The 72,089-nt window shown below is 34.2% G+C and overlaps 4 protein-coding genes and 1 long non-coding RNA gene across 11 annotated transcripts in view; 3 read left to right on the forward strand and 2 right to left on the reverse strand.

Moving 5' to 3' along the window:
• The window catches only part of LOC115450535 (leukocyte surface antigen CD53), a 31,436-nt gene extending 24,782 nt beyond the window's left edge, over window positions 1-6,654 (forward strand). The window contains exon 5 of the mRNA XM_030178589.2: window positions 3,192-6,654. Within this exon, the coding sequence (XP_030034449.1) occupies window positions 3,192-3,353 (162 nt within the window). The 3' untranslated portion in view covers window positions 3,354-6,654. The remainder of the gene's footprint in view (window positions 1-3,191) is intronic.
• Window positions 6,655-11,292: 4,638 nt separating this feature from the next.
• On the forward strand, window positions 11,293-41,101 carry LOC115450424 (CD63 antigen). Of its 3 annotated transcripts, none has more exons than XM_030178441.2 (6): window positions 11,293-11,514; window positions 32,814-33,002; window positions 35,640-35,819; window positions 36,160-36,372; window positions 37,415-37,506; window positions 40,345-41,101. In XM_030178441.2, exons 1-5 carry the CDS (start codon window positions 11,455-11,457, stop codon window positions 37,484-37,486), a joined length of 714 nt encoding a protein of 237 aa, XP_030034301.1. In that variant the 5' UTR covers window positions 11,293-11,454; the 3' UTR covers window positions 37,487-37,506; window positions 40,345-41,101. The 3 variants fall into 3 exon arrangements, with proteins under 3 accessions (XP_030034301.1, XP_030034309.1, XP_037295424.1); XM_030178449.2 differs by having other exon boundaries at window positions 37,415-37,473; XM_037439527.1 differs by lacking the exon at window positions 11,293-11,514 and adding an exon at window positions 23,105-23,134.
• LOC119189540 lies at window positions 30,589-31,183 on the reverse strand. The gene is made up of 2 exons (XR_005112458.1): window positions 30,943-31,183; window positions 30,589-30,819 (listed from the first exon to the last, which is right to left on the reverse strand). It is a non-coding gene; the product is annotated as an uncharacterized LOC119189540 (long non-coding RNA).
• A 2,671-nt stretch (window positions 41,102-43,772) lies between the features above and the next one.
• On the forward strand, window positions 43,773-59,678 carry LOC115450408 (ero1-like protein). Of its 2 annotated transcripts, none has more exons than XM_030178430.2 (2): window positions 43,773-45,469; window positions 58,101-59,678. In XM_030178430.2, the coding sequence occupies exons 1-2, from the start codon at window positions 43,986-43,988 to the stop codon at window positions 58,168-58,170; spliced, it is 1,554 nt and encodes a 517-aa protein (XP_030034290.2). In that variant the 5' UTR covers window positions 43,773-43,985; the 3' UTR covers window positions 58,171-59,678. The 2 variants fall into 2 exon arrangements, with proteins under 2 accessions (XP_030034290.2, XP_030034281.1); XM_030178421.2 differs by lacking the exon at window positions 58,101-59,678 and adding an exon at window positions 54,423-57,980 and having other exon boundaries at window positions 43,777-45,469.
• Window positions 59,679-65,906: 6,228 nt separating this feature from the next.
• LOC115450491 overlaps window positions 65,907-72,089 on the reverse strand; it is a 475,244-nt gene continuing 469,061 nt past the window's right edge. For 3 of the 4 annotated variants that reach the window (XM_037439712.1, XM_037439711.1, XM_037439714.1), the window contains exons 12-13: window positions 71,699-71,834; window positions 65,907-69,092 (exon numbers count right to left, since the gene is read on the reverse strand). In XM_037439712.1, coding sequence (XP_037295609.1) covers window positions 68,905-69,092; window positions 71,699-71,834 — 324 coding nt within the window. In that variant the 3' untranslated portion in view covers window positions 65,907-68,904. Of the gene's footprint in view, window positions 69,191-71,698; window positions 71,835-72,089 lie in introns of all 4 variants that reach the window. The other variant, XM_037439713.1, reaches the window with a different exon arrangement.

The raw sequence follows: 72,089 nt of genomic DNA on the forward strand, positions 1-72,089 counted from the left end.
ACCGTGAGAGGAAAAGAGACAAAACGTATAACCACAACAGATATACCACGTATTAGTAAGGGCCTTCGTTACTACCTACACAATGTATGTCAGTAGCACTGGTTACTGAGAGTGCGTGCGAGACACTCGTACGCAATTTGCAATCAATGGAGACTTTTTGTCAATCCTTGATCAACGAGGACTTTAATATGTATGGTGAAATTGTCTGCTGGTTATTCTTTAAGTTGCTGTATAGTGTTTGGGTAAACGAAACTACTATTTAATGACGATGGTAGCTTTTGCCCGCGGCACTGTCCTGGGAAAAAAGTTTTTCTGGGATAAATATTATCTTAGGATAAAAGTAGCCTATAACATTTAGGAGAAATGTAGCTTCCTATTAGTGAAAAAAAAATCAAAATTGATCAAGTAGTTCTGGTAATTAGCGCGTCCAAACAAACAAACCCTTCAGTTTTATATATTAGTAATAGATTTAATTACATAATGAGACAGACTGCTTGAACTTTAGATGGCAATCACCATGACGTTGGTTTGAATATGAAAATATACTTAATTGCTTTTCTGCTTGCGTAAATGGTTAAAGATAATATCATTATTTGCGTAATGCTCTCTTTAGCAATATAATAAATTGAAATCGTAGAAGTTAAAATACACAAATTGTACTATTTTAAAAAAGTTGAACCCAAAACAATGATATATTGAATTAAACCGCTTTGCGATCATCCTTTATCAAATTAAAAAAGAAATACGCAAATCGGCTCAAAAAACTTCACTGTAGAATGTAGATACCTGTTCGGCGTACATACAATAAAACATACAATATCACTCATTGAGAGCCTTCTCCTTATTTGAAAGTCGATTAAGAATAATTAAATATGCCAATCAGCAAACTAAGTATATTTGAAAAAACTCTCCAATGATCACGGTGATAATATCGTTTAGTACTTTTGTAAATAATGTTTAAAACAACGTCAATCTACAATTACTATGTGGTTGGAGCTATGTATAAACTAGTACCAAAATATCCACAGTACAATCGATGCAGTGTTTTCTTTATGATTTCAATTGTGGCACGTATGTTTTCCCTCGGCTGCTAACCGCACGGATTGTGTTGCCGGCGTCTGAATTACGTAGTTAGCGTTATGTGAATTCTAAAATTTATTTCGGTTACTACTGGCTTTAGTAAAGAAAAAAGAGACGGTGGATTATTAATGTAGATCTCGCCCTCTCAAAATTCTCTAAGCCTATTTGAATCAAGATTATGTTTAATTTAGCTAATTTTAACAAAATGTAATGCCTCGTCCTAGCCTTCTATAATGAGTTGGGGCAACAAACTTTAATCTTAGGAATAATTACATGGCTTGTTTTTTTCGCCCGGCTCTAGTGTCAAATTATAACTCCTTTTGAGATCTAATCCCAGACAAATATGTCATAAAAACTAATACAAACGTTGTTCCATCAATTGAAGACTTCGTCATCCAAAGCCAAAAACAACAGAAAAGCACAATTCCGCTATTGGACGTATTTAACTACTTATTATTAATTTAGTATTGGATACCTGAATGCTATTGGCTCGAGTGCGTCAGAAGTCGCTCGTTGTGAGTGAGCCCAGCAATACGACCCTGCTGAGTGCGGGTCGTGGATAATGGTGATTTGATTTGTAGTATCCCCATAATGGCTACATTTGAGTGCAAGTCTTCTGGAAAATATTAGCTTTCTACATCTTGTTATGATCTTATGATGCCCCACTCATCGTCATAATGAATGAATATTATTGTCTAAGTTTCCTCGACTCGGGTATTTTTCGTAAAGTAATTCTTGTTGTATTTTTTTTTTAAATCGATGACTGTGACGGTTTTTCCATCGTTGAATCTTCCTCAAGTTGACGTCAAGCGTTTGACTGTAATACAAGTACATATTATGTATATAAAATAATTAAAAAAGTTATAATAATATGAGACAATGTGGTAGCTCAAATAAATATTTTTTGAGTTATAATAAGTTGAGTTTAGTTACGTAATCTACACATTAAACTTACCTACATTCTTGATTATTTAAACCGGTGAAAATAAAAAAAAAATCAAAGAAAACTACGCTTGTAAACCAACTCATTTATCCATATCATAGACAATGAAGATTTAAATCAAGTCAGATGTCCAAACATATTCCCTTTTCTCGCGCAAGCTTAATCCATTGTTATTTAGGTCTGATTGCCACGACGAGTCTCTGTAATTCACGCCATTACTGTACTTATTGAATTAACTGCCCTGTGGGTGGTATATCGTGACCGCTTTGTAGGCGGCCATCGTACGCTCAAATTAAAATTTACCGTATATGAATTACTTTGACGATGATACACGCAATGTTAGCGATATATGCGTCGGAATTCAGCGGAGCAGAATAACACATTCCATATTTTTACCAAGGTTTAGTAAAGGTTGAAGTAGACTAAGACTATAGCTTGAGCAACAAATTAGAAATGAATTCTCTGTTAGAATAATTGCTGGTGAGTTGACACCACATTAGTTGAATTTTCATTTCCGTGTATTCGATGCGTATTGCGGGTAATCCATGTAAAACGCAAGAGCATGTATACATAATGCAGGAGATGGTTATTATTACCAGTTTTACATATTTGACCATAAAGTAAAGTCAAGAAATGCTGACGTTTAACGAATGGACTTACATCTCGGCGCCAAGATAGCGTCGCAGGACGTGAAAGAAAACACAGTCGACAATACGACATATGAGAATCGAATATGTTGTTGATTGTGTATTTTTACTGAGATATTTTCTTTTATTAGTCAACATAAAAAATATGACAAGGCTAAAACACAATAAAACTAGAAGCGTATAATTTCGGTACGCCATAAAATATCTGACGCACTGACGTTTGTGTTATTAAAATTCTTTACTATTTTATTCTGCCATCGAGTAAATGTATCTTTTTCAATATAAAACTAATAACACTTCGTTATTTTTATAAAATGATGACTTATTTAAGTTTATAAATCTAATTTTTAAACAAACAATACCTAAAAGTCATTTTTTTCGTATACTTTAGACATCATATTATTATAATTTCAAGAAAACGTTGTATCTGTTTCTTTGGTTTGCGTTTAATTAGCAAACGTTTTTAGAGGATAATAAGGCGACACCTCTATTAAATATTATATATTTTTTTCTTGTTACAGAGTACCGGTATATTCTGCACGTTTTTCTTAGCACACGCAATCAGTCAGAAACGCCGGGCATCCATCAGGAACTCCACATCCGTTAGGGAGTCTACGTTCGCGGCCCCTGATGACTCCTTGCTTGCGCCCACTGCGCCAGCGCCTACCTTGCCTAAGTATTAGTTTCAAGAAAGTCCTAATGAGGTAGATTTAAGTTGTTTTAGTTATACGATTAATATTCAAAGGGTCCTAAAGATTGCGTCCAAATGTTTCGATAATATTTTGTCCATCTACCTAAAGCAATATTAATGTGGGATTTTCTGTATTATTCCAAACTAGTATTTGTAAATATTTAATAGAATAATATATTTTGTAATTACTCGATACTGAACTGCCGAATTAATGTTTTTGAAATCTTTAAATTGGTTGTCAATTTTATGCCAATAAATTTATCTTTCTTTCATCTCTTCGTTTATACTGAAAACGTATTAATGTCTTTTCTAAAATTAAATATATTGCTAGGTAAATTATGATTAATGTTTTTCGTATGGTATGTTGATATCCCTTTGTAACACAACTGGTTTGTACATTATCAAAACTAGTTGTTATTTATGAGCGTATTTCCATACTTAAATGTATTAATCGTCGAGGCTGAATGCTTTTTTAATGTGTAAAACGTTACGGAATTTTCATTGTTTCCGACTCAAACTAATGGTTATATTATAATATTGCTCTAAATTAGAATTCACATTTGTTTGTTAAACACAATTGATAGAGAAAAGACGCCTAAGGCATTGGACAGAGCTCAAGAAATTAGTTGTTTTTTTCTGTTTATATTAAAAAGTGTGTTAAATCATGCACTATACGCCTATCCGCCACTTTCAATAAACGATCCCAATCCCTTTTTCGATCGATCTCAAAAATGAACCAATCAGAACACAGATTTTTGACATGCTTACAAATGACTCATTTTGATTGGTTCATTCTGATTAAAGATATACATTGAGATAGTTTATTCATAACGGCTGTAAAGGCAATAATCTGAGACATTAGGACATTAAACTCTATTGTGTATACTTTAAATGTAGCGAACTACTAAGGAACACAGAGTAGTGTCATGTTCTTGATCGTAATTCGATTTTCTGTGTCGTTTTGCTGCTGTTTATTGTCAAGTAGATTAAATTCTCGTGGGCGATTTATTTGTTTTGGTATTCGGTTGTGTACAGAAGTAGAATGAGTCTTTTAAGGTAAATGATTTTGATCCTGACCTATCTGCTTTTAGGTGCATTTTATATTGCGTTTTAATTAAAGTATTACGTTATTCCATCAGCTCATGAAATAATTATCGTTTCATAAATTTGTATCCATGCTAAAACTCGAAATTATTTCAGGCTCTACAGCTATGTGTATCATCGAAAATGAATAAAAATTATTGTTTTTTGAAAATCGCTAAAATTACAATGTAACTATAATGTAATGAAATAAGTATTTTAACTCTATATACATTTTTAATAAGACAATGACCAAATTATGAATAAGGATTTATATCTTAAAGTTTTTGCTTATTTTTGGTGTTGTCTTCTTTATAATAATTTAAGACAAAAGGGGACAATCCTTTTTTATTGTATAAAATTTCTGAGTATGGCGTTTCGTTTTTCATAAACAATAAACATTATCACATTTAATTTTAAAATAAATCATTAAATACAATGCTTAGATTATTTAAATATGAATTACATCTCCGTTCATTAATTACAAAAAAAAATATGTTCGGAGAATGTGGTTGGGTATTTATCAAAATTAACTCGAATTCTCCTTTACTTTAGTTTTGGACACTCAAATAGCTAGTCAATTCTTACAAAAATATTATTTGGTTTTATAAACGCACTTACTGCTCTATCTTCCTACTTATCGGTTTACAGCTATTTTCAATAAACGATCGCTTTTTTCAATCTTTCTCAAAAATTAACCAATATGAACAAAGTTTTTTCACATTCTTACAAATTACTTATTTCGATTGGTTCGATCTCGGAATTGGATTGAAGACTGAGATTGGGATCATTTATTGAAAGTGACCGTAAATGGAATATTGATTTAGCATTTTATAAAAAGGCAGCACAACTCATTAAAAATATTTATTGGATTTAAATTATATATCTATCACAAATAATTGTCACAAAGTATATTTATACAGGACAGTACTGTAAGGACAAGAATTTTTGTTATTTTATGACGGTGTACGTTCGGAATTTCCCGCCTTTTGAGTTCTCACTTGAATGAGGTATCATTCAATAGAAATGTATTAAACATATTGTTCCATCATTGGGTTTAGTGACAGCATAAATGGGCTGGGGACTGTAAATTCCTGCCTTAGATTACCACGTCATGTAACATTCAGAATGGTTTTTATATCGACGGTGAAAAGGTTAATTGATTTACGCTACATTTTTTTTCGATACTAAGTTTCATACATATTTAAAACCAGCACTGTTTTGTATGTTTTTTTTAACTTAGATAAAAATTTTCGAAAAAAAACGTTGCTAAGTCAATGAGCCTTTTAATCGTCGATATATATAAAATAAATCAAAGTATTTCCTGGGTGCAATATTTCTTATTAAGGGTGTTATCTTGACTTCATTAGTATCGAATCTGTAGTTAGGAAAAGATTTGGAACCGTTTCCTAGTGAAGATAATTCGCACTAGCACATTCGTCCGCAAAATTAGATAACTAGTGCGTATTATACCAGTATTGAAATTAAACAATATTTTTAAAGTAAGGTAATGTAACCTAGAAAGTCCGATAACCGGTTCCTAACAAGGCCCACCATCTTATGTTTTTTTTTCATGTTCTAATGCAACACATACTACATTTTTTTTCTTACATATTTTATTATTCAATTTTGTAATATGTGTTGACATGTAGCAATTTGATCATAGGTTTTTCTTTATAGTTTTTCATGACACGATTTTATAAAAAATCTAAATTAAGTGGGACGTCTGTGATTCCTTTGCCTTACTGTCTGGAAATTTAAGTATAGTTTTGTATAGTAGAGTTTGTCAATTCGTTATTATGTAGAGCCAATTTTATTAAATTATATACATACCTACTATATATTGTCAGTTTCCAATCGGCTAGTTTTGTGCGAGATATGTTGATGTCAAAATAGCTCTTATTCAGTCTTCCTAAAAAGACTAATTTTGAATAGATAAGTATTACGGTTAATAGAAATATTATGGTTGTGTGATTGTTATTTCTGTCGTGATTTTATTTTGTTTTAAGTTATGGTAGTGAATGTTTCGATATAAAACAATTTAATTTTTGTACCTAAAAATAAACGGAAAAATATGAAACAATTTGTATTTATTTAATGCTATCTTGTTTAGGTACATGCAGTCATGTTTATTACTGATTTAATTATATAATATTATTTTATGAAACCAAAGCTAACCGTAACAATACCGAATAAATTAAAAACTAACTCAATTTATTAATGTCTACAATTTATTTTTTTATTAATGAATTTCCAGGATATCTACCTTTCATGATCATCAGGTTTTATGTTTATTTCCGATCGCCACGTTTCCTTTTACAATTTGCCGTAGGCATGTAAATAAAAAGGGCAAACCGATGCATTGGAAAGTAGCATTGGACACTTTCTCCCACCGAGCCGCCTTGTTTTATGTTCATGGCGCGTTTTGCGCGAACGAAAGCGATCTGCATGCCAGATGTCATAACGAAGAATATTTGAACGAACTGTTTGGCGAATATTCATGTCACGCTCCGATAACTCTATGATCTTCGGATCGATTCAGAAGTTCTATTTGGCGGTTATACTGTGATGTTTTTTTTTGCATATCGGACCCCGCAGTCGACACCGGGAGAAACCCGTTAAAAGGATACTGGAATCCCTCAGTTTAGCTACTACAGGGTCCTGGAGGAAAGTTAGGAGGAGACCTGGCAAAGAAATATGGGGGAAGGACAAGGAAACCTCTTAGTATAGAAAGAGGGGAGAAGGCTAGGATCTGTTAGCGAGCCCTTATAGGCCTTAATGTGAATTGGCAACCATGAGGTATACACACTTAACTGTGTACTTAGGATCGCGACAAATGTCCCCCCGGACATGGGCGTGCATTCGATGTGAAGACCGAGCGCACAAGAATTGCATCGGGAGGCATACACTATGATGTTGATATAGTTGCAGTTCCAATTCCCGAGGGCGCGGGAACTTAAAGTGAGCTCAGTATGTTTTGTTAATAATTAAGTCTTAGTCCTTGGACTTAAGTATTAATACATTCGTTTTGTTTTGCTAAATACACACGTACCAGTGGCGAAAGGTGACTTTTTTCCAAAAAGAAAACGGACAGAACATATATATGTACTAATATGCGTAAATGCCGTCTGCAAATCGTTCTAATGATAGATTCTTCATTCTACATAAAAGGAATCGACAGGAATCGGATTATATGGTCCCTTCGCCACTCACACGCATTCTTAATACAGTTATACAATAACTATCACAAGCAACAGTTTTGTCAGACTTTCCGATAGGATTTGAGCCGTTCCGTTCGATTGTAACTGACAAACTGAACAAACAATACATTGTCGACTAAATTCAGCAACTTAATAGTGTTATTCCATGAGTATTTCTCAATTTGACTGCGTCTACGTGGCGCCTCAGGTCAGCAACGCGACACGCATCTGCTATAAATACGACACTTAACATTAAATGACTTAACGAGGATAGTACCAACTATGCAGTGCACTGTAATTCATAATAATGGGTGCTATTGCTATTGTTATTGGGCAGTCGTCTACTGAAATGCTTGTTTTGTTATTTGTTTGGAAAAAATCCTGAGTAATCATAGTATTGCCTAGTGTACTAGGACTTACTTGGTTATGAACTAAAAGTAGGGTTTGTCTTTCAGATTTGGCACTAAAAAATTTGTGAGTTTTTCGATTCGCAGAAATATTGGTGGTAGGTCTTTGGTATCACATATACCAGGGGCGGTCTGGGCGCCAACTTAAAGTCTGTTTCTACTGCCAGCAATATTGTACATGCACTGTTGTGTTCCGTTTTGAAAGACATTGTAGCCAGGGTACTATCTGGGCATTATGAGACATCTGTGTCTCAGGATGACGAGCGTTGTGGAGTGCCCCGCAGTATTTTGTAATTCAAAGTTTTCTATGGTGTTGCTACTGTTTATGGGCGGTTGTTTCGCTTACCATCAGGCGAGCATGCTCGTCTCGTCATTCAAGTGTGACAAAAATACATTAGCCCGGGATTTGAATTAGTGCCTGACAAGGTGATAGGCGCGCTCCGTATCACATCAAGCGACAGATATGCAATAATTACTCTTAGAAGCATATTATTTATCTCGATATATAAGTTTGCTAGCGACCCGCCCAGGCTTCGCACGGGTGCAATGGTGACTATTTAATGGATGTTATTATTATACATATAAACCTTCCTCTTGAATCACTCTATCTATAAAAAAAAACGCATTAGAATCCACTCCGTAGTTTTAAAGATTTAAGCATACATAGGGACAGAGAAAGCGACTTTGTTTTATACTATGTAGTAATGTATATTTTAGATGCCTTCCAGTAGCCAGTGTAACTACTGGACATAATGGAGTTAACATCTCATGTCTCAGAATGGCGAGCGTAGTGGAATACCAAACAATACTTTGTAATTCAAGGTGTTGGATGGTGTTTCTACTGTTTATGGGCGGTCGTATCGTTTACAATCAGGCGAACAAACCTGCAAAAGGTAAACATACGCTCTCATATTGAATGGATGTATTAAAAATGTGCTGCATGTGTTATCTAATGGTAACTAGTAAATAATTAAAATATGCTCGACGAAATGTAACAGAGATAAAGGCGTGAATTTTTTGAATTGTAATTTCAGATCTATTCACCGATATGTTTGTAATCTCTCAGTCAATAGAAGAATCACGAATGCAAATATTAAGTACTTGGTCCTCTACTTATTTGTACGGAGAAAAATACAATAACTTACGTACTTATGTGAAACCAATCAGAAATACATTTCGTAAAATTTTACAGCACTTTTGCAAAATATAAGTAATTTAGTTTAAAATATTTTTTTCGTACAGTGCGTTTCTTCGTACTTCTCCCCAAATTCCATCTTATAATTCACGTCGAAGCACTCATACGAGATCTTGAGATGAAATGTTAGAAAAGGACAATAGATTCTAGATCGTAGTAAAATAGGAGTGCGAGCGAGATAGGTATAGGGTGAATGAGGGGTCACGCATGCGTTATCTACACGTTTGGTTCAAAATCGGGACATTTAAGATATTGTAAACAGTTGTATCTCAATTGTTTGATTTGAGAAATAGATTAAATTGATTCATTTCTTATCTCTTTCGCTCTTAAATTATTTGGCCAAAGGAACAGAATATGGTCAAAATCATTTAATTATACAAAACTGTACCCAATGTAATATTTACAGTCACTTCCCATCGGATTTAAAAATAAATTAGCGTCTGTCTATCCATATTACATTATTAAAATGATCCCATCCAGAGTATTAATATATTATATTATTTTCTAATGTTTAGCCTTATCATGTGTCTAATTTAATCGACCTTTAATTTAGTGACTGAGTGGTCTACTAAAACAAACTAAATGTCGGTGAAAACCGGTGGAAACAGCGCCAAATCACATATTTCGTCATAATAATATATGAATAGCAACTTGTAACAGGATTTTGGGGTTAAAACTGGTACTAATTAGATTAGTTTTTGTTTTCATTTATAACAAAACCATTTTCGAAATTTTCTAGAATTTGAATTAAAATTATTTTTATTTTGTACTTATATGGTTCAAATAAGTAAATGGTATGTACGCGAAAAACTAAAAAAAATGTTTGATAGTCAAACTTAGTTATACAGACAATTTTCAATTTTAGAAAGGCGAAGGTACTCGGTATCGTCAGCTCTAAATTGTTTTATAAATATAATATAACAATATCCTAATAACGGAAAATCATGTTATTAATTCGCACCATTTCTCAAATTTTGAAGATTAAGACTTTCACTTTGGATTTCGATTGTTAGCATTACATTTATGACCCACCATGCTATCTTTGATGGCCTTATAAATTATTCCTAGGTTAATGATGTTAATGAGGGCAATGGAGAGGGCTATGCTCGGAGTTTTCTTGCAGGATCGAATCAGAAAAGAGGTGTTCCTCAGGAGAACCGAAGTAGCCGACATAGCCCTTAGAGTTGCGAAACTCAAGTGGCAGTGGGCAGGACACATAGCTCGTAGATCTGATGGCCCTTGGGGCGGAAAAGTTCTGGAGTGGAGACCACAAACCGGGAGACGCAGCGTAGGCAGGCCCCCTACGAGATGGACCGACGATCTGGTGAGGGTCGCCGGAGTCCGATGAATGAGGGCGGCCCAGAACCGGTCCCTGTGGCGCGCAATAGGGGAGGCCTATGTCCAGCAGTGGACGATCCCCGGCTGAAAAGATGATGATGATGATGAATGATATCAGACGAGCAATTTCAGCCACTAAGAAGCTACTCCAGTATTAAAAAAATCCAAAAGTATTTTATATTACATTTGTAACCAACCATAACCTGTTTAATGACAACATATTAATATAAAGTGACTTTACCGTAACCAACCGTAAAGTCACTTCATATTAATATGTTGTCATTAAAAAAGTTATGTCTCAAAAATCCTAAAGTAAGTTAGAATACATTGGAACTGTGTTCATGGAGTGCGAGTTGAGTTGGCGTGCAGCAGCACCGCCTGGCAATCCCTAGAAATAATTATTTAAGCACAAAACTCTTTTACGTACATTTTGAGGTATTTTTTTTAAATTGTATTTCATGAAAATAGTACTCTGGCGACATTTTAGTGTCGACTTTTCAATGAAAGAGCATAATGTTACTAATTGTAACAACTTTTGACCTTGAACTGTTACAAGATTCTAAATTTTAAACATATAATTTCTGATACATCATATATCGTATTTAAGTTATGAATGCATATGACGCGACTCGTTTAATCTTTGAGTCAATAATTTTAATAATAATATTTTTATCCTCATTGTCGGGGAAGTTTTGGTTACCATACGAATGATTCATGAACAGCGGGGCGCGGAGGGGACGCGCCGCCATCGCGATCTCTTGCCCGCTTTTATTTAGTCGTATTTACTACTTCGAAGCAGGTAGGCTGCGTTGCTGTCGTGACCTCGAACGAAAGACGCGAGTGAAGTGTTTGTGAAATAATAGTGCGGTCAAAATGGGTTGTGGAACGAGCTTTGTGAAATATGTGCTGTTTTTCTTCAACCTGCTGGTCTCGGTGAGTTGGGAAAGGGCGGGCAATAAAACCGGTTTTTATGTTCCGGTGTAGTTGGCCAGCGAACAGAAACGGCGCGGGTCGCCCTACGGCGTGGCCGAACGCCTTGATGCCTTTGGCTATTAAAAAGTTAGAATACAGGTTTGATTGGAGTCATGCTTAAATATTTAAGATGTTTTTTCACAAAAACTGTATTTCAAATTTGTGACAATAACGTATTAATATTAATTTAGCAAGAGCACTTACTACTTACAATACAAATAAAAGATGGCTTGGGTCTCTCATATTGTTTGCCAATTATAGGTTTAGAGAATTTATAGACAGGTCAAGAGACAAAACAACATATTTAGTAAGTATCAACGTTTATTGTCCAGAATTTTTGTCCAGGAGGACCATAAACAAGGATCAACAAGTAGATATTCCGAAATGCAAAACTCCTCTATCTCGACAAAGAAAAATATTCTGTACTAATAAAATCGTTTATTTTAAAAATAGAATAGACATAGATTTAGTCGTTACGCTTGAAGCACAACAGACGTTCATGCATTATACCAACTACGTAATTTATACGTTATTAGTTATTCGATTAGTATTACAAACGGCAACGAGTCATGATTTGAATTATAACTGGTTTTAAAGAATAATATTGAAATAAAATAACGACTAGTTTCAACTTATGAATTTTAAATCGTGATGAAGACCCAAACATTTTTGTTCATAGTAGAATGGTGCCTATACAAAATATTTTCGTTAGACAATCAGCCACGAAAGATCGGCATTTAGTACCCAAATGAATTATTATAACTACTTACTAGTTACCTGTATCTGCCTAGCAAAAATCTGGAACGACATTTAATTTACAAACAACTAAGAAGTTCTATTGATTATCTCTGGACCTCATCATTGCTTTGTTATATTCACTTATGGTACTATCCTGTATTATCACGCTACTTTTCACTATTGACCAAAAAAGAAAGGAAGTACATACATAAGTACAAAAGAGAAATAAATATAAGAGGGGGAATGTTTAAAACAAATACCAACCATTCTCTTATTTTTTATTATGCATAATTGATGTTTGATTGATTTTAATGCCATTGTTTTATATTAAAAGTAGGCAGATAAAAGCCTTGTAGAAACAAATTTTAGTTGTATAGCTATATCTTATTAGAAAATATTTTTTTGCTTACTTATAAAAAACAACGATAATTAGTTACCAACTTATGAGTTGGTTTAAATTTTTTTATCGCGTCGTTCCAATTATAATATAAATTATTTTTATCTCTTTGATTTGCACCCACAATGTACCAAATGTGGTCGATTGGTTATAAAATTAATTCTTATTTACCACACCAATATTTATAACATTTTCATATTTATTGAAAGCGGTAATCAGAAAAAAACAATATGTTTTTGATGAAATTTAGTTTTTCCTGAACATTGTACACAAGTGTTTGGCTTACCACGTCTCCCTATATAATATAGCAACCCCAATATCCGTTGTTTATGATAAATATTCTATGTAAAACTAAGGATAATATGGCGGTGACATCCTTTTTAGGTCACGGACGAAACTAGATAAATAAAATAAAGTTTTCCGTTCGCAGCGAGTTGAGAAAGGAAGCAAGGCCGAGTCCTTCGTGGCAAGTAACAACGTACCTTCAGAATTGTGAACTACGTTTATTATATATTTTCATTGAAACCTTTTCACCGCTTCTATTAATCATAGTGTGATATTATAGCCTATAACCTTCCTCGATAAATGGAATATCCAAAACTTAAAGATTTTTTCAATTCGAAACAGTAGTTTCTGAGATTAGTCCGTTCAAAGAAAATGTATATATATTCGCGCGACTATTTCCAAGGAGGTAGACAGAAGGGGAGGCGAATTATAACATTATCCTAACCTATGGTGTTCCCGTTTCTCAATTCGATTGACATTGAGAAATATGGCGTGGAATCATCCGTGGAATTAATATTATTTAAGTAACGTGAATCATGAGCGACGTCATAACCAATTATTACATTTGAAGTATACACTTATAGACATAAGAATTCAATGTCATACGGACAAACAATGACATCATTGTTATGTTTAGACATGAAGTTTTATCTGCACTTTATAATTATAGTAGTTAATGTATTATGTTTAAATTAAAATAATTAAATTGAGCTAACTTGATTATGAATGTGACACGAATAGCTTTCATCAGAGTACAGATGGTCTAAAAGTGATTTCATCTAAAGCTGTATAGGGGAGAACCATGGCCATAATTGATCTTATAACCAATAACAAGCTTTAGGGGATTTTTACCCTTCTGTACGTTTCTTAGCACCACGACTTTTGCCCAAAAGTAAGAGGGCCATAATTTACCGCGCAAATTGATTGGTCGCAATGTCTTTTTGTACTGAATTGTTATAAGAGCCATTAGCTTATATGATCGAAAGGCGATTTTCATTTGAAAGTTTTTCGTCGGGCCTCGAGTAGATTAAGTTAACTTGAATCCCAAATTTGATAGTAGGACTTTATATCTATAAATATAAACTATCTAGTAAAGATACCAATTTTCTGCAATCTTGTGTAGTATTTTTTATTTACTCAAAAGTGAAGTCATTATATTGCGTACGAACTTCTAGATGTGACAATATTGCTATAATTCTATACACATGCAACTCGTCGCAAGTCCTGCTAGCATCAAAGTTTGCAGAAATCCACAAATTTCTACAAGTTCTCCAATCTAAACCTCTCTTATGAACGCAACCCAACATGCTAGTAAATACTTATATCAGTAGAAAACCGGAAACTAGATTTCTTCAATGAGATCGGATATCGGATCTGGTTTCTCAATGTGGGTGTCAGTTGATTGGATTTGTATAGCGTTACACTCGATAAAAACCACGATGACGTACCCCTGGATTCATAAAAATGCGATCCAAGATTCTTTGGACCACCCAAGTACTTTATGTGAGTAGTTGGAAATGAGCACAGTGGTATTCGGCGAAGTTAACTATGGAATAATGACTTTAGACACTGCATCGAAGTAATATAATTTTTCACTTTTTCGTTACAATCTTAGTTTAGTGATGCGGCACGAGGGTGTAAAAAAACTGAAATATCCACTCGTTTTTAATAAGTAGTTTTTTGTGTTAAAAAATAATTTTGAAGACTAAGACATATTCGTTAAATTCGAAAAATGCTTTGGTTTTTCAAAGCGTTTTGTAATCTTCCAAGCCAACTTGTAAACTAAAACGGATAGCCCTAGTTTAGTTATCAAATACAATAGTTAAATATGATTATTATAAGTGTTTTGTTTAAATAATTGTATTGTAATTGTGTCCGAAATCGCGATAAGATCGCCCCCTGTTTAATTATACCATAAACCCATGGAGCGGAGTATAAAGTCCTCGACGTGATACATTACTTGCGCCTCTGCTTAATTCTTTAGGGGTAAAAGCATAAATTTAATGTTCGTGTTATATTTATAAATGATAATACTATTATAGGAGATGGCGTAATAATTCATATGTGCAGGAGTGTATGGCAGATGCGCCCACGCATGCACACAATCATGCGGTTAACAACTTCCCGCGGTCACCTTACTGATAGGTGACCGCTAATGAAGTTTATATCTTGAGTTTATTTGTGCTGTCAAAATGTATCAATTCATTTACTTATAACTCATTTGTGGTTTAGTGTCTTATCTATGACAATTTACCTTTTGATTACAAAATATTAAGGTGCTGTTTCATTTGACAGTTATCGTATTAAACAGCTAATGTAAATAGTACTTATTTTATTACCATTTATTTGGGAGCATTGATAAGAGTGTGACTTTTGTATTTGGTCGGCTTATACATTTACGAATAAGTTGCAAGCAACTTCTGGGTAAATGCTTGCGACTTTGTCTTGACAAAGTCCTATTAATTACTATTTAAAGTATATTTTAAATAGGTTAGAAATAGTGTTTTCTATTAGATCAGAAACGCCCTCATATTTCTTCTTCACAAGGGTATTCGTTTTGTATTGCGATTGTTTGCATCACAAACAAAACAAAAAATATAATGTTAAACATTTTTAAGTTTCCTTTCTTATTTAACCTTTAATACATCTAGTTAATATGGAAGGCATCTTTTCCCGCGCGGACTGAATACAAAATTGACGACCTTCACGGGATCTTGCCCCGTGTAAATTACTTCACAGCATCGCAAGGATAACTTATTGTTCAGCTTAATCGACCGATATTACTTCCTTTGTTTTTGTGAACACGTGACGTTTTTCAAGGTGGATCACTAAAGGAAATTAGGTATCATCTAAGCAGGTTTTGTGCATTACGTCATGCATTTGATTCAAACTTTAAAATAAGAACCTCCGGCGCGGTGAGCATGTGTGCACTGTGCAGTTCTTCAATGCACACCAATAATGGACAAACGCGGAGAGCAAACTCCTTACTCTAGTAAATTCCTTAAATGTACTATTACCTTAGTAATTATGAAATAACAGTCGTTGCCCGTTTTTTTGTTATATTCACATAATAAAATGTTCATAATGTGACACAGCGGTCAACTTAAACTGGTATTCAATATATTCCATTCACGTATTGGACCCAAGGAGATGGCGTGACAGAAGTCAATTTTCCCTCCAAAACAGCTCGGAAACGAGGCAACAGGTGCAGTCAGTGAATAATTAATGAATTTGTAATGCCCCTCGCATTCGGGGCTTACGACAAACTTTCCTTTGTTGTCTATAAGCCCTTTTGGCCATTATTTCCGTGTTTACGCGTGGGAAATGATTTTGAGATAAAAAATTTAATGAATTATTTTGTCCGAAGTTTGGCTGTACGAATTGTGTAATGGCCGTAAAATTTCGTTTTTTTTTCTGTGTCATTTCATGCATAATTCGGTATTTATGATGAGTATCTTTTAAAATATTTTAGACGCACCCATGTGCTGGACCCCGGCTTGAGAGACCTTTAAACGGATTTCCTTAAATGTGGACTGCCTTGGTGGCGTAGCTGTATTGCGGTTCTACTGGGTTTGTCCGGACGGTCAAACTGATATTGGGTTTTTTTACTCGCTATCAACCCAGAGTCTGGTATTTGTGACGATAGGCTCGTCTCCTATCACTTCATGGGATGGAATACACACGCGCGGTATGTGGGTGGGTGTAAGTGTGTTACTTAAATATTCGATTATTGAAACTTAACAAGGAATAATTCAACAACATATTATAACCATAATTACTTATACTATGGAGATATTATAGATGAAGTTTGGCAGACAATGACAGAGAATTTGACAGGAAGACGACCTATTGTGAGAATGTGTCTCAGTAATTGTTCTACGAATACAGTTACATATCATCCGTATACACTTATTTTTTGGTAAATACGAAAATTCGACCTAATAGCAAAGGAATTATGTATTTATTGCCCTTGACTCTTATAATAAAAATCTAAAGCACAATCAAAATAAACATTTGGGTCATGGCCAACATTAATGGTAGAATTGGCGACAGTTTTATGAAGCATTTATGGTTTATTTCTGTATTAATATACGGCTTAATTACTCCTCAGTACCATTAATTGTTTGGAGAAGAATAGAGGGGGGCTTAATCCCTTGATTGTTAATAATTGCTGGGTACATTTGGGTGTATTTTCCATGATAAATTGGGTGCAGTGAGGTTTTCTACAAAGTTATTTTAAAAACAAGTTATAAATTTAAAACCTGTTTGCTAACTAAGCATAGAATTTATTGATTTGATTGAATATAAAGGGCTGTTTATCAGATAAGAACAATTAAAAATCTTAAATTAGTGTAGGGTTTAGTTTTATGAGATTATATGGAATATTAATATATCATTGAACTTTAAAAGAAAGATGAAGAATTTAGAAAAAATAAAAATGAAATCAGTTGGCTACTGAACCTTTATTATTTACTTAATTACAAAACTCGTGAAGAATTTCGAACATGCAAGTTTTAGAACGCCACAACTGTAAGAAGATTGTCATAAGTAGATTCTACCTTATGGCACTGGAGTTTCTAATTCATTCGTCTCTACTTACCTTAATAGGTAAAGGCTTGTATGTAATACATATAATATGAACTCATGATTCACATTTCATGTTCTTGTTACTTTGTACTTTACAGAGGGAAAATCCTTTGTACGTGATTCAACTTCTTTGAAATTTATCCTGCTGACGTCATATACCTTGTAAGACAGTATGAACAAGTTTTGAATGCTAACGTTCGCCTTTCACCTTGCTCGCGTTCATAAAATTCTGTATAGAGTTTAAGGAAATATAACACCTGCGTATATAATAAAATATAAAAAAATAAGTGGCGCCAAAACTAGTTAGTGCGTTGAGAAAAATCCCCCAAATATATTTTTTTAGAAAGACTGTAATATCTGGCAACACAAGCATTTTTTTTTAATAACGTACGATTATCCTGATAATTGGACACTTGTTTCACCGTCTAAATAGGTACGTTTTAGTGACGTCACCTATGGGACGATTATTTAATGATGAATAATTGTGGGCCATTAATTATCTACTAAATTTAATTTGTGCCTCCTAACATACGTCCTTGGTGAACTCATAATATCGACACCATGGGATTTGTATGTCTACTAATGAACTTAACATGCGTGACAAATATCGATTTGAAAATTAATTAATAATTACCTATTTACGATAGTTATTTTGTAATAATGTATAACAGGGACGAAAACAAAGATAGTGTTAAGATTTTTATTATTATTTGATCATATAATCTAGTTTGGGCATGACATGCGACATTCCTACAGTTATTACGGATAAATAACTTCATCTGTAACCTACAATACATTCTTAAACATAAGAATACTATTAAACACTGCGTAAGAGTCCCAAGGTCATCAACCATTATATCGCGTTCCAAGGACCACGTGACGTGGTGACATCATGCAATGCTCGCAGACGCCGCTCTGGCGCCCCTCGTACTTCATGCTGCCCTGGTACATATTATTTAAGTATATGGCCCTTTATAGCTGGGATGAAAGGCGAATTATTTTTATAGTTTCTTGTATATGTATTATAGTTGTTCTGTAAAGGATAGAAAGTGAGATTTTATTAATAATTCCTAAAAACATTGACACGTCTACCAAGTCTATAACCCTATATTGCACACCTAAGTGTCATTGTAAAGAAAAACAACTGTAAATTTTTAAAAGTCGTTGCGGTTGTAACAATCTTACTCCGATGAGTTTGGCCACACCCAAAACTATATTTGAACCTAACGGCAAGTCACTTAAAAAATTCAACCCTTTACGCTGCAAAAACCGCCGAAAAGTATTAAATATTATGCACCTGGAAGCCCTTCCAATATTTCCATCATTCATATCTTTAAAAACGTGTCAATTTGTTGTCAAACACATGACACAAAATGGCGGCAACATGCTGTCAATATTTTGTTTTCAATTACTATGGAACTGACAGCTTATTCAAATAAATTACCTCAGGGGCCTTATTCTCTATCCCGCACGTTATTTTGACAGTGTGTAACAAGCACGTAACACAACGCATCATGTTTAGGACTATAGAAATTTGGCTTACAGAATACCATTCCACACACATTTCTCGAAGATAACATGACACGACCGCGTTACGCCTTTACACTATCATACAGAATAAGGGCCCAGTAATCAAAATGTTTCTTATCCATAAAGCAATGACCCTATTTAATATAACTCGTATTTAATTTTCTATCGTGTTGCTAGTTGCTATGATGGTTAGACGTGAGTCAGCGACCTTGATGACTTCACTCGATTCTTGCTTCGTTAGCATTCTTATATGAATTTGTCGATTTCGCACTTTGTGTAGTAAGCTCAGCTTCAGTATAGTCAAAAGATTATTATTCTAATTTAGTTTTAATCTTTTTAGCCCTGATAAGTAGAGTCTGACTACAATTTCGTCCAACGAGATACAAGTTATCGCCATTATTTCTAAAGGTATGTCAGTTCTGACTAAATGTGTGTATATCTACATTAGCTGGCCTTGGAATGTAACTGAATTAAGGCATTATGGCGTGTTCTTCACTCTATACCACATAGTAGTACCCTATATAAAAAATCTCAATTTATTCGAGTTGAATTATTGAAATATTTATATCGTAATAAATCAACCACATTTGAATAGAGATTTAAATATAGAAACGGCATAGGAATTAGAAACCTCGTCCGCTGTACTAACATCCAGTTGATGCAAGAAGTTTTTGTAAACTAGATCGAGGCCGGATGTTGCACATTTCGAGAGCGAATGCTTTGCAACGGGTCTGGAGTTTGTATCACATACTTCACTTGTTGATGGTTCGGATAGCGAGAATTGTTTATGGTATCTGTCTGGTAATGCAGATCTGAATGTTATGACTGTAAAAGTCATTTTGGGTTTTATTTCTTTTTTTTACAAGGTCTATTTTAAGAAATCAAATGATGAGACTTGATAGTTTGCTTATTATAAATATAATGACTCCTTGATAAATTACTACAAACTCCATTAAAAACTGTGAATGTTAAGGTAGGAGAACTAGTCACCATTTACCCTATAACATATTAGATGCCACAACTGTCTACGAGGTAACTCGTGTTTTAAGTAGGAATATTTTATGAGCATTCATTGCTCGGCGGCAGAATTAAATACCATCAAGAAGAAGGTCGCATACGAGAAACCTATTGTCTGGAATTGTTCATATGCTAGACATTGACTAATCTTACTAATATAAAAAACACATGCGAAAGTTTATGAAAATGTTTGGATGTTTGTTAGCGTAGAAACAACTGAATGCGTTTGGATGAAGGATTAACACATAGGCTACTTTTTATCTCAATACCTTGCTCCCATGGGAATTGATTGTTTTTATCGGATTTCTTAAATAGTGAGACATAAGGCTTTGCACGCGGGGGAAGCTGCGAGCAACACCTAGTGCTAAATAATATTTAATTCAAATTCTACCTACCTTTTTTATAGTGTAAACAGATTTAAAAGCTAAATATTTTTGCGCACACCTACGTCACTTCATACATTATTCGCTTTGAATTCCGACGCCAAGCGATATTTTGTCATTAAATACGTGTCAGGTTTGGCGCGATGGGGTGTCGTCGCGTTTGCTGGAATTTATCTTCCCAAGGTTGTTTTAATGGCAATCGGCTCTGGAATCTGGATGTAGAGGTAAAGGGATTTACATAATATGTAAATGCAATAAGTAATTTATTGAAAGTTCGATTAAAAATGTTAATATGAATTTAGTTGAGGATACTATATTGTAGGTCCTTGATTTGGAGACTCGACAATGTCTCAGTTGCCTCAAATATTCCTAAGTTTTTAAAGCGATTTGAACAATCAGCTTTAGTTTTAAACTGGTGCATACAAGGACGTTACGTATCGAGGCTCTATGATGTATTGCATGTTTGCAATCAATTTATTTATTTATTTATTTATTTAATAATTATAATATGATATCAGTATTAAAATAAAAGCTTTTTGTATATAAAGGCTATCATGTAATGCTCGAGGACATTTTACAAGGACTTAGTAGAACAAAGCTATTAAAATATTAAGTTATAAATTCTATATTTCGAGGTTGTCCAACCCTTTACAATTAAGTAGTAGAATAAACCTATTTTAACTATAGTTTTTGTGTGTAAAATAGTTTTAATAATAATATTTTATATGAAAAAAAAAATTGATGATTCTGCAATTATTCATGAATTTATTTTTGAATGATGGAGGGTTTTTTTTTATAATAAAGCTGACAATCGGATAAGTTTTTGTTTTAAGTTAAAGAAAATTCGTTTGTAATCTAATTATTACTTTTACTCAAAAATAGGAGAATATATTACGTAATACTAAAAACATATTAGATTTCGCATTTCAATGTGTTTTACATGAATTATTTAATAGTCAATGCGAACGGTAATATGATTTCTTTCAACACGACGTTCATTTCACAGCACAGAATCAATTTTCTGATAAGGCTGGTAAAATGGCAAACAGTGGTCATTAAAGTTTATAATAAATTGCTCTTCGTTTGACACTTTCATAATTATTTTCTATATAAGTATATGCTACTGCTTCATCAGCATGATGAATATTCCCAAGGAGCAGAGCTTTTTCCAACATTAATAGCGTCCTTAGTTCAATAATATGTCTGGAATATCAAGCCAAGCGATTTAACAGATTAATTCTGAAGACATTGAAACTATTTTCCTTTGAAGTGCATGCACCTTAACTTTGAATTTTGATTAGTTGCGAAAAGTAATAGGAAATAAGTAATAGATTAATGTTTTTTATCGGAATAAAAACCAGTACCTACAGCTCATGAATTTTAAAATAAGAACACTTGCATAACTCAACGTTGAACCACAGACAAGTATATTATTTTTTCAACTGCCATTGTACTTTACTGACATTATCACGCTTGCCTGCTCTTTGTCTATGACTCCCTGCCCCCACCATTGTCACCCGGTCGTTGACTCCGAAACGATCTCCACTTCTGGGAGCAATGAGCACCTGGGAGCAGTTTTGGGCGGGTCATATTGTCCATATGATTGGTACAGCATGTGTTGCATAATAACCGTGAAATGAATGTCATGCCGTTGATTGGTTGGTATTTTAAGAGTCAATAAGTGATGCAGAGTGCTTTTTAATAAGGTCGCGTAATGATAATTGGCTCCGTAGCCATATGAATTAAAAAAAAAAACATTTGATTTAAACTTATGACTATAATTCCAGTAGTTTAATGATTTGCCCGGGCAATTCAAAATTGGGATGCAAAATTCTCTGAATAATAATTTAAAACAGTACTTATATCTTTTAAATGACGAACGTAAAGAAATTACAAGTGGGGCGCACAAACAGTATAATAAAGATAACGTGCAAAGTCAAGAACACAGCGTGTTTGCTTTTTCACATTCGATAACGGCACATGCTGGCTTTAGAGTGCGATGTTAACTTCTCCCAAACTACAAATTAAAATGTAAATAATTCTTTAAAATTAATTTTCACCATCTTTGTATGACATACAAATCTGCTACGATAAATGTTTATTTGAATTTATAATTTTATTTGTATATAGCGATTGTAGTATTGCAAAAATTCAATTTGCTAGAGATGGAATCCTTAAGAATAAAATATATTGTATATATTTGAAAAAATATAATACAAAGAACAAATTCTCTATGTCTCAAAGATAATACGTAAAAAGTCATAAGCTTGGTTTCACAGTGGTATGTGTTCGTAGTTTGTGTCACGTATTTAGGGAAACTGCAAGACTGTAAACATTATATAGAATATATTATTTAACACTAATAACTTGCTAACATTTAAAATGGTATGATATTTTATTTTTATAAACACTCTGTGTTGTAACTAAACTTCTACGCTAGTTTATCGAGGAATAAAAGGCATACTCTTTACGACTCTACGATAAACCTCAAGATTGATAGCGTAAGAGCAGTTACAACTTTGTAAGCTATTCACACATTGTTTTTGAAGCAATCTTGAGCAGCGTCTAAAAAAATTTATAGAAGTGTTTTCCGGTTAAATAAAATTATTTTTAAAAATTAGCAGACTTAATGCTTTATGTAAAAGTAAGTATTATAGGTTTATATATAAACTGCGCATAGTAAATGAATAACTGCACATTTGCCTTTATAGTATGTATAAGTCATCCAGACGGGCGCGTTGTGATTCAACGGGAATCGACCCAGGAATTCCCTAGTGGCAAGACGCCAATAACAGATGTTGTAAGAGCATCGACGTATTTAGAAAGTGAAACTGTTTGCTAGATTGTGCAAACACCATTTGAAATACATTACTGTCGACCACAGCGCGAACATGGTCTTTGAACAAACCATGAGTTATGTTTTCTAAAATTAAATCCGTTCTATAACTGTACGGACCGTGATTCCTTTGCCTATTTTCGTAGGTTTAAAAAACAATATTCTAAATTTAAAATTTATGGACTGTCATAATTCTGCATAGAAAAATTGTTTAAAAAATATCAACAGCTACTTTTTTAGAGCACAAGCTGTCGTGTTTGAAATATTGTCTGTTGCGGCAAATAGGATCTATTAGCCGGGTGAGTGGCCCCACTGGCTGCACAAAGCATGATTATTAGCGTGACAAACCCTTTATTGATCTGTCGTGACCTGAATTATCGTACAACTGCATGGCACGACATAAAACAAACATAAAAGAACTAATATAGACCAGAACTAATTATAATACATGTATAATTTATTTAATGTTTTTATTGTGCATTCATAATGAGTTCAATCACTTTGAAAGTGATATTGCTTGTTCTTAGTAAGTTTTATAAAACACTGCTAAGTCCTCCAAATTTTACGCATATTGAATAATTAATTTACAGTTCCAAGGATAATTTTATCAAAAATATAACCTACTTATGCGTGTAAAATCCGAAAAGAAGCACCAAATAACAAAGTCATGTCTCTTATTTAAACTTTTAACACAGACCTTACGAAAAATTACGAAATTTATGACACTCCCGAATCTAAAGCGCTGTTTGCTTAATGAGAGTTTACAACCGCAGTCAGTTTTACGCAGATGACCTGGATTCCGTAACGTGCAGACCTGGCACTATCTGGGTCGGTGGTCCGTACGTGTATCTGAGCTGAGCTTAAGAATAAACCATATGGGAGGTAACAAGGCCGCCTTTATTCTGGCTAGTTTTGTTTCTTACCTGCTAATTCAATAGAGAATTGTATAATGCCAGTATAATTTTGACTGTATACCAGTAGCGAAAGATCCATATAATCCGATCCCTGTCGACTTGCCTTTATGTAGAATTTAACATTAGAACGGTTTGCAGGCCGCATTCCATTAGTATCTATATGTTGTGTGGGGTTCTCTTTCGAAAAATGTCACCTTTCGCCATTGCTGTCTACGGAAGTCTTGTCCGCCAAGTTCTCTCTGTACAATCTACATTGTACTTATTAACTGCAGAGTCCTTTACTGTTTTAAATTTAGAAACAACTTCGCTGTAGTGTATTCTTGGTTATAGATGAAGACGGAGTCGTTATGTTGAAATTCTGTTTCCTTCAAACGTGTATCTGTCTTCGTGGACTTCAAAGACATGCATTTTAAAATTTTATAATTTATATTGTTATTTAAAGTGGTGAAAGTGGGATCAAGTAATCTTAAAAGTACCTCATGCACCCTACCGACCAACATATAACCCACTAACCCATATTTTGTGACGTAACAGTCCAATGACCTCACCCCATCAAACAAAGGGACGCCTAGAAATGGAACGGGGCTCATTAAAATTAAAATCATAAAAGATTCATGCAACTTTACGAACAATGAAATTTGTTTTATATTTTTTACAATGGGATTATGAGATGAGAAATCCCGCCTGGTAAAGATGACAAATATCAAGCAATAGTAACAACTCCAACCAGATTTATGAATTGCCAACTGAATGGCATTGAATTGCGCTTGTAAATCGTAATCTAGGTACGATATTAAGTCTAATAATGTAAAATAGTTCCTACACATTGCTTAATGCAGGACGAGTTACAAAATAAATAAATCAATGAAACAAACATTTATAATGACTGATTCTTGCATTTCAGAGATAGGTATAGAATGCCTAGACAGCTAGCTCCGACATGTGTAGTAAACATAATTTCTATACGAGTATTACTGAGATAGTGTTCAAGCAACCGTCTATTTTAATTTAGAGCTAACCAACGCGTAATATTTATAAATAGTAGCTAAAATCAGCGAATAAAGAAATTCATTTGCATGAATCATAAGTAAAGCGGCCATTTTGCGGGAACAATGGCTGTTATTCACACTGTAAATGCCTCATTAAAATCTTATTGTTTTTGTTAGTCATCTATGTATAAATTGAAGATAAGAGCATTATCTAAATTAAAGTTTAAATGTTTTTTACAGTGACAAATTTTTGCCTGCGACTTCACCGTGTAAAAGTCTAAAGGAATCTAAGTGTATATATTTGAATATAAATATTTCACACAAAAACAAGAAGCGTATTAAAAAAATAAGGACGCCATCTTGACCAGCTAGTTAGAGCATTTTTTAAAACCGTGATAATAGACAATTATCATACGTATCCAATAAATGTAACAATTTACTAATAGCAAAAAGTTGAAGCCGTTACCATTTATATAAAAATATAGCGCTAATACATCGAAAAATTAAATAACAGAATATTTCACCAGTTGTGTATTTTTATTTCGATTGTGTGCTGCCGCCATTTTATTATGCAACATACGATGGCAACATATTCGCGGGGTTACCGACACGGTGCCTTGGCATCTGAAGTATATATTATTGTATTATATCATGTTATGTTTTTGTGTGTTACACGTAAAAACTCTTTGTATTGCAAAATCACATGTAGGTAAATGGTATTTACTTCTAACTATCTCCGAATAAGTACAAAGACAATAAACGGACAGCCAGATTTTTATTGGCGGTTATTTTCCGTTCACTTAAAATTATTAAAAAGTAATAAAGTATTTTATGTTTAAATCAAACTTCTTTAAGGACTCTTTTTGCTTTTAAAGACAAACCCGCCGTAACTGCAAAATTACGAAATTGTAATACTTAAACTATGCGAACAACCGACTTAATTATCTCGAAGTAAACTGTGGAGCATTTAAAATGCAACCTATTCAAGATAAAGAAAGGGGGTCGCAACGTTCAACTTGCTAAGTGTTAAATAAAACGTAAACGCGTAGCATCGGTAACAACCCCAGAACTGGTTTTAGTCGTGACTACTAAGGAATTCTGTTTTTGTGAGATATTTGAGTTAGGTTAAGACTTTATGTTGTTATTTAAGATTTGATTTAAGGACATCAAAGGTCTTTTAAAAGGCATCATTCGTAGTCAAAAGGTTGCTTTGGACTTCATTACTTTATGTAAAGTTTTAAAAATAACAAAAAGCTAATCTGCAGTGGATACGTAATGCGAATTATTTTTGTTCGTTTTAAAAGACTTGCCATAGATAGAAAGCAGTATTAGGCAATATTTTAACTTTTTTATAACTCATAAATGTATATTAGCGAAAATCGGTATTTCCAAATCGAATTTTGACATCGATATATGCAAATCCAGTCTCGAACACTTAAAGGAAGGGGAGACCACAATCCGCTCCACGATAACCGAGGTAATGCAGACAGATGAGATTATAAATATTCCCACGTCCCGCCGTCTGCTTCCAAGGGGTCTAGACCAGTTTTAATGACATTGGGATGCTATACTGGGGTTTAAATGTATATGCTGCGACTGCTATGTAAGTACTGCGTAAATACGGTTTTGGTAAACATAATACCAGCCCTCTATTAAACTTGCTGCTGGGAATGGACTTCCTTACTAACAGGGTTCATGCATTGTGGCGTAGTAGACTACATGTTATAAGACTTCTCATACCTTCGAAATTCTTATCGAGATTACTTAGGTTTATGCACGATATTTTCCTTTACCGGTTTCGGTAAACTTCGTTTAAAATGTTTAAAGTTTAAGGTGCGACGCGGCGTAATAAAACCTCAACGAGTGACATTCCTGTGTACATACAATTCTGTAGACGAAGTTTTTTCTGATTCTCTCACCATTGGATTTTGAACATGGCGATAGGCTTTGTCCCTATTATTTGGAGGGGAATTATGTCAGTTATATTGGTGTTATAGATTAACATAAAAAAATAGAATATAGTAGAGAATTCTCATCAGTCTGAGAGACTGAAAATGAGTTTTCATTTCAAGTAGCAATTTTGCTGTTGCATTGCAGGGCCGATGAGGTTGCCCAAGGCAGCTCCGTTTAATGGAATAATAAAGTCGTTTGAACGTAATTTCCAGTAATAAATACTTAAACAATATAAATAAAATACGACTCTGTTGTATAGAAAAATAAATTTAAATTGTTTCAATAATTGTAATCTATCCTCTACAAACTTAACCTCTAATAATAATAGGGTAGATTTCACAAAGTATAGTTAATACTTTTAATATACATAAGAATATTTCGGCATCCTCAAGCCGGCTTTAAATGTCGGGTCAGCTGTAATCATGTTTGACATTTAACATTGACATGTGTATCGCCAGGGTGCTTGTTGTCTTGTTGCTCAATGTTTAATTAACTGCCTATGTTTTAATTTACATATGGTTATTATAAAATATGAGATAAAATATAATGCATTATTCTTTTACTTAATAGCTAAAAATTCGTTAATTTTAAGAACAATAAATGTGTTTTGAAGGCTAGTGTTTTAGTTACTGGCTGACATTAATGGCGTAAACATGTAGGGAACGAAATAACTTATATTCACGTATGGTCTCTCATACGTGAGAGTCCGCCTGGATAGGTATGACTGCAATGTCTATTTCGGCCGCCAAGCAGCAGTGTGTAGTCACTGTTGTGTTCTGGTTTGAAGAACATGGTAGCGAGTGTAACTACTGGACATAATAAAACACATCTCATATCTCAGGATGACGAGCGCAGTGGAATACCAAATAATACTTTCTAATTGAAGGTGTTGGATGGTGTTTCTACTGTTTATGGGGGTTTGTGTTGCTTACCATTAAGTGGACGACAAGCTCGACACGTCATTCAAAGCAATAATTTTTTTTTTATTGAAATCTAACAATTTATTAATATTTATCTATGTATCTATTGTTAAAGTATGTAGGTACATTCTATCGTTAAACCAACCTGGCCCACGCATGCCATTTTGTGCTATAAAAGCAACAACCTCATATGAAACATGACATCAATTTAGCTTTTTTGATAATTGTCCTACTCCAAATATCTTATATTTTGCATAAACAATATCAGCAACGTACGTGATTTTATTATTAACACGTGAGAGAAGTGTAGCGGAACTAACGGAATCCAAAAGTGCGAACACGAACGCGTTGAGTTATTTAGACCAGATTTTATATATGTATTTTAAAGAAAAAAAATCCAATGAACATCATCGAAAACTTATTTTTTTTTTATAAAAATAAAGATCGGCTACGGAATTAGGAATATTGAGCATTAACTTCTGTAGGATGAGTTATACAACTTGCTGACTTATTAAACCATCACTTGGCTCTTCTTTAGGCCACTATAAAACAATTGCAAGACAGCGTGCCAGCTTTAAAACAATAAAATTAATGTAGGCTCAAAATATAGGCTGCATAATATAAAGTCTAACCATATGCCAGATAATAGGTTTGACGTTAATGGCTTGACAGGGTTTATTTCGGTCTGCCTGACCCGATTCCACAGTATGTCAATGACAACACATGTTTCGTTAGACATAAGGCATATTAAGGACTATTTATATGCTTTAAATTACTTTAATAGGCGAAACAAGTTCTATAACGTTGGAGCAAAGTCCTGTTTGAATTACACATGGCTAAATGTATGTCATTCTTTTTTTGTTAATAAGCTTAATAATGACCTTTGTTGCATCCTGTCAATATCCGTCAGCATAACTTAGTCTATCCTTGATACCAAGCAGCAGTGGAACATTGTTGTCGGGTTCGGAGTGTGTTATAGCCTGTTTAATTTCTAGACAGTATTTTGAGACTGGCATCCATATCTCCAGGAGTGTAATGCAGTACTTTGTAATTCAAAGTTCTTGGTGGTGTTGCTATTTTATGAGTAGACGCTATTGTGATGTTTCGTCCAGTCAGTTTTTTTTATTGGCAACCAATTCTTCTAAGTTTAAGAGTATTACTGGTAGTTTCAACTGTCTACTAGCGCGTTTATTCCTCGTAGCAATGCCATCATTCATTAATTAAAAAGGGTGAATTTAAAATAACGGAAATCCGTGTTACTAATACGAATGATATTCAATAATGCACGTAGAGACGTAAGGTTAATTTCAAATTTTGTCAGTCATATTCATTTAAATTCCTTACTTCATTTACACGTAGTTCAGCAGTTAATATGAGAATATTTTCGAAACAAATTATGTTTATACTCAGTAATGGCGGAACAAAAATAAATGTACTACGTGTATCGCGGAACGGCGGCGTGGTCATGCGTTCTCCTGCGGTTTTAAATTTAGAATTCAATGTTTTTGTATTTGTACATTTAAAATAGGAATGTTTGTAACTAGGAGTTCAGTGGGTATAGGAGCTATATTGGGCTCATTTCATTTCAAAGTTATAGGGAGGCAAACATGCCTTTTAAATGATGTGATCATGAGATTTTTGATTGGTAAGTCAGTCGCCACGCGGCTGATGCTTCTAAACATCAAATGCTTTTAAAATTGATTTAGAGTCTCAAGTATTCTCTGCAGAAATCCTCGCAATGTTCTAAAAATATACTGAAGTCATACCCGGAAACTCAGGCGAATTATGTAGGTTAACATTACGAAGAAATTGAAAATTAGGACAATGTTTGCAAAGGAGAATGCCCATTTTTGTATGAAAGTTGGGCTACGCTTGCGTCTGTACAAAACCTTCACTAAACTATAGGGAATATATCCTAGTTTTTATAAAAATGTAAAACAATTGGATATTCGATGGGAGTTCGGAGTAATTTTATAACGCGGTTATTTTGAGGTTAAGTATGGACTGCAATAATGTACGGTAGAAAGTAGTTACGTGCCTAAGTAAGTTCAATATTGCAGTACCTAATTGTTATTGCAATAAACAATTATTGGACGTTCCTTTCACCTACCTTTAATTGCCCTCATAAGAAACTGATAGGTAGTAACATATCTGATAAAACGAAACTTCAATAAAACTTCTAAGATAGAATGACGGAATATTAGTTTTTCCACGGAGGATATGTTACCTGACCTTTTGTGTATATATTTTTCTGAATTACGACTTATCCTATTACATGGATTACCTAATCTTTTTTTCCACCTACAATTATCTCACTCCAATATGGCGTCAATACATATTGTAGAATAGATTCAGCTTAGCTTTTATGACCGGCCGTATGCCTGACGCCAACCGTCTTTGGAGGATTCTGATCCCAGGCAACTCACTTCACAGTCTGATTAGGCTAATAGTTAATTATCATAGGGAAAGAAAAATAAAACGAGAAATACGAAATCCTATGTATATTTTTATATAGATGTATATTTTTAATAGAGGTATATATTCTTGGCATCCCAAAATGAAAACAAGAATTTGATATAGCTGCAGCAGGTTTATATATACTCTTGAACTGAGTGAATCACTTCTTGCAGCGCTGGTTGGGTCATGTCATATTGTCTGTGAACCTTTCTATTAGCTGATCTCCAGCAGGCAGCACAAACTCATTCCAGCATTGAAACCTAAAATATAATGTAGAAGTTGAGTAAACATGTTTCCATTATTATTATTGTTAAACTGTTTTTTAACTTTGGCAAGATTTTTCCCACATTGTGGGTATGTTAATAATAATCTACATAACTTACAAACTGGACAACTCGTCCAATAAATATACTCGTTGCTGTGGCACCGCAAAGGTGCAGTCAATACACCGCCAGGATAAGCCGTCTCGATTAACTGTCCTGGGTCTAGGCTCTAGACGACATTGTGTTGCTCACTAAAAGCCTTCCGTCTCAAAGTTCGAAACACACACTATATACGTTGTTTTTTAACAGAGGATTTCTCACTAAACATTAAAATACATAAGAAAAACACTCCGATCTTGAGTAAGATAAAATATTAAAATATAATATATAATGATTTAACATTCAAACAAATCTGAAGTGTCGAAATGTCACTAATTTCAGTTGCCAGTGTAATAATAATCTGTACCCATATTTTTATAATTTAAAAATAAAGTCCAGACATATTTTAGCTGACTTTAGTATTTCTGTCAATACAAGTACAAGTCGCCATTTGTTTGTTTTTGGAACAATTAATATTTTCTCTTTTTTACCAGCTTTTTGGAGTTTGTTCATAATTATTAAGTAAAATGTATTATTTTATAACAATATATTTGAGATGAATAAATATATTGTTACATAATAATATACATATATTTTATAGATTCAAGTACAAGCATATTTATTGTACATAATATTTACTTTTTTATTACATTTAAAATGGGAATTTGTTACAAATTGGTATCATTTCGCCATATTGGCAGTAAATTATCCGGTGTTTCATTTGCAACAATTAAACAACTTTTTTTTTCATATCTTTTAAACCCCCATTCGCTTACGACTGAAATAAATACAAATGAAGTAATAATTAAAATGATGATTTTCTGTGGATATTTGGTTAAGACGCATGACTGACGCAAAGATAGCCTGGTTTTGGGCATTGTCCTTTAGATTATTAACTTGTTTTACCATTGAAAAATTCAAATATTAAAGTTTATACATATTATATTTGCAAAAGTCAGTTGCTCGGTGGAGTAGTTGTATAGCGTTCGCGGTACGACACTGCCTTGAGGGACTGAGTTCGAATCCCAGTTCGAGCTGTGATATTGTGTTTTTCTACTCAATATCAGCCCAGAGTATGCCAGATATGGCAAGAGGCTGGCCCCCTATCAGATCATGGGCCGAAACACAGGCAAAAAGTAGGTGCCCTCGTCGCACCTCTACCTATCCCTTCGAGGTTAATGTCTTAAAAAGTCGGCGTCAATAATGGGCTAATGTTCTCCATTCTATTTTAACCGAATGATTCCTAAAGGTCACTACGATTTTCGGCGTAGCTCAGGACCGTCTTACTTTAGCTTACACTTGACCCAGATTGACCAGATAGTAAACACGCAACGTAACAGCAACGGAAACATCGCAAGGAAATCTTTCCTAAAGATTATTTGACGTCTCAATTTACTAATAGGCCTATCAATATCAATATGGCTGCGTTTTGGTATATGGAGTAAAGGAAGTAATAATATATGAAGATAGTAGACTAGTATCATTTGCATAGGCCACTATGGCGGGTAGTAGGCACGAAAGTAACTAAATAAATTAAAAACTTCAAAATGCTTCTACACATTAATTCCAGTCGAAGTTTTTTTTTATTCATCTGAAATAAATTAAACCACGTGAAATTTATTTTAGTGAAGAAAAAAAGATTGTTGATATTGACACAAAAGTTTAAAGGCGATTTGGAATTTGTGCAGCTACTTTTGTGGTTAAATGTAAATCTTGTATTTGTTAATTGCACCACCATAATTATAAATGTACCACCAGAAACCAGCAACATATTAGTAAACAACATTGCAATTGTTTAAGCCTGAACTTCAATCAAACCTCACTTTACGGTCGTTTCTACCCTCGTCTTATTGATGTTATCACTGTGCTTAATAGAATATTTTATTTTCCAGTTGCTCGGCATAGTGCTGATAGCCATCGGCGTGGTGTTCGTCGTCAACTGGAAGGTTGTGAAGGACGAATTGCAGTCACACCTCACCGTCGCGCCATGGGTGTTCATCATCATTGGAGCTGTTATGTTCACGATAGCTTTCTTCGGATGTTGCGGAGCGATACGGGAGAGCCACTGCATGGTTGTCACGGTATGTATTCTCTTCATAGATTTTTTTTTTATATAGTGTTTCGGCAGTGGCTTCACTGCATCTGATGTTAAGTATTAATAGAAAACATTTCAGTCATTGTAAATTTGCGTAGGTTTTGTGACCAAGGTAAAATTTTTGTAAGTGATCGGTAAATCACAGCCCATAAACGTTCGCAAGGTTACAGTAATTGTGGGATATCAACAAAAGAAATAGGAATTGAAAAAGAAGGATTGATGTATTCAGCAATCAAAATAGAATCTTATTATCTGTTTAAGAATAGATTTAGTATTCTAGATATTACAGGAACTTAGCGGTCCTTTACTATATGACTCCTTCCTCAATATCAATGCCATTTTTACGCCTGTATCCCCATAAACACTAAAACTACATGATCGAAGATCTTATCGAAGCTTGTATCTTGGCTCTGGTCCAAAAAGGTTGGGAACCTCTACTACGTATATTTGCTGCTGTAATTGAATCGGTTATTTTAATTTTGCTCGCAAGTCTTGTAATGTTTATAATAGTTCGCTCATTGTACGGGATATTTCTTTTTTATTCTATCAGGCCTTCCAATCCGCTGTCTTTCTGATGAAGTTTCGACTTATAACGAAATTTTTAGTCAAAACTGTGTCGCAATTAGATTGGCTGTTACCTATTCGAAAAAGATAACTTGTTACTCTTTTATTATACTTAATCAGGTAGGATGTAAAATTACAGAGTTTAAAAAAACATAACGGTTAGTACAAATAATATCGATTAGCAGAATATGATAAAGAAATCGTAGAAAAGAAATCTGAGATAAAATTAGTAAATATCTAAATAATCATTTAATATCTTTGCATGTTTATGTTTCATTGGAATCGTTATAATGCTTCTTGTTCCTCACAATGTTAATCTGGCGTCACTTTTTTGACATGATGAGTAAAATCAGAATTAATGCATCGCTACAATTAATGTTCCTTTCCTAAAGGATACAACATTAGAATTTCGATAGGCAAATGTTGTTAAACAAAGTAACTTTCTAAAATACCATAGATTTCCTTTCCCAAGCTTCTAATTTTATATTCATGCGATGTCTAGGCCAGAGCGTGCGCCTTACTGGTCTGAATTCTTTTTGATATTTAGGGCCTGTTTAACAAAGTTCAAGTAATCCTACACGTATAAGACGGATAATGCATATCTATCTTTTGTTTTTTATGTATTCGGGAGCTTGTCTTTTTTATTTGGTCGTCCTATATTATATTCGAGGATTAGTGTTTAGTCAGATATTGTGAAAGAGGCGCTTAGTCCCTTGTAGTTTAACATCCGTAGTTGGAAAAGAGGTATAAAAAAAATAGTGTAAACGACCTCATGTGGTGAAAAGTGAAGAAGTAAACTGGACTAAATGCCTATCGACTTGAACTTCATTTTTGTAAAACAATTAAATTTTTAACGTGATGACAATGTTTATATGTTATTATTATAAATTTTGAACTTTATGATTTTTACCCCAAAAATATTACGTGCCATGTTTTGTCGTAGTATTGTATAATAATAAATAGTCATTATATTTTATTTTAATTAGAATTTTAAAACTATAAACTCGTCTCATATGTGTATTTAGAATTTATGTAGTTAAAACAAAATTATGACCTATAAAACGGTGCCTACATTCGGACCAGGATTAAGTATTGAATCATCGTAGAAACCGAAGAACTGTCGTAAAATGAATGTGGGATGCAAATAAAGTGATACAATTGCTTTTATAGAGATGACGTAATCAAACTGAACAACTAGTGGTGAGGGTTGCCAACCTTTTGTAAAGAAATTGGATTATTAAAAATAAAAATAATCGAAATGATTTAGGAGTAAAAAACACGCATTTTTATGAATAACTAACAGAAATTGTTTGTTTAGTTTAGTTATATTGTGTTAAATATTCATGGAATAAAGCATTGTCATAGTAAAAATCAATGAAATCGGAATATCAATGTTTCACTGATTGGATAGACATAAAATACCTCATTTCAAAGTCGGTTAAAATGAGAGTATTATATACCCTAGCTATAGTAAACAATAATAAGTAATAACCAAAAACACCATACTTTTTCTTTTGTTTAATAGCCAGTATTATGTCCAGTTCTTTTGTCTAATTGTTATAGCCATATTTAGCTATAGGTATGGGGAGACGGAAAAAACAAATTGTAAATTGATACAATAACATTGTTATTGAAATTGTTTCATTATTGGTAAACCAGTAATGCCAACAATAACTAAATTGATAAATTACATGTAAATATTATGTTGAGAATAAATTATTAATATAAATTAATAGCATGAATATCCTTTTAGAATATAATATATTTTAGATCGCAAAGCAACAACAAGGGATGATTAAGGCTTGAAATAATTTGGAGGAAGCGACTGTCAAATAATAAAGATGCACGTATAAAGGCATGACGTCACAGAGAATGACGCGGGCGTAAGAATGAGATAGCGAAATAACACTACAACGCGCACTCTCATTGTAATAATATAAAAACGTATTCCTAACACATTTTCCAAAGAATTTTGTTACTGTTTAGACAGAACAGTTTCTTTATTATTACAAACAGTTTTGCACGCATTTGCACTCGTAAAATTAATGTTTTGTTTCAGTATGCGATCTTCCTTCTGGTGATAATCATCGTGCAAGTGGCGCTAGCGATTCTCATGTTCGTTTACGGTGACAACATCAAGAGCAGCATCGGGAAGTCAGTCGATACATTGTTCGACAAGAGATCTGGCCCAACCGTTGACAAGGCCACCGAGTCCCTCATCAACAACCTCCAGCAACAGGTGAACCTAATGTAGAGCCAGTGTGCTTAGTGCGTAGTTGTACTAATTGCATGAGCGGTACGACACTACTCTGAGTTTCTGGGTCCAAATCCCAGATCATGCACTGTGGTATTAGGTTTTTCCCAATTGTGGTTTTGGGATGGTATAGCGATACCCTCGCCAAACGGCCGGAGGTCGTCTCATGCTTGAGTTTTATAGACATCCTGAAACAACAAGTTCTGAAGAATAACTTCAGAAAACTAAATATCACTAGAGCGGAAGAATATAGCATCATCTCGTAGTCCATAGCTAACTTGGTTTCGTGATGAGTCCAAATGGCTTACCTCACCATTGTCCTCAGTTCCAATGCTGTGGCAAGAACGGCGCCAACTACTACGGAATCGCTGGTGTTGCCAACCTGCCGCCATCGTGCTGCGACCCTCAATTCCTCGGCGTCGAGGGACTCTGCACAGCTCTTAACGCGTACGAAGGCTGCTCGACGGTCATCCCGCGGAAATACGACGAATGGAACAAACCCATCGCTGGTGTTGCCATCGGTGTTGCTTGTGTCGAGGTACGTATTTCAAATTTCAACAGGACGTTACTTCATTCAACATATATTTTTATGTTGAGCTATTTTTTTACACTGACGACAACTCCACTGCACTGGTAAGCGGTGTAGGCTCAATGGACTTGTTTCCCGAGCCGTAATAAATAAATAAAAAAAATATTGGTGAGCGGAGTGGTGATATTTGTTGATGAGGGAGTATTCCTTGTCAGTCGATATAATTATTCCGGCCTATTCGAGAACCCTGTTACTTGTACTAAACCAGGTTCTACGTGGTCTACGTGACTTTTGTAATGTTTTGTTGATTTGCATTTTTTAATTTACCTTGTAATTATCGGCCTAAGTTGATTCATAGCATTATGAATATATGCCTAGTATAATGCCAAGTCTCATGGACCTGATGGTAAGTGGAGTGGGGTCCAATAGAATGTCGACTAACGAGATGATTACCTCATGACAGTCGACACAATTATGCCGGCCTATTCTAATCAGATATGCACAGGCTGATCCCGGAACGCGACCTTACGTTACTATGTTGGGTTACAACACCTGGTGTACGGTGGTCGCTATCTGGGCGAATATAAAATATATCCTATCACTAGCAAATTTGTGCCCGATATGCGTAGACTCCACCGCTATTTAATAATAATAATAATAATATCAGCCCTGTATTATATACTTGCCCACTGCTGAGCACGGGCCTCCTCTACTACTGAGAGGGATTAGGCCTTAGTCCACCACGCTGGCCTAGTGCGGATTGGTAGACTTCACACATCGAAATTCCTATAGAGAACTTCTCAGATGTGCAGGTTTCCTCACGATGTTTTCCTTCACCGTTAAAGCGAACGATAAATTCACAAAGAATACACACATGATTTTTTAGAAAAGTCAGAGGTGTGTGCCCTTGGGTTTTGAACCTGCGGACATTCGTCTCGGCAGTCCGTTCCACACCCAACTAGGCTATCGCCGCTATTTACAAGGGACGAATTATTAAACATTTGCAAGTAGAGGATATAAGTGTGTTTATAATGTCGTTTTCTGTTTTCAGGTGGTCGGAGCCCTATTTGCGCTGTACCTCGCCAATTCCATAAGAAACATGGACAGAAGGTCACGCTACTAATATTTTGTACATTAAAACTGGTACCTATGAACACAATTATTTTTTTGGGTCTTTTTGACTTAACATGGGATGTGTACACTGCATGGCTGTTTCGAAATGAAGGTATTATTCTACTGCGGCCAAAAATATTACAAAAATTTAATTTATTTAAACTGCATATATTATTACGAAGTTTTACTATTATGTTAATTTAATTTCGTATTTGCAATAAATTCGTATACAATTTGATTGAAATTGTAGACAATAATCAGATATAATGCCTTCATTGATTAAGAATTTCACTTCAAAATTTAACTCATAACTGATTATATAAAATTTAATATTTTGATAAACTTGGAGTGATATTCATTGCTAAATTAACACGAGCACGAATAATACTAAGGATGGTGTCAAAATTGTTAAACTTTTTTACGTCGTTTGGGTGACGAGTTTTGACACTTCATGATAAATGTCAAAATTTTACGTATCGCTTACAGTTGTAAAAAATGCCTTTTTTTTAAATAACTGCAGTATTTAATCACCATATTATTGATTTACATTGTTTTAATCAGTCCGCCTTTTCAATTCTCTCTCTTTATCAGGGATATCTGAAATTAGATTTTCTACCGTAAAAAATACTACAATTTTGACAGCATTCTTGATATAAATTGTTACAGCTTACTTACTGTACACTAAAATATGCTTATAAAATAATTTTCTAACAATTTTGTACGCATTTAACCTTTTGTAATGGTTTATTATCTTAAATTATTGCTTAAATAATAATACGAATATTAGTATAACTGAAGTCAAATAGTATTAAGACAACACCATTTCATAAAGGAATTGAGGTCCACATGGTCCGTAACCATTGTTGATGTACTATAAAATCTGGTGTTTGCTGACCTCTGCTTTTCTATAAGGAAACCCCATGTCTTAGGATGGCGAGCGCAGTGGAATACCAAACAATCCTTTGTAATTCAAGGTGCTGGATGGTGTTTCTACTGTTTATGGCGGTCGTATCGCTTACCATCAGGCGAACGGCAAGCTCGTTTCGACATTCAAAGCAAAAAAAAAAACCTGTTATTACTTAGGAGACAACACTAGTTCAAGGCGTATAACAGTTAATTATCACCACAATGAATCATTAAAAAAAACGTGACACCGGATGGGTAAAAGAAAAAATTACAAAAGAAACTATAAATTTACAAAACCCGATACAGAAATCTGGTCTTGTTTCTTAAGTAAACAATATAAATAAGACATAATGTCGCGATCTATTATTATAAATCGATTTATATAAATTTAGATTAGATTTGATATAAATGTACGCTATAATATTTAGATTGAGATGTATTTCGTACAAATAACGACTTTCGTACTGGCATTCGAATTATGTTCGATTATTCGAAATTTAAAATAAAGTATTTCTTTATCTCATTATTCTAACATTGAACTAATAAAAAAAAGATTATTTTGTTCGAAAAAGGTTTCTCTAGGTATACGAAAGCCATTATTTCTTGTAACCACCGTAAGTGTTAAATAGTTGTAGATTCTCAAATAAAGATAATAATTGATGTTTAAAAGTAGAAAAACGAAAAGTGATTGATATTTCAAAAATAATCATTTATTTAAACACGTATCAATGAATCTCTATTTATTTTTATAGAATAAATACTTCTTGGTGTTGCTTATATTTTCGTAAATATAGGTGTTTTTTGTAAAATTATTGATTGCCGTTTAAATATTTAAAGTGTATTTTATAACATTTATAAATTATAATATGCGAAATATAAGATTAAAATCATAATGGTCTTACATTATTGTTTTAATGCCAATATCATTCACAATTTGCAAATATATTATGAATCAGTTAAAAAAACACTTTTTTGCGTAATTTTTAATAATTCGATCCCTCAATTAGCCTTATTCACGTTCCATTATTTATTGTTAAGACTTTTTTTATTTACGGAAAATCATAAAAAAATATGTAGAATATTTTGATATCTCATACAGGAGTACGTTTACCTCGATTACTTTATTAATGAAAAATCCAAATCTTAGAATACAGAAAAAATATAGTGTTCAATATAGGGAATTTTTTCACTGAGTGGCTCATGCACGAATGTAAAAAAGCTAAAGGCATGGCATGCACGAATAGGGTAAGTCACGTGACGTACTAATATGCATGATGTATGTTTGTATATACGCCAGCAAATTAAAAAAAAAAAAAACTTTTTTTCTATAACCACTTTTTTGTTTAATTTTTCCTAACTGTTTGAACGATGAATACATTTCAGTTATTTGTACATTGATTGCATATTACTGGGTTTAGGTGGTGTCTGGATATTTTTTGTAGTAAATCATAATTTGATTGTTGAAATCTAAGAACTGCGATGTTCTGTCTGTTTTAAAAATATTAAATACATACTTTTTTAAAACTAAAAAATAAGTGTATAGAATACAATATTTATATACTACAAGGAATATTATTTTAAAGCATAATAATATAATAATAATATCAGCCCTGTATTATATACTTGCCCACTGCTGAGCACGGGCCTCCTCTACTACTGAGTATACTAAAGTATACTTTTTACTCTCTTATACTTTAGTAAAGATAAATATTATTTACAAAGGTTGTGATTAGAGGGTGTAGGTACAAGTTTAAAAAAAATACTTACTTGAATTTCAATTTATCGGTAAGGAAAAATATTTGGTTATGGCGTCAAATTGTAAAAACGTAACTTCTGTGTTGTCTGTGTTTGTGTTTTTGTTATTAATTTTTTCATTTGGTACCAGTATTTCCATCGATTTTCATATTGTTCATACGAAAATGTTGCCAATAACGAAAACTGAACGTTTTTATTCCTTTGCAGGTACGCCTAAAACAATCACATCACATGGAAATTAAGAACAATTCAACGACATACATTATGTACAAGTTAATATAAAGTAGACCATGTCTCGAGCAAGCCCCACCTTCAAGTCTCGGAAATTTGCGCCTTCTATGGATGGAACTAAGAAATTCTCAGCTTTGTATATCGACTTAAAACTCGAAGATTAAGAATTCATTCACAATTTTTACCTTTTATATATCAATAAGCTTGTAAGCTTTTTCATGGGATTGTTATTGAATTTGATAAATACGGTCGTGCGCATATTTTTGGAGACAAATTTTATAAGACGGTACTTTGTTGTATTTTCTGTTATATATCTACATGTATCAATATTATGTTGACACGGTTAGATGTACCAAGAACTGTACCTTATTGCTAACTTAGGTTACGTTTTTTTTTCTTTTGTTACACATAAATTTATTGATTATGAATTGTAAAATTAAGATATTTTAGGTTAGATAAGCGTCTTTAATGTTTATGAACACAGAAATTATATTGTAATTAAAAAGTATTTTCTTAAACTTTCATGTACGTCCAATATACAAAATGTATTTAAAATGTTTTAAAATATTGCATTTCTATAACGTGATTTATTGTCGTGTTTCGATATTTATGTAAATAGACAACCGACGGGAGCAAACATTGAATCTATTTCGAATCTCTTCGTGCATTTCCGCTAAAACTGCTTTGTGGATGACTTTGTTTTACGACGATAATTAAATTTTCTATAATAAAAGAAATATTTTTTTATTTATCGCCCATCCTATTCTTGCTTTAGGCAAATATTATTTTTTTTTTTAAATAATAGCTAATAAATTGTGAACCGGGTACTCCTGTATTCCATGTATGTAGTTCAGGCAACACCACTTCATGTAGAACAAAGTATTGACCATTTTGTTATTCTATAATGTAGCCACTGAAATATGTTTTTGCTTTCAAGAACCACTAGAAATAAAAAAAATAATAATTAATCTACCTATATATTGGTTACCAATTTTGGAGTTGGTGCGTAGTTAAAAATTAAAATAACATTTCTTTCGTATATTTGTTCGTGTATTGACCTTCCTTAACTAGCAGTTTTAATTATTTGGTATAAAATGATCAAGTATGTTTTGTGCGTTTCACTACGCCGTTAATACATAAAAAATATTTAGAATCCGAAGGGTTTCGAAATAAAACTTTTTTTTTCTTTTTTGTCCATTTGTTGACGGTCTGATCTACGCAGAATTACTTAGCTCAAAAAGTTTTATATAAAACAACTATCAAACATAAGTTTCAATAACTTACATTACAGACCTTTGTCTTCTATATTATTGTTAGACCACTGTATGACTACGTATATAGTAGATGAGTGGTTCAGTGTAGAAAAATCACATGAATGGATAAATTATAGGTACTTACATACTTCTAAATTGCTAAGTACAATATACATTCAGCTATTTACGTTCGTGGTGACATACATTTCCTGTTACCTGAGTCAGCTTGTGTCTTACGTGTGCTGTATGAAAATAAAATCCCACTCATAAATTGAAGTCCATTTTAAGATAAGTGAATATTAATTATTACTTATCTAGTAAGTACCTAGTTTTATCCCGAATAAGGGACAAGTAAGATTGACAGAACTGATTATGAATAGGTATGTACCAACTAATGAGTAGGTATATGACAGTAGAGGTACGTAAGGGATTAAGGATTTTAGTAAGTACAAAAAACACACCTAGGACCATGAAGACTGTAGATAAGTAGGTATCTATCGATAAAATTCGTATACTTAAGGCGATACCTCAAGGTCCATTTTCATACATTTTGTTTCGGCTTTAATCTGGGTAACTAAACAAGTATTGGCAAGTAAAGAATTTAAATTCACGTCTAGTTAGTGATTAGTTCTCGCAGTTGAAAGAAAAACGAAAAAATAATTATTAATCATGGATATTTCTGCCTTTAAAATTTCGTCATATTAAATTTTAAAGGCCGAAATATCCATGATTATGACAAAATGTATGAAAATGGACCTTGAGGTATCGCCTTAAGTAAGTATTTATTTTATTTAATAGACTGAACGGCTATCAAGCAGTCAAGACTTTACACCTGCGTGGACATGTAAACAGTCCAACCAACAAGGAAAATGGTTAGGAGACACCAAGTGGCTCAACCAATACCTACATAATGAATGAAGGAATCTCTAGCCGAATTTCGGCCACGGTCAACGGAGATCAGCTAGGTACACATCATATGGTGCACAAGTGTGCGTAATACATAGATGCACTCTGTTCTTTCACTTATACTATAGTCTGGTGAGATTGCACTGGACATCAACGGAGAAAAATCGGACACAGAACCAACGCGGTTGAACGTGCTTTCCGAGGCACGGGGTATCGTAGTTACGGCTGAGTAATTTTTAGATAAAAAAAACCCAGTCACAATATTTTTTGGCCAGGGCTCTTATTCTGTATGATAGTGTAAACGCGTAACGCGGCCATGTCATGTTTTCGAGAAATGTGCGTGGAATGGTATTCTGTAAGCCAAATTTCTATAGTCCTAAACATGATGCGTTGTGTTACGTGCTTGTTACGCACTGTTAAAATAACGTGCGGGATAGAGAATAAGGCCCCTGTCCCGGAATTAGAACCCAGGACCTCAGGACGGTAGACGTACTGCTTACGCATTACAACTACGCCATCGAGTCAGTCACGATCTACACGAGCGGTCGGCAACATTTTGCTAGACAAGGGCCAAAAGGTGGCAAAATTAACTAAAGGCGGGCCAAACGTATAACATTAAACCTAGAAAACTTACTTTAGATGCGCTTATTCTTAATTTAATACATTTATTTTGATGTTTAAGCCTTATTACAAAATAATCACGGGCCACAAAAAGAACGTTCGCGGGCCGCGTATTGCCGACCGCTGATCTACACCCATCTACACAGACCTACACGATACAATATAATCATCACGATAATAATATGACACTGTAATCGGAAAGAGAACGAAATATTTGAGATAAATTTCATAGTCGGTCATTAAAACTATTTATACTCAAAAATTTATGTTAAAATTTCTGAGAACTCAGGGTTCTGTAGAAGGTACTTACTTAAATTGAGTAAGTAGGTAGATAAGAATAAGATAATTGAAGATTTTTTTAAATTAGTGAAAACTTGAAACTATTATGGGCATTGTAGGTATAAGACGTGACGTTTCTAAAAAAATAGATGTTAGCACGTTAGGCTGTATGGTTCTATCCTCTGCGTATTGAAATGTCAAAGTGACAAATATTCGACAATCACGTTCCATTCCCCTTGTATTTTTACGCGGATAAAATGAGCGTTATAGTAAGACGCAGAATTGCATAACAATATGAGCAACAAAGATAAAACGTGTATGACAACATTCCTTTATTCTGACGTGGAATACCGACTGGCCCGATCGATTTGTCTAATTGGATTCCCTATTCACCTTATAACTGTCATTTCATCTGTCAAAACAGTCTGAAATCATGTTAAGTGAGAACGTTTGTTCGTGCACGTTCCCCGTTATCGAGTCATACGTGTTTACTTTCACCTCGATGTGAATACTCCGTAGCCACCCCCCAGTTCAAACAGTTGTTAGTGTGCAGCGGGAATGTTCGCATGTCCGTTTGTTAATACTCATGTGATGCGAAAGACTTTAACGAGAATGGCGCATAAAAAACATTATACTGTGTTTATAATTTTCGCTCTAGTTGTGGTTCAAACGGTCGGTTACGACACGGTGTTATACGAAACTAAGCCTTGCGACAGCACAGCCTGCTTCGACGACCTGCACGGAGCTTTAGGCGACTGCTCCTGTAATGTGGATACCATTGATTACTTCAATAATGTGAAGATATACCCTCGTATACAGAGCCTTGTAAGTAAAGATTACTTCCGATTCTACAAAGTGAATTTGAAAAAGGAATGTCCATTCTGGGCCGACGACAGTAGATGCGCAATGAAATACTGCCATATAAAAACATGTTCGAAAGAAAGTGTACCTGGTTACGAAAGTGGGTACAATAACGACAATGTCGTCGAGGCTCCCGCCTTGAAATACTCTAAGGAGGCCCAGTCTGATTGCGACTCGGACACAGATCACGATCCCAAACTCGGCTACCTAAACATGACCATCAGTGCTGCCAATCAATTTGAAATAGCAAAATGGAATGTTTACGATCAAACTCATGACAACTTCTGTGAAAGTGATGATAGAGATGTTGATGCGGACTATGTTGACTTAACACTGAACCCTGAACGGTACACTGGGTACAAAGGGCCATCAGCACACAGGATATGGAGGAGTATCTACCAAGAGAATTGCTTCCGTCCAAAGCCTAATCCTTACGAATCTTTCCCGTTTGTTTTGAGCTCAGATTTAAGCAACATGTGTTTAGAGAAGAGAGTATTTTACAGAGCTGTATCGGGACTACATACTAGTATTAATATCCATTTATGTTCAAAGTATTTATTGTCTGAAAAAGGCATTGGTTTTGCAGCCCCACCTGATGGAGAATGGGGCCCAAACTTGGAAGAATTTCAGAGGAGATTCGACCCATCCCAAACAATGGGGGAAAGCACAAATTGGTTGAAAAATTTGTACTTTGTGTACTTATTGGAAATGAGGGCTTTGGCAAAGGCTGGTCCGTACCTAGAACATGAGGAATACTTTACCGGCAACCCCACAGAGGATGATGAAACTAGAGATGCAATTCGCAACATGCTTGGTGTAATTTACTCATTTCCAGAACATTTTAATGAAACATCCATGTTTACTGGGGGGAGTCAAGCCGAAAAATTGAAAATTGAATTCCGTGAGCACTTCCGAAACATCTCTAGGATTATGGATTGTGTGGGATGTGATAAATGTAAATTATGGGGCAAGTTGCAGACACAAGGACTGGGTACAGCCTTGAAAATATTATTCTCTGGCAAATGGAATAGTCCAGACAGCGATCCTGTCCAGGGAAAACTGCAATTGAGACATAAAATGGACAAAAGGCTCCAGAGAACAGAAATTGTTGCTTTGTTCAATGCCTTTGCCAGACTGTCCAACAGTATAAGGCAATTGGAGAACTTCAGAATTATGCTGAGGTAAGAACATATATAAATTATGCATAAAATAGTGCTTTTCTACATTTCAACTATCATCAGTTACCTAATTTCATAATCACTATGAATTGATAAGAAAATGTTTTGTTCGTAAGAATTGTTCCATTTCTGATAATACATGCATAATCAATACTTCATTGAGTTTTATGAAATTATGTGACTGTGTCTGGCATGGTTTTTGTGGTATTGGCTTTGTATGCTTACTGGTTCTATTATCAGGTAGCTTGAAAATCCTAGAATTCATAGATCATTTCGGTATATTCGATGCTATTGTAGTTATTAGAAACTTATTTATACCATATATTACATGTGTATAATATGCCTTATTTTGTAGTTATGGGCTGCAAAAATGTGGCCATGGCGTATTTGTTTACAAATTTATTTATATATATTTTAAAATATGAGCATAGTTGCACACAATCTAACCAGGGATATATTAATATATTCTTAATAGTTAAAAATTAACAAGGTGTTGTTTCCCACAAAATCTCTAAAATCTAGATTCTTGTTCAATAAGGTCTTCACTTTCCACAACATTGTCTGCTTCTTCAAATTGTATAAATTTTATAGGTATATAATATCTATCTAATAGTGTTTGTAAAATATAATTGCTCACAAAAAACAGTAATAACTTATATTCAAAAATTTAAGGAAAATGAATGTAAAAATTTATGGGACTAACAAATTAAACATTATATTTGAACAAATGTCCATCTTTGACATAATGGACTTGTGTTTACAAGCCAATATCAACACTATGGTACATATGTAAGACATTTATTACAATGTCTGTTTTTTCAAAAGTAGGTGAAAGTATGATTTTTATTGTGTAAGTGTGATGCAAGTTTTGTCTCGAACATGTGTGGTAAATATACTGCTCTGAGAAAAATATAATATTTACTTTCCTTTGTAATATATTTTGAAATATATTCATTAATTTAAGATTAAGTATTCAACACAGGCAGTGCAAATGACAGGACAAAAGGTCTTTTAAGCAAATAAGAAACCTTAATTCAATAACATCAACATTTGTATTTCACTACCGTTTAATGGTAATTATTTCAATTCAATTTCACAAGTGCAAAGCCACATTATTAATGAAAATGCTGATTATTCATTTAAATAATTTTGCATAAATTAATACTTTTCCTTATTTTGTTACTGAACAATGCTGTAACTAAAGTTTTGCGTTATTGTTAAGTATTACATTAGTATAGTGTGAATCTATATATGCGGTAAATAATATTTTATATTATGTCCTATCAAATATGCAAGACCTGAAATTTGGTTCTGGTCCTCATTTCTGTGCGCTCCAGCGTATGCGCCGTGTCTGCGTCATTTGCACCGCCTCAGTTATGGCACTGATGCTTAGTGAAAAGTCTAAGATCATTAAAAAATAAGTCTTATTTATTCAGGAAAGGAAAAGGAATTTTATTTATTGCATGCCTATCGAATTTTTCAATCAATTGAGCTGTTGTTATTATCATTTGCTATTCATAGAGAAATTACTTCCACATTTACATTAATTTGGGAATCAAAAATTCTAATTTCTTAAACAAACTCATACAGAACATTCCGGATGTAATGTTGCTTAATGCCTTTGTCAATGCACCTGTGCCATTGTTTGGTATGCATGTTGCACAAGTTATTGTTACCTTAGTTTGCTTTGTAAATATTGCTTGGGAACCACTTTTCTTGGAATTGTCATGCCCGATGAAATCTTTCTTTGAAGAGATTTTTTAAAGCCATGTGTTTGTGACACAGGCCATTGACCATTTCTTATTATAATAGTTAATGGTAGTTTTTCGTATAACCACAATATGTCTAGGTATGTTATTTTAAAGTGGTAGCGGCACCTTGTAGACCTATTTTTCTACAGCTAGAATATATCAACGAAACGGTCTTGCAGAAAGCCAATGCGACTTGCTGTTTGGTGTTGAGTTCCTGTCAGTCTGTGGAGGTTCAGACACATTCTGCTATTTTATTATTATTTATTAATTTTCCTTGTATTCGCTAGGTATTATGCCATTGATCTGCAAACACATTGCCACTCTTATCATTTAGTTGTTTTAAGTATTTTATAAATTACATGCTCATTTAATTAAGACATTAAGATTTTCGATAAATATTTCTAGATTATTTTTTATCTACCTGTCATTAAAAATTTATTCCATAATCATTAGGTTGGTTAATGATACTTTATTATTTCTCGAATTAAACTTTTTATCTTTATAGTTATTATATTTGTGAATTTGGGACCCATTATCTCATAATATTTTCATACAAAATGCAGATCGGTTATATATTATATTATTTACATTCCTAATATTTTAAAAAAATAAATATAGTTTTGTATTATGTAAAATTTTCAAGTATCTTGTAGTTTTTTTTAAATTCACGTATTACTCTCTAATTAACTATAGGTAATGAGTGCAGCCAAATGCCACTTAATATGCTGTTTCTAATTAAAATTCTTGAGGGTGTTATCATTGTTTTTGAAAAGACATAGGAGTATTCATCGTGCGGGCAGCTTTTCAAGCCATGTTATCCCATTTCAATAAACGTATTTATGAACTTCAGGTACAAAAAACAGATTTATTTTGTTATTTGACAAAAGCGTCCAAATACGCCCACTGTTATATAATACTATCAAAAGCATGTCACCATGTGTGAGCTTATGCCATGTTTTCATTAAAACTAGCATCTGCTTTATGCATCTGCATCTGTTTCTTGGTACTCGGAGATATTGTAGGTTACTCAGGGATTTTGTTTCCTATTAGTGAAAAATAATCGAAATTGTAGTAGAATAGAGGTTAATGTGTCACTAATGATATACGTTTAAACTCTAATGCATAACTTGGCCTTTAAGTACCCTACATTTTAGTTCCGCTGGGCCTATATGTACTTCATTTGGAAAAACGATTGCTTTTTACTAACTGATGTAACAACAACAGGTTTCAAAGTCATTGTCGTTTTCCATATCAGTAACTCTACAGACAAGGGTATTCACTTATTTCATTGCCTAAATAAAATTTGCAGTTAGTTATTCGTCTCTTAATCGCCCTATTAGACCAGAAACCAGACTACTAAATAGAAAAATGCATCATGTTTTTTTAGCTATTCTCATAAAAGTATGTACATCCCATCCTGTTTCAAGGTGCCATATTGTCTACTCATGTTTTATTTTCAATTTACAAATGCCTATTATAATTTAGAACAAAATTTTGTTATTTATTATCATAAATGTGCATAGTGTGTAGAATTATCACGGTGCATTTGTTTCTGTAGACACAGCTTGTATATCGTGGTATTGTGCAATGTTCGACATATAATGTTCTATGCAAATAGTATTGTTTTCATAGTAGACATTTAAAAGATTTAGATGTTAGTGCATCTCTCGATAGTAAATTGTTGTGAATGGTATATTTTTATACGGGCACGGTGATGTGCCTCACTGCCTCCACTGCACCTCATGGTAAGTGGAGTGCCGTCCAATAGAATGTCGACTGACGAAAGGTGATTGCACTTTGACAGTCGACACAATTATACCGGCCTGTTGGAACTGGATATACGGATTTTTTGGGCCTTTGGAAAACTATCTTATCACACGACAGTAAAAACAGAATATACGCTGATATTTTGTGACAACCTATAGACAAAAATTATACAGGGTGCTATATCATATAAATTCAATTACGATTATGTTAATGTTACGCAGTATAATGCATGTTGATCTGCAATAAAGGTCATCAGTGCAGCCATACTTGCGATAATCCGTTATTCTGTACAGTGATTAAGGATACATTGATGCCATAAACCAGTCTGCCATCCTACGTTTCAGACGTCACGTAGGATGTGAGTGGGATGCTATGAGTCACAATTTTGACGTGTCGAGTCGCATACGTTAGGTAATATTTTGAGTCAATAAGTCGTGTTCAGTACCACGTAGAAACGTTCAGTGACCTAACTCAGTTATATTGTTTTTCTGTAGAATAATAACCAACCTGAATCATTAATTTCGTAAAAATATTGTTAATATTTGCATGATGTCATGAACGTGGGTTCTGATTAGGGGTCGCATACCGGTATCCCGGATTTCGAAAATACCGGAATACCGGACCAAATTCAGAACTTCAAAATACCGGTATTGATTTTACAAAAACCGGGATTTTCGGTATTTTATAAAAATAAAATTCAGTACAAAATGTGTGTATAATTATTAATTTCTCGCGTTTTAAATCGCAAAAAATTAAGCTGCTTGCAATTTCATTCATTCGTATAGGCGTATATTCTATAAAGAGCGAGCAAAATACATGGCTTATGGCTATATTGCTACTTTTGTTTTGTTCTAGGCATAGCGGTGTTAACTGTTAATTGTTATTTTTATTAGAAATATTTTTTGTTCTTTAAAGTCTATCCTCATTACTCAAAGACGTTATTTATCTAAGGGCTGAGCATTGCTGTGATAGTAAGTCTGTTTCTCAGTGCTGACGGCATGGCAGCCTTCGCAGTGCGTAGACGTAGGGCCGTTGTGATTGGCTAATATTGTGATACAACTTGAATCTAGTTGGCTGTCAGATTAACAAAGCTGAACAAACAGCAAGCTGTCAGATAAAGAAAGCTGAGAAACATAACAGGGGGAATAGATGTAAAATACAACCTGTTTAAAAGCCTTGAGCTGCCCACAATAAAGCCTGGTATTTCATGGCAATTTCGCGAGGTTTCCCAAAAGGCCGAAATTGTCCTTATTTATCCTATCTACAGCTGCGGACACACAATCGACTTGCTCCTGAGAATAAATTTACAAATCATCAGCATACAGGTGGTACGCATATTGAAGATTTTGTGTTAAGAGGTTTATGAAGATAGAGAACAATAATGGGGAGAGTATGCCGCCTTGAGGGACGCCACGGTCTATATCGCGCCAGCTAGACGAAGAATCGTCTAGGCGCACCAACTGTTGGCGTCCCTGAAGATATGACGAGAACCAATTCAGTGCCGTGGGAGCGAGATCATAAGGTGGGAGAGGTTTGCAAGAAGTATGTCGTGACTGACTATATTGAAGGCGTTGGAGAAATCAACCAAAGCCAAAACAACGACTTTGGAATCCTCCATGCCCGCCCTAATAACGCCAGTCATTTTGAGGAGTGCAGTAATAGTGCTATGGCCAGGCCTGAAGCCAGACTGGAGTGGGCACAGTAGGTTGTTTCGGTGCACATGCTCAGACAGTTGCTTGTGAGCACAGGCCTCGAGCACTTTTGAGAGAAAAGGAAGAATGGATATGGGACGGAAATGCTTAGCAAGTGATGGGTTAGGGATTTTAGGAAGAGGGATAGCAATAGCTCTCCGCCACAAAGACGGAAACATACCAGTGCTGGGAGGCGTTAATGATATGGGACATGATTGGTAGAAGTTGGTCCAGGATAGGGATTATCATGCGACGACTGATGTTGTCACAGCCAGTGGCACTATATTTAATGGACAGGATGACTTTTCTAGTTTCACCCAATGGCACAGAAGAAAAATGAAAAGTATTAATGTTAGGCCTGGATAGACCCGCTAAGAAATCCATGGTACGACGCCTAGTTTGGTGATCAATCATGGTAACAGATGTGAAATGTTTATTAATGTCATCCAAACCAATAGTCGCACCGTGGAGATCTATGTTTTTAAATTTGCCAATACCCAGAGTTCCAAGAAATCTCTTGATACTGACGAGGAAGAAGAAATATTACTGAGAATGTGTCGGCATTTAGCATTACGTACCATCTGGTTACACCGATTCATTGCAGCCTTAAAAAGGCACCAGTTCTCCTCCGAACGATAACTTCTGTACTGGCGAAGAGCCCGATCCCTTCGTCTCATCGCCATCCTAACCCCATGTGTAATCCATGGTGCAGGAGGACGTTTTATTTTTTTTTTTTTAAAGGGGCATGGGTATCAAAGATTGAAGTGACAGCGCGGTTAAAAATTGCGACTTTATCGTCAACAGAGGTGGCTGCCAATAGGTGATCCTAGTTAAAGTTAGCAGCGTCTCCTTTCAGCTTATCCGCATCAATGCGACCAAAACTACGTAAGTGCAATATCTTAGAGGGGAATTTGGGAGGTTTTAGGGCGTAAGACATGTAGATGTAATCATGGTGAGAGAAGCCAGGAGCGGGAAATTGACCGTGGGAGAAAACAGGGGAAGGAGCAGAGGTGAGAATAATGTCAAGCCAAGTGTCGTGACCATCCATATTATGGTGGGTGGCTTGCAGTGGTAGGACATGCAGTTTATCAGAATCAAGGACAGTAAGGAGTTTGCGAGATCGCGAAGAGTAGCTGGCAAGAAGATCAGTATTTAAATCACCCATGATGATGTGATGAGCATATTCTGATCTTAAAGATTACAGAACTGTTTCCAGACTGGAGAAGTAATCAAGAGATCGGGGACAGTAAATAACACCTAGTAAGGTTTTCACTCTCTTGACCCAAACCTCAAGAAACAGAAATTTCGCATAAGCAGAATAAGAAGCAAAGGAAGATATTACAGTTTTATTTAGATATTATATTTTATTTCAGGTCGCTACGTAAATATATAGCGACTTCGCCCCCTCTCCTGTCAACTCGATCATTTCTAATCAAAATGAAACCAGGGAGGGGGTAAAGGGAAGAAGGAAGGTGAGGTTTGAGCCAGCTCTCAGAAATCAGAACGGCATGAACGTTGGCTTACGAAAATAATCTCTTTTCATTCAGCCTTTAAATAATTACTAAGCTGTCATTAAAATTTGACATTTAATTACTAACTTAAATGTAAGTATATTTCCTATTTTTCTAATATTTCTTCAAATACCGGAAATACCGAAAATACCGGAATACCGGAATTTATTTTAGGTCAATACCGAAAATACCGGTTTTCAAAAATGGTCCGGTATTGCGACCCCTAGTTCTGATAACTGAAGTATTTCAATTTAGCTGATAATCCCAAAGCGATATGTATTTAAAGGAAATTGATACCGGATGCGGCGTTAACTGATTGAAGTCAAGAGTCACTTGAAATCTATTTTTAGTAACTGAGCTTGGGGAATGTAATTATTTTGTATTTCGAACGTTGCTACCCAAGCTTTTCAAATGTGCATATAGTACGAAGTGATTTCTAATGGACGAATCTCTTGGTAAGATACCAGCCCGTTAAAGGTTATGAACTAATATTTCCAGGTCACGAGAATTTGTGGTAGATGTTTTCCTGTAGACATTTTATTTATTTTCTATGCTAACGGTATAATATTTACACTTAGATTCTGTTCAATGCTTACAAATGGAGGAAGAGTTTTCAATGTGTTCCTCTTATTTAAAATTTTCGAAGTTGCTTTACTACCCAGGTAGGAAGATCATGGGTTTGATGCCCGAGCCTTGTTTTGTATGATACATGCTATAACTAATTACACTTTTATTAAACAAGGTCAATATGAAATAATTTATGTATGACAGTCAGTCAAGTAAATAGCTTAAATACAAAATTTCATATCGCCTATAATACTTACGTATCGTTACCAACAATTTTCTTTGCTGTCATAAAAAAATTATATTAACCGAAATTGTATAGTTGATTTGAGTTTTAACAATTTTTTCAGTTATTTTTTATGCTGACTACATACATTTTGTTTTTATTTTTGTTGTCCATATTTACTGAACTTGCAATGTCATTTTGACTTCCCACGTTTATTTTTATCAACAAAACAATTTGTATAATAACTACAATAACATCTGAAGTGAGACATATTTACGCCCATGTTTTCGTCACGGGTTTTTATAGATGTAAATTCATTTCTAGTTACGAGCAGTTAGTGTCATGGCGAATTATTCAAGGTTAACTTTAGCACGTTTCATAATATTTTCTTTAGCCAGAAACAAGCTCGTTTTCTCCTACCTTTCCTAGTTAACAGTTAACAACATGACACCAATAGAATATTGGCTTTAAATAGTGTTGTTCCAGCGAACCTTGATTTTGTAATTTGTTCGTCTTTACTTTTCGTTTAAGGGATCAAATAAAAGTAAGCATTAGTCAGTCCTTGTCAGTAATTTTGGTAATACGTTTCAATAATTCCATAATATATTTCCAAATTTGTCATACTGCGGTCATTGCTTTGTATAACCTTGGCTCCGGATTTAGTATAACCTTTGGTATGGTTTATGCACGAATGTAAATAAGTTTTGTAATGCACGCATTTGAGTATTTAGTTAGATATATCGGACGCAGACCACCGTATTTTGTCGGTCATCGATTTTCATACGTTAATGCGTAACAAGCAAGGCTGTATTTCTAACGCCTTTATCTTATGTGATATTTGTTACCATTGTTCTCCGACTTTTTGTGTGCGTTAAAATATAAGTATTCCATTTGAAAATAATTGTTTGACTGATTATTCGCGGTCGTCTGCGTTTGCCGTTACGTTAGTTTGCAAATTCCATAATTTTACTTCAAAATACATTTATGACGATGGCGGTTTTTTTTTAATGACCATGTCTACTTTGATGGATAAAAGAAAATATAATTCATATTTTATTAATTCCTCTATCGTTTTTTATTTGTATAACCAAGACGTCAAAGTGAATTGTCCAATAAAACTCATAATTATTTAGATTCCTACAAATTGTAAAAAGAACAATGATGTCGTGCTCTGTACATACTTTTCCTTGTTTATTGTTCAATATAAATAGCGCGAAACAAGTTCTTCAGAACGACGATTTTCCTTAGTATTAGTAATTAAACTGCATACAAGGGCGTATGCAGTTATTTTTATCTTATCGATTATATCAAGATCGATTCCATCAAGATAATCGATTGTATCAATAGATTTTACCTACCAACTTTTTTGACAAGTTGAATGTAAACTTAGCCCACTTGGTACTTTATTTTGGATCGGTGTATAATACAAAATTTCGTATTTCTTAGCTCGCAGAAGGTCCAAGCGAAGCCAAATTTTTACGGTGGTCTCCAAGATGGCAACAGAAAGGATTGCTCGTCAAGCGGCGCAAAACCTGGGATTTGGAGTTAAATTATTATAGTTATACTTAATATTGTGTTGGCGTTAGTAGAAAAATACATTGTGTGAACGAGAATACTTTATTATCACTTTTGCAAAATAATAGGTATGATATTACAACAAAAGTATACTTGTTTCTACAAAAGAAATCCTTTTTCGTTAGCTTTTCCTTATTCGATTTAATCTTGTGAATCATGTCGGTCTACTATTCAAAAAAAGTTTATAAAATACTTATTGCTTATTTTACTATGAAATTTTATTTACATTAATACTTAAAACAATTTATAACTATCAAGTGTAATTATTCGCCGTTTTTTGGTGTGTCACTTTAATTTGTCCATTACTATAACTTGCACTGATTCTTTTTACGATAATATGTCACTATCTCAAACTAGTTTAGATATCTTCAGCTCAATTGCATCAAATTTGCATATCCCGTTATTAACAATTAACCTTGCGAGGCATGTAATCACGGCTAGGATGTAACAATCCTCTAGTTACTGTCATTATCTTCGACTGAGGATGAAACTAATTTACCGCTGTTTTTCTAGGACAGAGGTTCCCAAACATATTTTACTGATAGATCATTTTCAAAATTTTACTGGTGGACCCCCTGCAACTAAATCTCTACCGTATTCTTCAGAATATGCAAGTTTGTACATGTAAGTCGCTGTGCTTCTTAAAATATTATCTGCCTACAGTAATAGGTGAAGTCAAGTCACCATTTTAGTTCTTTACTAGCAAAACCAGATACATTTTCGTGGACCCCCGCTTACGAATTGTAAATCCACATTTTTTGGTCACACCAACTCCCGACTCCTGTTGTGGCTCCCATTCACCCATGGGGGTCCACCTGTACCACTTTGGGAATCAATGCCTTACAATATTCACATTAGATATATTAATAAAGAATTGTTAAAGTATTGAATATTTAAGAACAGTGAATGTGTTGCAGGGATATTTTGAATGCTTGCAACAACGAACGGAACTTTGGTATATGGGTTTTAGATTTTAACTCGGATAATTAGACACATGCCTTTGAAATTTGGAATTAGAATATAATAACTGCTAGTTCGTTTGTATAAATGTGATCCAAACCAAATTTGAAGCCGGTATAACTGGCTTGAATATTGGTTGTTTACAAAGGATTGTTTGTTTGCTGAGAAATTTCTCAAGAGTGTCAGGCGAGTTATGTAAATGTTTGAATTTCTCCTAACGCCAACATCAATAGCATCACAAGACTTAAGTATTTATTGCAAATCCAGTGATGTAAATTATTTTTATTAAGTATGCTACTGTGCTGAATATTGAATATGCATAAATATTTAATTGAAATTATTAGTTTGATAGATAAATATTAATGAAACAAAGACACTTAGTAGATATAGGTATAACTATATTTTAAACCAATAGAAATGTGTACATCGAAGGAATTGCATAAAGTATCAAATATCCTCAAATAGTTGATGTAGTTTTGTCATGAACAGGGTAAGAATTGACATTGCTAAGTCACTGATATCTGTAACTTGCATAAATAAATGCAGGTAAAGTATTCAATTTTCAGCTCAGTAGTTTTCCTGCAATTATGTTAAGGTTTAGATTTTAAGGTAAATAGTGGAGTATTAAATTGAAACGATACTCAGCTACGAAAAGCTTCGTATAATTTTATTTCTGATCATTTTTCATTCGATGCCTTTTTGTAATATGCTCAAAATTTCTGAGATTATACGCAACAGATTTGTTTCTGATGTCTGCTATTCCTGTCTTTCTAGTCAATAGACGTCCATAGCAAGTGCAATTTACTTTCATTTTAGTGAATTTTAGATTACGTATATTTATCTGTGCAAGTTTAAACCAGAAATGTAATGTTCTATATTAAAAAAAAATATTTAGTTTGAACTCAATTTTGGCCCCACATAATCAGTGCATTTTGTTGGTGACCGAGGTGTGGCGTAGTTTAATGCGGTCCTAGGTTGGGCCAAAAAAGTAATTGTGACTGGGTTTTTCCTTCTCAAATATTACTTAGTCGCAGCTTGGGGTGTGAAAGTTGGCGGTATGATACTCCCGTGCCTCGGAAAGCACTTAAATTTGTTGGTTCTGCGCCTCATCTCTCTCCGGTCATGTCGGATTGCTGTCATATCGAACTATGAGAGTGAAGGAGCAGAGAGTGCACCTGTGTATTGCACACACACTTAGCATTATAATATCTCCTGCGTACCTGGCTGATCTCTGTTGAGATGAGCCGCAGTGGCCGAAATTCGGCTAGGAGGGATTCATTAATTCATTCATATTTTCTGGTTTTATTAGTAGCAATGTCGTTCAGGGTTATAAATAAATTAATTGTTTATTTTAAATTAACTGTATTTGGATAAGGTCCAAAGTATTTTTATCAATTTGAACCTATGCTGTCTATTTCTTTGCGAAGTGCTTTCATCTTATACATTTTCTCGTTGTTATAATATTCTATTAACCCTCCGGAGTTTGGATTGTTTTTTTTTGTTTTTATGGAGTTTTTAATGATTTTACATGTGAGATGAAGTCGATTTTTACATTATACAATTGCTTGCTTCCATTAGTAAAAAAATATCATTTTTATTTTAAACTTTTAAATTGTGGCAATCGTTTGTTATTTGTACCGTGAATTATTGTTCAAGTAAAAATGATTGGTATGTTATCATTTTTAATGATGTGAAAATATTTCTTACAATGGAAGTCTAGTAAATATTTTGCAAGTTGCAATCAATGCATTGTTGTACATTATTTTAAAAACTGTATATTTATATGTGTTATATGAAGAAATCCCATTTTTTTACTTACTATTAATTATTATTGGTCACAAACATCAGGTACAATTTTGAGTATTATTAGGTTTAACAATAAATTGGATTAATTAAATAAATTCGAGTTACAACTGACGTGTTTTGTACCGATTTTTATTTTTATATTGGGTTTTATTTTAGTTATATTTGCATTGTATATACACTTCTTTGGGGTACTTTTTATATAAAAAATCTGAAATTAAACATATTTTATTTTTATTTCTAATTCTGATTTAATTTAGGGTGCGGTAACTGTTTTTATTTAATATTTATGTATTTTAGTACAAAATATACATTGTTTTATGCTTTGTATACTATGTAGTAGTCTTTATTGGTAAATCTGTGTTTTTATAAAGTTGAAATAGGCATGAAGAAATTTTGTTTTTTTCACAACATTTAGTACAAAGTTTCCAATGCTTCAAACGACAAAATCCAATTACTAGAATTTACTTCTACACAATTTTCTGTTTACGTTCCGTTATCAAAAGCAATAAACACAATAAATCGCTTTTTATCGCAATTGCCAATTACTAACATTGTGTGATTTAGGTAAATGACTTAACAAACTAAAACTGATTTTATGTGTCTGTGATTTTTGATGTTTATGTCATGACAAGTTTTTTTACTTTAAATAAAGTTATTAACTTATATGTGTTTTTATTTCGCTCCTTGTTTGATGTGTTAATCACAATTTTTGAACTGCACTAATGCTTCTGGCAATAATTTTTATGTGTTTGGAATTATTAATGAATTTTTAATAAATTTCAGGTCCAATGAAGATTATGAAGTATTTGTGCAATGTGCTAATAATAAATATCGAAGAAGTAATTTCAATTGAAGCGTATCTCACTTTATTTAGAGTTGTTTTTTGCGTACGCTTAGAATAATGTGGTATTAAGGTGCAAGTCCGAGTCGAGCCCCAGACCACAGCCACAGGCTGCAGACTGAAAGTAACACTGGATTCTATGGATTTCTATGAAGATGATTCCGAGCAACGCGACGTTGTAGCGTCTCGGACTTGTACCTTTAAGTTAATTGATACCGAGAGAATATTGTGTGCATATAATAAGATAGGTTTCCATTCACAAAAGCAATAATAAATGTATTTGTTTCATAGAATAATTAGTTTTAAATACAATTGTAAGTTTGTAATTTTAAAAATGTTACTAGAGTCAATGCACGAGTTTTTTAGAAAAAGAAAAATAATTATTATATATTGGTACAATATTAGCCATTCGGTTCGTAAGCGCTCTATGGAGGGCAGCATACGACTGAATTTAAGAATATAAATTTGAAAATATATATCGGGACTTTGATCCGGGAAAACTTGCACGCGGACGGAGCCGAGAGCAAAGCTAAAGGCTTCCTCGATAAATGAACTATCCAACACTAAAAGAATTTAATAATTCGAACCAGTAGTTCTTGAGATTAGAGCGTTCAAACAAACAAACTCTTCGGCTTTATATAATAAGTTTTTTTTTTAAGTTTTGTGTACTTTTTTTGGTGACAATATTGTGGAAATATGCCCAGTGGAAGAGATCGTAGCGGGATCGTGTGGATTGTCTTCGGTAGTTTTTAACGCCAATCGCTTCGTCTAGTAACACTGAACAAATGGCATCACATAAATGCCTCCTTCTTATACACCAATAGTTTTTAAAACCAAAAAATATACGTTATCTGCAATCATTCCTGAACACATATTTGCAAAAATATGTCGTCTAATTATCACAAAAAAAATATAATTATTGGTCAAAAGTAACATTGATTCATGATGCTGGTTTTCTAGGAATCACTAGGGGTTGTCAATTAAATACGTGAAGCTCGAGGGGGGGGGGAATAAAATCACGAAATATCACAAGGACGCGGGGGGGGGGGTTGTAATGAGATATCACGTGTATTATTTTTCCTTGATCGCGCGATTTAATGTAAAGATTTCAATATACTTTGTGCCAAAAAATACACGTGATCCTCTGGGGATAGGAGTAGTCTAAAACCTCACCACATATCACCTGGGGGGTTAAAAAGTCACTGAAAAACTTCGTGTGATTAATGGACGACTCCTAAGTCAATTCATACAGTTTCATAGTTTTTATTATCTTATGATTCAGTAAATTATCTTTTCCTACGCACATATAGCATTATTTGATGCACGACAAACTGACAAGTGGTAGTATTTGTTACTAGGTGTTGTGTTCACAGCTTTGTCATTTACATGTAAATAAAAATTCTGACTGCACATTTACAATGTCTTATTTCTTCATAATACATGTTTTTTGGTAATAAAAACTATTGGTGTATTAAACACGTATACATCACATTGAGATAAATAAATGATTTTATATAAAACGCGTGGTTATTTCTTGTACATTACCCATACGTAGATGATATGTGCTGTAAAATGACTTATTTATTGAAGTTGAATGACCAGACAAGCATTACGCTTGCCTGATGGTAAGCAGTACCCATAAACTATAGCAACACCATACTTAGGTCAAAGTTCTATGATTTTGCATTAGACGTTGATACCCAAAAAGGACCCTACCCACAGTATGGTCGAAAATGAGCCGAGTATGCCAAATTAGTTTTAGTCTATAAGGTCTATATTTTCCATCAGTAAAAATATCTTGGTTAAAATATGTTAAGGTTATAGCTTAAGGTCCATTTTTCATACATTTTGTTTCACCTTTAATCTGGGTAACTAAACAAGTATTGACAAGTAAAGAATTTAAATTCACGTCTAGTTAGTGATTAGTTCTCGCAGTTGAAAAAAAACGTAAAAATAATTAATATGCATGGATATTTCGGTCTTTAAAATTTCGTCGTATTAAATTTTAAAAACCGAAATATCCATGCATATTAATTATTTTACGTTTTTCTTCAACTGCGAGAACTAATCACTAACTAGACGTGAATTTAAATTCTTTACTTGTCAATACTTGTTTAGTTACCCAGATTAAAGGTGAAACAAAATGTATGAAAAATGGACCTTAAGCTATAACCTTAATTTAAACTTTTTATTAACAAAATATAAAATAGAATATCAATGAGCAAAAATACGATTTAAACTTCTTCACTAACTCAAAACTATCATTTTGCGGGTTGTATCTTGTTGCGTATCTACGTCCAATTACAAAGTATGAAGTACTAACTGTGTGGCACCTCATTTTCGATGTCACTGAGCCGTAGAATGTTAAGGCTCAATGCCCAGTAATTATGGCTACAATATCCTCTAAGTCGGAACACATCAGTGTATGTACACTGTTGCTTGGCGGTAGAAATAGATATTGCAGTGGTACCTACCCAGACGGCTTCTCACAACCGTCACATCTACCACGAGTACAATGCCGTGGCTTTGAGGCAGAATGACCTAGTCGCTTTATATTTATTAATGATTATAAAGATTAATGTCAATTATTAAAACGATTTATATACAGCCCTGATTCTGAGGCCTCAGATAATGTTTCTACCTGCCTAATAATCATAGTTTTCGCTTATTCCATTTCATGAAAGTGGTCATATGGTCATTAGGGGGCGAACTACGTACCAAATAGCGTAACCTCGCCTCGCAACACTCTATACTTACATTGGAATCACATTCATATCAAAATGTGAGAAAGTAAATTCATGATTGTGATCACATGGAAAAAAAGAGTATGGTCATACTTTTATAAATATCTTTATGTATAGGTACTTACACATTATTATGTTTTAAAATTTGAATTTAAATTTAAATAAACGCGTGGGTTGCTCGGTAACTATATAAATTAGTGTCCGATATAATGCCGTGCTAAGCTCAAATGCGGTATCTCAAAAAAAAACAAAATTTTGATTTTTATGTTGTCAGATAGCTTAAAGAAATATCCATCCAATGAACTTACCTAAATAACGGTATCTTGTTTAGAACTTGTTAAAACAAACCTTAAAAGAGTTTCTCTATCTCAGTTTTACATACTCTAAAACTATATTTACGAAACTTCGATTATCTTGAAATAAGGTTTCCCTGACATAGCGCTTTTGCGCTTAGCAAATTAGGGAATAAAGTATGAGTTTCTGGGATAGGGGTCAGCTGACCAAGCCGTGTCTCGATTTTTTTTTTCCGGAGATTCGTAAATACAATAAGACTGACAGCGCTTTAATACCATCATCTTATTCAAAGTCTGATGGTTTTAACTTTAAGCTTTTGTGTACAGTGATATAGAAATAAATATATCACGAAATATTACAAATGAATATGAACCTAAGGATATTCACGAAACATGTAAAGGTTATTATTTATTGATAAGACTTAGTATCTTAGATCATCAGCGTGATAAGGGTACCTAATGTTCTTGAATTTTTTTCCTTCAATTTACAAAATGTATGTAAGTCGCAAATATCTTCATATTCGTTAAGTAGTAGTTGTGTTTTTTAAACATGTGGGGAATTCCAAAGACCTGGAAGTATTTAAATGTAATCTTATTTCACCGAAGCGTTGGTACGTACCTAAACAACAGTTATAATCAGCTTCCACGGGAACGCCTAAAGATCTTGCCTTCCTAACATTTAATTGATTAATGGGACATTTGCCCTAATCATTGTGAGTGTTACTATATGTGTAGCAGTTAGTGGCGTAGTGTAGCAGTTAGTGGTTTTGGTCACCCAGAGAGGACCCTAAATTTGCCACCCAAGGCTCCGGGCGGGACTAAAAAAGTACCTAAGTCCATCGAATAAAAGCCTCGCGCACCCCCTCGCCACTGGTACATGTGACAAAAATAAAAAGATATTTGACGCATTTTGCCGCACTGTTCCAACTACGCTACACCACTGGTATGACATGTAAGTTAATTAAAAACCTGTTTTCACTTATTTACTGATGGTTTTTAAATGGGATAATAAAAGGAGCTGTCTTCATGTAAAAGGTTCTTTGTTAAGGTAAAATGTTATAAGATTTTAATAACTGTTTTTAAAACTTTTTAAGAAGTAGCTACAGAGGTCAAGTTAGTGACTCATAATGTCTCATCTCAACACACACCATACAAACATCGCATTTATAGCTGAGGTGCGCCCCATCTCAAAGATGTTTATAGAACCTCTCTCAAGGTAACCAGGATCATTCCAAAAGGTACTTTAATGAAAAGACGGACTCAATTAATGATTTGATGGAGAATAAAGATGTTTTTTGTCTTAATTACTAAAGATAAACGTCACTAAATGCTTGCGTGACAAAAACGACGTAGCCATCCTGAGTAACAAGTCATTCTGTACCACGTAAATATCATTAAATCCGAGCATTGTGCGTCACCAAAGCCTACGTGTTTACCGACGGATGGACAAAAGTATTGTTGATTATGTTTATCGCCGTGGTTTCCCACGATAATATATCTTCAGTATTTATTTACTTTTCAAGACATTATATTTTATTACGTGTCGCTTAATTGATTAGGTTTTAATCCCGTTTAATACTATTATTTAAATAACTTGGCAGTATGGTCTGGTTACATTGTCCAAAATTTTCAAGGCTTAATTAATTTTAATAAACTTTACCTCTATATAATATATTATAGCCTCTTTGACTTACTTATCTCATACACAAGAAAAATAGTCGTTTAAGTATATTTTTTATTTGACGAATGGGGTGAATAGCTGTATTGTGCTTTTTCGTTATCATACCCACACATTCTTCAAAATACCTAGACCTACTGATAAGGTATATTTTTTACTCTTAATAACTAGAATAGTTTGACACGGATTCCATATTTAATTATCGCCTATCGCATGCGGGGTATTTACCGACCATTTGTTATTTTGCTTTTGTAAGTACCCATTTGTTATTCAAAAGCCCTACTTTTTTCTTCGTTACCGCTCGTATTTTTTTTTCAGATTATTAGTCCCTGTGTGCGTCTTCCTGTCCTGGGAATTGATCTATCAGATACTGTAACCAGTTGAAATGTGAATGTGATTATCTGTGATTCCAACACCTGTGATACATAAGGAAAACACGGATAAGGTACCATATCCGTGAAGTATAGCTATTTATCGGAGGGTAGAATATGATTAAGTATTTACTGTCATTAATGCGTTTCGAATTTGCCAAAGATGAACATAGAGCTATCAAGCAATGTTATAATAATCTATGCAGTATGTTATTTCAATAGCTTTACGTAAATTTGAATGTATTAATATTGACAAGTATTAAGGTTTTTATTTTTGGGGAACTGCCGTGTTTATCACCGGGGGTACCCTGCTAACGGTGTACAAGCGATCCCCGGCTTAGCAACCATGGCAATCCCATGATGAGTTATCATAGTTAGTGGCCCTACCGCTATCACTGCAGGCTCGGTAGCCTGCAGCTAGACGGTCTTAGTGCCCGGGAGGAAGCAGGGAGGGGATAGAGGGAAGGAAGAGAAGAGGAAGGAATACGAGTTCTTAGGATGGTTGGAAGGAAGGGAAGGGAAATGTTCACGAACCTTTAGACAGACCTCAATGTGAATTTTGCAACCAAGAAGCATGCGGCACGACCTGTGCGCCCAGGGTCGCGGCAAATGTACCCCCATGCATGGGCGTGCATTTGGTGTGGAAGTATTAACGTTGAAAACATAAAAATTTCTTGAATATTTTTTTTACAGGATTAAGATTAGTAGTATGTAAAAACTTTTAGCAGAATGAAAATTTAATCCCTTGTTATTTCAATTCTAATATTATTGTTCTCATATTTTTTAGCACCTTCAGATTTATTGTGCTATGAAATCGTGTTATGTAGTTTACATTATAAACAACCTTGACGCAAATGCGGCAAATTCACATAATAATCGATGGTGATAACAAAACCTCCCCGTTAATCGCATGACGGAATTTAAAAATTATTTAAAAATCTATAACGAAATCTTTAAATTAAATTGACGGCCAAATTCTCTTGATCTAAAAAAATATATAAGTAATGCTAATAATAAACCTAATCAATTATTTTTCATTTATTAATTTACACATAGACAAATTTGCTTGTCAAAAAATTTGACAAAAGTTGATAAATCAGAAATGATTATTTAATATTCTATACTGCACTAACTTCTTAGCAAATAGAAGAGTACACAAGATGCCGCCATAGTGGCCTGCGTAAAAGTGTCGTGTTGCGGGGTCAGCCTGTGTATATCCGGTTCTTAAAGGCCGGCATAATTGTGTCAACTGCCGAGAGGTAACCATCTCTCGTTAGTTGACATTCTATTGGACCGCACTTCACTTACCATCAGGTGCAGTGCAGTCACTTTGGCTTGCTGGTATTAAAAAAAATTCTACCCTGTTATTATATACTGCCCACTGCTGAGCGACCTCTACTGTTGAGGATTTAGAGTTTGGAGCTTAGTCCATCACGCTGACTTAGTACGGGTTGGTATACTTCACAGAGTATGTTATACTTCAACGTAGCAAACGATTATTGGTAAACAATACACACACAATTTCGAAAAGCTAAGTGTGTGCACTTAAGTTCGTGTCCGCTCTCTGTCATTTGTAAGGTTCTCAACTTGCGGACATGGGTCTCTGCAGACCATTCCATTTCCAAATACGCTATCATACTTTACTAGGGACTTTAATCAGATCGGACCTCTTGCCATCAATAAGTTCGATATATCGATATATTTGTGAGAGCTTAAGGCGATACCTCGATACCTTTAAAATTTCGTCATATTAAATTTTAAAGGCCGAAATATCCATGATTATTAATTATTTTTACGTTTTTCTTTCAACTGCGAGAACTAATCACTAACTAGACGTGAATTTAAATTCTTTACTTGCCAATACTTGTTTAGTTACCCAGATTAAAGGTGAAACAAAATGTATGAAAATGGACCTTGAGGTATCGCCTTAATGGAAAGCGCTACTTGATGCGGCACCCGCCGAGCGGTTTTGAAAAAAAAACTTTCAATATATGTAGTGGTTATATTCTCTGAGAGCGACAAAACAAAGTGTTTTGTATAGCTGTTGCAAATATTTTAATTTACATTTGTGTGGGTAGCGTGCCTATATCACTCACCAGGGCCGTAGCTAGACTTGAATTTAAGGTAGGGCAGCTGTTATTACAAGCAGGGCGGAAATAAAAATGTTACTAGATCTGATCTGCTCAATCGATTTTTGGTTTTGTTGGTCTTGACTTGTGAACGTGAGTAAAAAAAAATAAAATAAAAAAAAAGCTTAATACTTACGTAATATACAGATTGTAACAAAATTCCCTTAAATCTCGAAAGAGCGTTATTTCACTCATCAATACGAATAACTCCTACTATGGGACCAACTTCCAAATAATAAAATAAAAAACCCGCTGCTCCATTTATTTTCATTGAGTAGTAATGTACAATTTAGTTAATTATTAAGGTAGGGCATTCATATTTTAAGGTAGGGCATTGCACCATAATGCCCCCCCCTAGCTACAGCCCTGTCGCTCACTTTTACACGTATGTTGTTGGAGTACATTCGAATGCGCTACGTAAATTTGCGGCAATCATGCCTGATGTAAGGCGCAAGAATGGATACGTAGTTCACTATTTTGCGTGGCAATCGACGCAAAATGTACTTAGGTAAAAAATAAAACACAGTTATAAATTGGGAACGGAATCGTTTATTGAACCCATCTGTAATAGTAGATAATAATTGTAACTCTACAGATTTTGTACTGATCGAAGTACCTACCTATCGCAAGTATCCTATTTCTTAGGTTAAATCGTACCAATTGCACCCAGGGCCAACAATATTTATTCCACATTCGTCCGCCATCGTGGTAGTTACCGTCACAGTACTTCGGAGACTACGATTATATAAATACATTCCATATACACACACATTTTTTTACATGTGACGATGGAAACTAATGAATGACATGGTATAACGTATTGGTCGTTTGAAAAAAATATTTATTCTTTATTTGGAACAACGCTATTCGAGAAAAATATTATACATGTTGTTACATACTTTATATTTTTAAAGATCCAATAATTTGTATCACGTAAATAACTAGTAATTAGGGGTTTTAATTGTTACGTTCGGATACACACATTTGAACTGTTTTCCTGTCATTAAACTTTCTACGAATGAGTTTATATGGAGACGAAAGAAGCACCTATTGCCTAATGTAAAGTATAGAAAGTATAGATAGGAAAGTTAAAAAAATATAAAGCTTACAACACACAAAAAACACTTTTTGTTGTGAAACTATAAAATATAATTAAACTATCTAAAAAGAAATAAATATATAGACACCATTACTAGCATTTAAAAAAAATATTATTGAAACACGTGAAATATAAAGTCAATAACATTCTAAAATCTCTACCAATGGCTAATGTATCCGAATGCAACAATTAGGGACGTTCTTTACGTAAAACCTCAAATTAGGCAATACATCGTGGCCATAAATTGCTTACACTAAATAAGTTACTTTTAGATATCGTTCGACTCGTCGTTTCGTTATTAATAATAGGTATAAATCTTCCTTTATTGTCTTCAATATTCACCATTCAAAGTAAGCTGGGTTTATTACAAAGGAAAATATTATATTAAATCAATTTGTGTAGCAGCATAACAAGTGGTGGCAAAAAATCTTTTTTTTCATATTATAATCGCTTTGGTTCAGCCATTAAAATAACTATACAAAAACGTGACAATGTACGATTCTGCTGAGGTTCATAACCGCGTCCAATGATAATGTTTATGTTCCTAATTAGCAAATAATACATATATTATTATAGCAAGAAGCTATCACATTTGTGCGAGTAACAAACAAACTTAAATGAAGCATTTGATTACACGAAATACGATATATATTTTTCGAATCGAATCGAATTAATTCTGATAATTGTAAAATACATATTTGTTTGTTATGAAATAAAATATTATAAACGATATGTTATATTTTTTATATTGTATCGACAACTTTGGTTCGATGATTAAAAAAATATATACTTATTATGAATTATTATCACATTCTGTTTGCTTGGGAAGTTCGTTTGCTACTCGCACAAAACCGAAATTGTACACAATCGTTGCCTTACGAAATACACAATACAAATTCATGATATGTACCTAAGTATACACAAATGATCGACCATTACGCAAATGATACAAATTAATAAATAGCATTCAATGAAGTCACAATAATTATATACAATTAAACATAGTTTAGTACCCTTCGAGTTTAATGCATCTCTATAGTGGTTAAACGATTCTTATAGATGACTATTCTTTAAGTGTTGTCACTAAATCGATAAGTAAATCGTAACTATCGATATTTACATAAGTACCTATTATTATGATTATAGTGCTGCGAACGTACGATGCGGCCGTGGCGAGTTATCGACACTCGAGCGTGACAGATGCCGAAGTGTCGAGGCCGGATCGCACGTCTGAGCTGTCTATAGGTGTGCACTCTGATAACAGATAACCACCCTATCACCAACGTCATCGCTTCGTTCGGTTAGAAAGGAATCCATTTAAATGTATATGAAAATAAGTGGGACTTACAGTATATACAAAAATATCACATTACATCGAGGCCGCAGCTTTCAATTACTTAGTAATTATTTCGTCTTCTTACCTAAGTTCTCGTTATTCGGTACGAAGCGTAAGCAACAGGAAATTATTGGTTTCGCTCTCATAGTAGTTCGCTCGTCGAAAGCGTTAAGCGCAATTCATTTATAGCATGATTTGAGCGCGATTTGCTTTAATTATTGCTTTCAAATTTATTGACAAAACACATGACTTATACGAAACATACCATCCATGCCTTATATTAAATTCCCTCCCACACCTATACTGTTGAAATCTAGGAAGAATGTTAAGACTAGGTGCCTTGAATTACTATTCAAAGTGAAAGTACTACATCACCTAAGAGATCTAGATTCGAAAGGATCGTTCGAAGCTGGAATAGATCTAAAAAGCTGCAGCCTTGCGGACTGTGCAGCCATCGTAGATACAATGCTACACTAAAAAATTATAATAAAAAAAAAACTATTTGGCTTACCGTCGCTAAACTACGCATAAGCGAGACACTACGAGGCCTTTATTCTGCTAAGTAATAGTGACCAGACATTAAGGCATTGGAGATTTTTGTCGTGATTTGCAAATAAACTTATATTTACTTACATTAACACGTACTCCACAAAATGCCTTAAAATGTTCATAGTACGGTTCTCTATCCGGATTGTAAAGATACACGTTTATTACTTAAAGCAGGATAATTAGCAGAATCGGAGCCAGTAGATTGTTGCACTCTCATCCATATTCGTGTTTCCGTTTTCTTTACTCAATCCTACTTCACCTATATTACGCATTTACAAAAAATAAGCATACAAGGAATGAAGGTATATATGACTCCAGATTTTAAGAAATTACTAACATCTAAATGGAAAGAGTCGTTTTGAATGTATTACGTTTGCATAATAATTATAAATGAGTAAAGAAGATGGGAACACTTGCTTAAAATTACGTCAACACGAGCGCCGCAATCGAGCTAAATAGGAAACCGCAAACTTACCGGGCCGACTGGCGGCCGCATCAGTCTATCACAATAGAAAAATATAATTTTGGGACGCGTTTATTGCTAAGTTTAGGTACAGTCTTTGGTGTTGTCCGGCGATGAGCCGCCGGAGAGGTCGTCGAGGAAGTCGAAGGTGGCGACGGCGGCGCGCTCGCAGTCCCCGTAGCGCACGAAGAACCCCTCGCGGCCGAGGATCGACGGGCGTCGGCCTCGCGCCAGCCGCAGCGCGCCCAGCCCGCGCGAGCGCAGCGCCGCCGCTGCGCATCACGCACGTTACTTACTGCACCACCCGCCCCGCACCACCCCGCACCTCACCGCACCACACCGCGAGTCGCGACCTACACGCGCGCGCCCTCTGCGCGACACAACCGCGTCAGCGCACGCACGCAGCCCCACACCGTGCCCGCTCCTCGCTCCCCACCCCCTGACCCCTTAGATCGGCGCACCGCTCCTACTCGCGATACTCTGTATTACTACATTACGTATTTCCTAAAGAGTGATGTCCATTGATCACAAATAAGTAGGAATTCATTTGGAAATATAAATTAACGAGATTATTGAACTCTCGGTCTAGAAAGCCCAGACTTCTTAATTATAACATTGGAGCAATTTTAAAACACGAAAAATTATGCTTATTTTGTAAAAATCATTATCGTATTAACGACATTTTGATATGGTTGTATATTCATAATTCGCATTAGGTATGGCCTATATCAATCAGTTCGAACTTCGGAGCGGTGCGCCTGCATGACATCTACTCGAAATGAGGCGATTGAGTGAGATGGTGCGTGAGTGAGAGCGGAAACAAGTGACGTGGCTGGACGTGCGGACGGACAGACGATATGGATCAGGTCACAAATGATAAAATAAACGGACTCATATATTACACAGCGAGGCTGAAATTTTTTTTCACACGATAGCATTGAATAATATTAATTTATATTAATAGCAAAACCTATACGAAGTAGGTATATGGATGGACAGTCGTGCTGCATAACATATGGGACCCTTTATATTCGTACACACAAATGAATGAGGCCTTATGGCTGAACATCATTAAATGTCAACTTATGACACTAAACATCGACATCGATAGTGTCGTATAGGTACAGCACTATGCATAGACACTTTATTAGCAATAGACAATAATATCTATTCGATTATAATATCAGGTTCATTTCAAACATACTAAGTAAATCTCCATGTCGGTAATAATAGGCGACTAATAAATTTGTGTGTACGAAAAGCAAATACCGACAAATATTTGTCGATGGAAAACAAAAGAAGCACAAATAATAAAAACATTGAACTTCACAATAATTATAGCCCATAAACGAATTTATAATATTTAAATTTATGCTTTAAACCGCAATTGTTTTAATTTGAAATCGTGATATTACGGTGAAATTAAGCTCCTTGATAAATTTCAAAATTAGAAACACAAAATAAAATGGCGGTGATTATTAAATGAAAAATTGCTTATGTAGGCAAAGAGAACAAAATCTATAATTCTAATTTTATCTAGATAGATAGGAGGTTCAATGTATCTGTATCTGTAGTACCTTGGTATGTAGGTAGATACTGCAGATTTAGCCTGAATTGCCCAGTGTCAGTGTGATTTTTAAACGGTAGGTACACTTTGAAAATTTAAACTTGATATATTAAGATACAGCCCATATTTCTGCTATTTCCTCTAAATATGATATTGTTTCGGCCTTTAAAATTTAATATGACGAAATTTTAAAGGCAGAAATATCTATGATTATTAATTATTTTTACGTTTTTCTTTCAACTGCGAGAACTAATCACTAACTAGACGTGAATTTAAATTCTTTACTTGCTAATACTTGTTTAGTTACCCAGATTAAAGGTGAAACAAAATGTATGAAAATGGACCTTGAGGTATCGCCTTAAATTGGTGATGTTGGTTGCGGTTTATTGTTTTTAAATAACTTCATACTTAGTAAAACAACAATGAATTAAAAGAGGTTTATATGAAGTGCAAATTTTAAAAATATATTATATTATTCCCTTTGCCTAGTTTATTATGAAAATGTTTTTATGAAGATTTAAAAGATTATTATACAAAATGAAAAAAGCGTGTGCCAATAGTTTTTGTAATAAATTACAAACATTTTAAAAAATAATAATCAGTAATATATTCGTCGGCAGGGCGGTAGGGTTTATTTTTAAATTTAAACAGACACTACTTTAAAATAACCATGTCACGTAAAAATAAACACAGCATATTTTTTTGGCACGACAATATTGTTAACATGACAAAAAAAATTAAGAGCACAAAGTATTTTTAATTAAGTATATTTACAGTAAAAAGAAAGTAGGTACCTAATTATTGTAAGTGTGTGTTTATTCTTTGATTAACATGGTTATTATATTTCTCAGGAAGATAATACAGAAAGCGGCTTTAGAGATAAAGTGCTCTAGTTGTACTTAAATCTCAGAGTTCTAAAAATACTATAGGCGCCTAATACAGTTTCTACAGGAACTATGTATTTACATTATTTAAAATATTTTACCCATATTGCCTATTATTGAGCATTAAATAGAGCAGGAATGCTTCGTTTAGACTTTAAATTGAACTCTCACAAGTTATCACTATAAAATACGAGGGTCTATGTATGTTTGTGCTAAAACCGTAACCTTGCATTTTTGTTGAAATTCCCTCCCTCGAGGGAAAATAAACTTAATAATTTTAAAGCCTAGTATCAATTTTCATAACTAAAAGTTTTTTTACGATCGTTGAAACTAACTTTGCGTATCCTAACCTATCTTTCCCAATCCTAACCTAACTTTGACCATCCGTCAAACTTTGTGTCTAAAGCCGCGTATACACTGTATTTACCAGTTTTCTGCCTCCGGGACCTGTGTAGGCGGTGCAGGCGGGAGTAGGGCGGGGGAGGCTCCGCCGGCGAGGAGCCGCACGACGACGGCGAGGAATCACTCGACGCCAACATCACGTCTAGGAGGTTCGCGCGGGCCTGGAACGTTTAATGATAATTTTATTACGAATGTTATCTAGTTTAGAAGTAATTTACACATAACGAGTGACGAATTGACTGGTCAGGTGTTTGTGCTATAATCCTAATTTGGTTTTTAGACCATACTAGTATTGAATAAAATCCTATTTTGGGTATTAAGTGCTACAATGTTAGAGGCATAAACAAGCCATACTAAATTATTCACTAAAATTTTGTCCCGTCATGTAAATGTATCAGCTCTGTATTATATACTGT

This window comes from Manduca sexta, chromosome 17 (genome assembly GCF_014839805.1).
Source record: "Manduca sexta isolate Smith_Timp_Sample1 chromosome 17, JHU_Msex_v1.0, whole genome shotgun sequence".
Lineage (NCBI taxonomy): Eukaryota > Metazoa > Arthropoda > Insecta > Lepidoptera > Sphingidae > Manduca > Manduca sexta.

Coding starts and splice junctions, on each gene's coding strand:
- LOC115450424 (XM_030178441.2), top strand. CDS start 11,455: ATGGGTTGTGGAACGAGCTTTGTGAAATATGTGCTGTTTTTCTTCAAC. Junction 33,003..35,639: donor GCCACTGCATGGTTGTCACG/GTATGTATTCTC, acceptor GTTTTGTTTCAG/TATGCGATCTTCCTTCTGGT. Junction 35,820..36,159: donor TCAACAACCTCCAGCAACAG/GTGAACCTAATG, acceptor CATTGTCCTCAG/TTCCAATGCTGTGGCAAGAA.
- LOC115450408 (XM_030178421.2), top strand. CDS start 43,986: ATGTTCGCATGTCCGTTTGTTAATACTCATGTGATGCGAAAGACTTTA. Junction 45,470..54,422: donor AACTTCAGAATTATGCTGAG/GTAAGAACATAT, acceptor CGTATTTCTTAG/CTCGCAGAAGGTCCAAGCGA.